Source organism: Puma concolor, chromosome B4, assembly GCF_028749965.1.
Source record: "Puma concolor isolate L17-30 chromosome B4, mPumCon1.1.hap2, whole genome shotgun sequence".
Lineage (NCBI taxonomy): Eukaryota > Metazoa > Chordata > Mammalia > Carnivora > Felidae > Puma > Puma concolor.
The window spans coordinates 63,826,962-63,886,372 of record NC_141673.1 but is presented as its reverse complement, the minus strand read 5'-3'; the positions used below and the strand labels follow the sequence as shown (position 1 = coordinate 63,886,372).

General features: G+C 43.4%; 2 protein-coding genes and 1 pseudogene across 3 annotated transcripts; all 3 read right to left on the bottom strand.

Moving 5' to 3' along the window:
• Window positions 1-13,718: 13,718 nt before the first annotated feature.
• On the bottom strand, window positions 13,719-19,564 carry LOC147579155 (keratin, type II cytoskeletal 6A-like; annotated as a pseudogene). Its single transcript, XR_015253618.1, has 9 exons — window positions 18,969-19,564; window positions 17,495-17,709; window positions 17,102-17,162; window positions 16,849-16,944; window positions 16,562-16,726; window positions 15,947-16,072; window positions 14,878-15,098; window positions 14,623-14,657; window positions 13,719-14,511 (listed from the first exon to the last, which is right to left on the bottom strand). The product of XR_015253618.1 is annotated as a keratin, type II cytoskeletal 6A-like (transcript).
• A 14,790-nt stretch (window positions 19,565-34,354) lies between these two features.
• On the bottom strand, window positions 34,355-40,052 carry LOC147579154 (keratin, type II cytoskeletal 6A-like). Its single transcript, XM_086713316.1, has 9 exons — window positions 39,433-40,052; window positions 38,028-38,242; window positions 37,620-37,680; window positions 37,367-37,462; window positions 37,081-37,245; window positions 36,459-36,584; window positions 35,379-35,599; window positions 35,124-35,158; window positions 34,355-35,012 (listed from the first exon to the last, which is right to left on the bottom strand). The coding sequence occupies exons 1-9, from the start codon at window positions 39,970-39,972 to the stop codon at window positions 34,759-34,761; spliced, it is 1,713 nt and encodes a 570-aa protein (XP_086569442.1). The 5' UTR covers window positions 39,973-40,052; the 3' UTR covers window positions 34,355-34,758.
• A 10,868-nt stretch (window positions 40,053-50,920) lies between these two features.
• KRT6A (keratin 6A) lies at window positions 50,921-56,617 on the bottom strand. The gene is made up of 9 exons (XM_086713308.1): window positions 55,999-56,617; window positions 54,594-54,808; window positions 54,186-54,246; window positions 53,933-54,028; window positions 53,647-53,811; window positions 53,025-53,150; window positions 51,945-52,165; window positions 51,690-51,724; window positions 50,921-51,578 (listed from the first exon to the last, which is right to left on the bottom strand). Exons 1-9 carry the CDS (start codon window positions 56,536-56,538, stop codon window positions 51,325-51,327), a joined length of 1,713 nt encoding a protein of 570 aa, XP_086569434.1. The 5' UTR covers window positions 56,539-56,617; the 3' UTR covers window positions 50,921-51,324.
• Window positions 56,618-59,411: the final 2,794 nt, after the last annotated feature.

Sequence of the window (59,411 nt, the reverse complement as noted above, 5' to 3'; positions counted from 1 at the left end):
GCTCCTGCATTCAGTGGCAATAATTGCTCTCCAAAGGGCACTGCATGTGGCAGTCAATCTTAAGAAATCACCAAGATTCACGACTTGGGACATCCACTTGGGACAAAACCTCGTTTGACCTGCTCCCTTCTGCCAACATAACCAGGCTGTGGTTTGATGGGCAGATGCATAGCCTTGTGCAGGTGGGCAGGCAGCCCTCAAGTCCCCTTCTGTCAATTTTAGCAAGAAAATGGGGTGTTCTTTTCATTCAAGCTTGTGGCTGAGAGAAGATGGATCAGCCCCCTTCCCTCCACAATCAAGTTCTTCAGGCACATCCAACAGACATGCAAAGCATGGACACATGGACACACATGTCTTAAGAACGTTCACAAAACAATGGTCTAGATGCAACATGGCGGCAGTTGGGTGCATCTGGGTAGAGAAGTGACATGAAAGGGCAGAGTCAGGCATTTGGGGCCTGAAGGAACCTTAGAGATGAGGAAGGAAACCCAGGGCAAGAACTGTCAAAAGCCATGCAGCCATTTGGTACCCAGGCTGAAATTCTGATTCCTTTGGACGCTCACATTTGCCTGGAGCTTCCCTCACATCATAGCCAGTGCAAAAAGCACCTGTTGCCTGGGAAGCATACTTGGGGCCCCTCCTGGAGGGAGGGGGTGGTGTGATGCCAGCGTCTCAAGGGCCCCCCCACCCCCACCGTGGGCCCCCATAGAAAGCAGGTGAAGGGATTTAGACAAGAACGGCTTCAGGTGTGTCTTGGCCAGCTGCCTCCGACCACTTTAATGGCTTCATTTGTTCCCAGGATCAGGGTGCTTCACCAAGTCTCTCTGGCTCATGCTGAAGAGGAGCCTCCAAACAGGGACACTATTGCGAGAGGAAAGTGGGGGACAAAAGGAATACCCCCGTAGCTCTTCCTGGGCCTCTGTGAACAGAGAACTCGATACCTAGAGACCCCGGCCGGATGGACATGGCTTGCAGCCTTGGCCTGTGGACATAGGCTGGGTGGTCTGGGTGATACTGGTGCATGGTGTGAGGCTGTTGACACCATCTTCTGGCTCCTTCCAGGGCTCGGGGGTGCCCATTGAGGTCTGGGGTGTGTGTAATCTGCTGGGCAGTAGCAGCCAGAAGCCATACCGGGCTTGGCATCACCTTTGTATCTCATAAACTTGGACATTACAGAAGCTCTTCCCTCCTTCTTGCTTTCCAGTGTCATTCTCTTACCCCGAGTGATCCCTGGGAGGCACTGCTGACTGGAGACTTCATACAACATGCATCTGTTCAATTGCTCATTTATTCTTTCAACAAATCTTCATGGGGACCCACGATGTATGAGGTCCTGGAAAAGGACCGTGAAGGAGGCGCCATCATCAGCACTGTTTCAGGGAAATAAACCATTATGACAGAGGGTTACCATATGCATACGAGTAGGTGCAGCATGTGCATGGGGAGCTCAGAGACACCTGGTAGGGACACGTCTTCCTCAGAGGCCAGGTGTGATCTGGGGTTGAGACCCCAGATCCTTGCTCTTCACCTTCAGCTCCAGAAAAGCTCACGAAGTGCACCTTAAAGAGGTTCTCTATTTCTGGATGAGGAGAGTGAGGCCCAGAGTCCCATAAAGAATTGAGAGTAAAGCTGGAGCTGGGACTGTTGCCTCCTGTCCCCCTGCACAGAGCTTGGGCCACAATGCTCCCTATGTGCCAAACATACAGTCCTTGTTCTGTATGCTTCTCACCCCCAGGGGCCTGCTGGGCTTCAAGGAAGATCATTCTTTTTATATTTTTTTTTATAAAGTTTTAGCCTCTTGGAATAACTTGCAAAACCAGGAGACAATATCTTCAATCTGTTTATATTTTTTAAATAAAATTTTAGCCTCTTGGGATAACTTGCAAAACCAGGAGACAATATCTTCATTCTGTTTATATTTTTTTAATAAAATTTTGACCTCTTGGGATAACTTGCAAAACCAGGAGACAATATTTTAATTCGGGCTGTGAGAAAGGTAAGATGGACACATATGGCACAGTGAAAGTCGTCTTAGATGCCATATAACAGAATTTAAAATATGCAGTCCATGGGGGAAGGGGATGGGAAAAATAGTTACAGACAGAGAGGGAGGGAAGCAAACCATAGGAGACTCTTAAAAACTGAGAATAAACTGAGGGTTGATGGGGGGTAGGGGAGAGGGGAAAATGGCTGATGGGCATTGAGGAGGGCACTTGTTGGGATGAGCACTGGGTGTTGTATGTAAGTGATGAATCACGGGACTCTACCTCCAAAACCAAGAGTATACTGTACACTTTGTATGTTAGCCAAGTTGACATTAAATTATATTTAAAAAAATGCAGTCCAGACAGTGAGTGTCCTGAATGATCGCAGGATGGACCTTGAGGGTTTCACATGTGCCTTACTCTCCCTGTTGGCTCCAAAGGTCACGTTTCTGGCACACACACATGAGGATACAGCCTGAGCACGAAGGGAGAGGCTGGGGGAACTGGCTTGGTTTAACATTTCTCATGGATAAATCACAGAGTGAATCCATCCATGGATACTTAAGGTGGGATTGCATTTATCTGTTGAACACACACCCACCTTGTCTGTAAAGCTGTGTTCCTGTCTGAGACATCTCTGATGCATCATTTACCTGGGACTTTCCATGGGCAGGAGCTTCTGGATGTGGGACTGTGTTTTCCACCATCCTCTGGAGGGCCGGGCCCATGGTGCATCCATCTGTGGCCTAGGAGTCCCTGCCTCATGACATGTGTCATGCTGGGCTGCCTGACACCCAGCTGACCTGTGGGCCCCACGTGAGCACACACGGATGATGAGGACAGTGACAATGATGATGATGTCGGGAAACCGAGAACCATTAAGCTGGGAGTGATTGACTCAAGGTAAACTGGAGAGTGGGTATCTCTCTGTGCTCTGTTTTAAGAGGGGTAAACATTCAAAAGCCCAGAGACAGGGGGTGAAAATTTAGGCCCAATTAATGACTCATTATTACAAAAGAATTAATCTCTTTGAGGAGCCACTCAGCGGAGGACTCTGAATTAGCTGACTCTCTTTGTGTGCACTCAAAGAGCAATGGATTGATATGTAGCTTTGCAGAGGGGCTTCTCGGGTGCAAAATCAGGCAGATTTCTGGAATCCAATGGGATGAAGCAGGTTCCACTGAATGGGCCAGCACCGTGTGTGATGCAGCCAGGACACTGCTGTCACCTCCCTTCCTGGAAAAGGACTGAAAAGGGGTGTGACCTCACAGGCAGGTGTCTCAGCGGCCTCCAAGTGATTTCCTCCAGTAGGTATTCTGGATATGCTCCCATGGGGCCAATGAGAGACACTAACTCCTTTAAAGGAATGTGTCAAAGTGCTTTTCATTCCCTCCTCCCCTTCCCCCGTGAGGACTGGTTTATTAAGCAAGAGTTGACCAACTTGGAGTGAGCCCAGAGTCTAATGAATATGAGTAGGGAATTGGGAAATGGGAGGTGTGGGGAGCAGGGAAGGACATTAGGGTAGGAGACCAGTCAGTTTCTTGGTTGTTGTTGGAGCCACCAGTGAATACACTTAAACCTCAGTGAGAAGAATTCAACTCAGAATCAAAGGGCCTCTGTGCTTTGATGGTAAACAGGGAAATCCTCTCTCCAGAGAAGGGGTGAGGTTTCTGTAGATTCTTTCTGGAATGATTTAGAAGGTGCGATTCTGCAACAAATGGAATTTTGTTTGTTTTGTTTAGTTTTCAAAGCATTTTATGTTTCTATAAGATGAGTACCTATACTCTGTACCCTGATAAGGTTCTTTAGACATCATGGTATTTAAGGATTTAGTTTTAAAATATGATTTTCCTACATCTTTAAAAATTCCCCCTTGAAGGAACTGACCTCCACTTGGCCTCTCCAAAGTGGATCTGCCATGGCTCACACACCTTCATACTTTGCACACATTATCCTTGCCTTCTGGTTTGTGTGTGTGTGTGTGCATGTGTGCACGTGTGTGTGTGTGTGGGGAGGTGTTCTCTCATGAGTAAGAGGGGCTTTTTTGAAAGGTAAGCACACAATTCCATTGAATCCAACATGAACTTAATAGTGTATCCGCCTTTTTAAAAATTATTTGCAGTGTCTACAACCCAGCTATGCCACAGATCATCTTAAACTGTATTGCTGGGTAACTTTGCTGGGTTGCTGAGTCACATGGGACATATATACGGTTTGGAAGACACTTTCTGAGGCAAGGGTAGCACTGGCTAAAGACAGTCACATTCCACTCATCACTCCCTCATCTCTAAAGAATGAATGAAAAGTCTGAGTAGAGGACATAATGCTTTAGAGACTCGTAAGGGCTCTCAGGAAAACGCAAGGCAAAATAAAGCTTGGATGGAGTCCAGAGCTGGGGGAGGAGAGACCAGTAAGCTTGCCAGCTTGGGCAAAAGCAGTCATTCCTCTTCCTTCCAGTGTGGGCTGGGATTCTCAAGCTCAAGGGCAGCACTGCTTGGTGTTTGCCCTCAGCGTGTGAGTATGTCACTAGCTGATGTCATCATATGGTAGATGGGGACAGATGCCCCAACTAGGTGAGGCAGCACCCCAGGGTAGTGGCACCCCCACCAGAGGGTGAGCAAAGCAAGGAAGGGCTGGAGTGGTGGGGGAATGCCAGGTCGGTTCCTCCTTTCCTGCACCTGTCCCTGTGGCCAGAGGGGGAACTGATGGAGCTGGAGTCCTGGGCAAGACTGCACGTACCTCCTTAACACCAGCGAAGAGACAGGTTCTGAAAGGGGGCAGGTTGGTCCTTGGATGCTGGTTCTACTTCTTACTCATTTAACCTCATCACTATAACCAGGATAAAGTTTAGTGATGTAAGTGGGTACAGAAATCAGTAATTCTCATGCACTGCCTTTCAGTAATTAGAAAATATGACAGAAAAGAAAGGGTTCTCATTCATCACAAAAACTCGGAGGTACCTAGGGCTACCTGACAGTAACAGTTACAATAAAACAAAATGTTCAAGAATAACCAGAAAACATTAAAAGCAAACAATACACAAAGAGTAGAAATTGCTGGGTTAGAAAGCATCATGGAATAGGAAGCGTTAGTAATTACAGTGGTGTGGTCATACAAAGAGACCAATGACCAGAAGAGAAAATGTATGAATTCAGCATCTAATAAAAATGGTATTTTTCACTTTTAAATAAAGTAAAATTTAATTTTTACTTTATTTAAAAAATATGCGTGAGTGGGAATGAGGATGTTTATCTTCATGTAGCAGAAACGTACAAAAAGGAAAAGAGCAATTACCAAATTCCCACTTTTTAGAATCGATCACTATTATTATTTTAACTTACTTGCTTTCATCCTTTTTTCCACATTAAAATCTTTTTTTAATGTGTTTTATTTATTTTGAGAGACAGACAGAGAGTGGGGGGAGAGGCAGAGAGAGGAGGAAAGAGAATCTGAAGCAGGCTCTGTGCTGTCAGCACAGAGCCCGATGCGGAGCTCGATCTCATGAACCATGAGATCGTGACCTAAGCTAAAATCAAGAGTCGGATGCTTAACCAACTGGGGCCACCCAGGTGCCTTCCGTGTTAACATCTTTTAATAAATCATATACATAATAAATAAACGCAGTGTCCTTTAAAAACAATTCATGACTCAAGTTCCTACTAAGATGGCCAACCAGCTGGTCCTGGTTTATCTCTCTCCCTCAGGATCAATGCTAAGAAATTATAGAAACACATGGAAGGCATGGATACTAAGAACTACCAATGACAATTGCAAAAACTGTGAGAAAGCCCAGGGAGGGTCTGAAGTTACTTGAGCTGATTATAGGGGCAGGTGGGTAGTTGCAGCCTGGAGCCCAAGCCTGAGGTGGCAAGGAGAGGGTAGGGTGGAGGGAAAGGCCTAAAGTTTGGTTCTCGCCTACTGTCTGCCCTTTTACAGTAGAAATTCAGAACAGCAACCCATCCACTAGTGAGTGCCCTTGTCTATAGTTCAATATAATGGCAGATCTACTTCTCAGGTAAGGTTGCCAGATTTAGCAAATAAAAACACATGATGTGCAGTTCAATTTGAATTTTAAATAAATGACAAACAATTTTTTAGCATAAGTATGTTCCATGTAATATTTGAGACATAATTATAACTTTTTTTAACATTTATTTTATTTATTTTGAGATAGAGCGTGAGCGAACACATGAGCAGGAGAGGGGCAGAGAGAGAGAGGGGGGAGAGAGAATTCCAAGCAGGCTCCATGCTGTCAGCACAGGGCCCGATGCAGGGCTCAGTCTCACAAACCATGAGATCATGACCTGAGCTGAAATCAAGAGTCAGAAGTTCAATCGACTCAGCCACCCTATACTAAATTTTTTATGTGGTTTACGTGAAATTAAAATTTAACTGTATATTGCGTATTTTGTCTGCATGGCCCACTCATAGGCAACTGGAATAACAATGCCTGCTAGCATATAGTTGGCCTCTATAGAACCGGGGACTCATCTGGTCTTTACTCAAGGGTGTGAAGGAGGCCTGTAGGTAACTGCTGTCCCGGAACTTCTCACGTGGGGAGGGAGAACCAGAGTCTGAGCCTGGCTCATTGGGAAGTTTCCCTGTCAGCTTTTGGGATTTTGCAGGAACTGTAGCATGGCAGTTCCTAAGCTTTTCTTCCACCATGTCCTTGTCCTCAAACTCTAGAGCTGCATAATAGAGTGGTAGGGAGGTAACTGATATTCAGAAGCCTCCCCCAGTTACAAAACTTCTGCCTAACAACATGTTCAGCAGCCAGACCATTGCCCACCTGTGGACAACCATGGAATAAGGCTAGACTGCCATTTGATTCATGACCCAGGGGGATGGGTCTCTGCCATGGCTTCAAATTAGCAAAATATTATTAGAACAGCATTGGTTATTGTTTTTCTTGTGGAAGTTTTTCTTGCATTTTATTTAGCATATAGCCAAGCCATAGGAGTAGCCACTGTCTCCACCCAGGCCTAAGCTATTGCCCACACTGCCGGCACTGCCATGGCCACCAGAGATGGTTGACTCCACCACTGTGGTGAAGGGAAGGGGGACAAGGACACACAAGACACAGTGAGTTCATTCTGCCAGCCTGAGTCCTGTCAGAAGAGTGCAAGGGCAAGAAGGGGAGGCAAACAAAGTTACTTACAGATGTTGACTTGTCCAACACCTTCCCCATTCAGCCTAGGGAGGGAGAAAACACACAGATCATGAGACCTCAGACAGCCACCACTGGGCCAAAGTGGGAAGCCTTGATGTGAGGATAACCCATGGAGAAATTACCTTTTAAATGATTCTCTGAGAGTAGTACAGTGGCCATAACTAGAGTGCTTTCAACTTGTGCTCATGGCCAGATATCCCGGACATGCATCCAGATGTTTGAGAAGCTTGTGTGAGTTACTCACCTGGATTCCGCGCCCTCCAGCAGCTTCCTGTAAGTGTCAATCTCCACATCCAGGGCCAGTTTGACATTCATCTCCTGGTACACCTTCAGCAGCCGGGCCGTGTCTGCTTGGCCTTCTGCAGAACATCCTCCAGATCAGTCAGCTTGTTCTTAGCATCCTTGAGGGCCATCTTTCCATGTTTCTCACTATCAGAAATGGTGGGCTTCAGGCTGGTACACTGGAAGGGGAATAGACAGAATGAACTTCCAATCTGGACTTCTAGGGGAGACTAGTGAGGAAGAGTCCTAGGGTGTAGAATTGATGGAGAGGGAACTCTGAATCTTCCTGTCTAGATGTTTGACTATCTGCTTACTTTTTCAAGTCTCTGAGCCTGTTATCAAAGTCCTACACATTTTGTATTCACCACCTGCATGAGAATGTGTGGGTGGTGACTGATGCAGAACCCTACAGTCCACACATTAGAAGAAATGGATAACTGAGTTTGTTGTTGTTTTTGAGTGTTATCTCCAAAGTCAAATCTGGACCACAGACAGCTGTGTTTGGCATGACCAAATTTGCACATTACAAATATGGTACATTGAAAAAGTGAACTTTCCATGAGACTATTGAAACCTTGCCCTCCTCCTACCTCAGAATTACATATACTTTGGGGAGAACTGTTCTCTTGTTTCCTTCCTCCCTCTTTTCTTGAATCATGAGCAGATTTTCAGCATCTTTTCTTAACTCTTATGGCCAGCCTTTCCTTCCCTTTGTTCCTTTGCAATTCTCAGTACAATTATTTCTCTTAGACCAATCCTATTTCCAAACAGGCCAGGGTGGTCTCCATGGTATTGGGCTACTAAGACAATGCTCAGTTTGCTCTCTACTAAGAGAGGCTCAGTTTGGGAAGTATGTTCCCCTCCAATCTTTTTCCTTCTCAACCCACAGATCTCACTGATAAAATTCCCCCAACAGACTTTTGAGATGTTCCTTCCCTAAAAGTTACCATGCCCATCACTTCTTCTCCTTCTCTTGACAAGCAGAATCCCAAATATAATTTAAAATAGTTTTTATCTGATACACTGTTCAAAGCTTCTATTTTACAAAGATGTCAGTAGAGGGATGTTGAATGTTACCTAATGATTCAATCCTAATCTAAACTTCCATTTAGTGCAAGTATCTCTTTTAAAACATTCTTTTTTATTTAAATGTTTATTTATTTTTGAGAGAGAGAGAGAGAGAGAGAGAGAGAGCAGGGGAGGTGCAGAGAGAGAGGGGGTCAGACGATCTGAAGCAGGTTCTGAGCTGTTAACAGAGAGCTTGATGCGGGACTCAAACTCATGAACTGTTAGATTACGACCTGAGCTGAAGTTGGATGCTTAACCAACTGAGCCACCCAGATGCCCCTCTTTTAAAACATTCTTGATAGATGGCCAATTCCAGCTTCTAGAATAAGTTTATTTTTAATAGATAATAAATATTTGTGCACCTCATATATTTTTTCTCATTTGGCTAGACATGGATCCTGAAGAGAAGGCTGAAGAAAGTGTGAGAGGCTGGAGGGTGGAGTTGAGAGGAGGATGAACATGAAGTGGCTTCCAGCAGCCACTGTAAAAATACCATATGATTTCACTCATATGTGGAATTTAAGAAACAAAACTGATGAACGTGAGGGAAGGAGGAATAAAAGAGGAGAGAAGAAAACAAACCACAAGAGACTTTTAATGATAGAGAACAAACTGAAGGTTGAAGGAGAGATGTGGGTGAGGGATGGGCTAGATGAGTGATGGATATTAAAAAGAGCACGTGTTATAATGAGCACTGGGTGTTGTATGTAAGTGATGAATCACTGAAGTCTACTTCTGAAAGCAATATTTCACTGTATGTTAACTATGCAAAATTTTAAAAAGTCCAACTTGAAAACCACTTAGAAATTGAAAAAGAAAAAAAAGAAAAAAGAAAAAAAGAAATGCTCAAGACAAGTCCCCTGCCATGTAACTGAAGATATTTCTGTGCTTTGGAGGGACTGTGTGCGTGCGTGCGTGCGTGTGTGTGTGTGTGTGTGTGTACACACTTCCTTTGGGTGTTCCAATTATGTTTGTGTTGGACCTGCTTGGCTTCTTTATTTGTATATCCTTTATTGTACACCCTTGACTCTCCTTTAACTGTCTTTGACCCCTCAGTTCATGCTATTCTGTTGAGAATGCTATGCTGAGAATATTCAATATTCTCCCATTTGTTCTTTATGGTGCATTTAGCACACCTATTGCCTTTTGTACTGATATTAATTTGGACTTCATTTGCATTGTGGTTTTATTTTTCTCTCTGTCTCATATCTGACTTCTTTTTTTTTTTATTTGAGAGAGAGAGAGGGAGGGAGAGAGAAAGAGAGAGAGGAAGAGAGAACATGAGTGGGGAAGAGAACCAGAGGGAAAGAGAGAGAGAGAGAGAGAGAGAGAGAGAGAGAGAGAGAGAGAATCTCAAGCAGGCTCCATGCTCAGCATGGAGCTGTCACAGGGCTCAATCTCATGACTGAGATCATGACCTGAGCTGAAATCAAAAGTAGGATGCTCAACTAACTGAGCCACCCAGGTATCCCATATCTGACTTCTATAAATAATGTTTTAGTTCTTATCCTCTCATTATATGGTTTTTATTCTCAAATTTTAAAAAGGGTTTATTTTATTAATTTTGGCAACATTTTATAGTGACTTTGTTCTGATAAGTGATCATTATCTGCCTTTTGTTTTCCATATTCATTTCATTTTTGAACATGTATTATCTTTTTGGGGTCCTAGAATGGTCCCTTTTTGACTACAGCTCATCCATGAATAAGATGAACTCTTTCTTGACCAGTCTTTTATAGAAAGTATTCTGGGGGAATGGGGTGGGCAATATGTAGGCTAACAGATTGGATGAATAATTCTTACTCCTTAAAACACCCTACCCAACAACCTCAGAGTGGCTTGTTCCCAGTCTCTCTACTTTTTTTTTCCCTGCCAACAAAATGCTGTCAATAGGCCTTGTCTTTGATTTTTTTTAAAAAAATATTTATTTGTGGCGCCTGGGTGGCTCAGTCGGTTGGGCGTCTGACTTAGGCTCAGGTCATGATCTTGTGGTTTGTGGGCTCAAGCCCTGTGTCAGGCTCTGTGCTGACAACTCAGAGCCTGGAGCCTGCTTTGGATTCCGTGTCTCCCTCTCTCTCTGTCCCTCCCCTTCTCATATTCTGTCTCTCTCTGTCTCAAAAATAAATAAAACATTTAAAAAATTTATTTATTTTCGGTGGAGTGCAAGTGGGGGAGGGGCAGAGAGAAAAGGACAGAGGATCCAAAGCAGGCCCTGTGCTGACAGGCTGACGGCATTAAGCCCAATGTGGGCTCAAACTTATGAACTATGAAATCATGACCTGAGCCGAAGTTGGACGCTCAACCGACTGAGCCACCCAGATGCCCCTTGTCTTTGATTTTTTATTCAGTTCTACTTTCAAGGCTTCTTGAAGCTTCCTGCCTCAGGTCACACTCCTAGTTCTGACTGTTGCAAACAAGGGATTCTTGGATTTGCACCTGATGACTTATCCTTCACATTGACTTACTTATGATAAGTGAGTCAACAGTGCCTGGCACATAATAGAACTTCAACATCAGTCTGCTTCTTTAGCTTGTGTTCAGCTATTGTTTTGACAGATAATATTTTGTGTTCCAGGAGCTGAAACAAATAACAACAATAAAAAAACCAAAATAACAAAACTGAGAAAACCTCATCTCTTGATGTTTGCCTATTGTCGCTGAGATGGGACACTCCTTTACCACTTAGCTAAGCTTACTCTGAACCTAGAAATCAGCACGAGGTGAATACCTAAAATCTTCTCAAGACTTTTCTGAGCATGTGTCTTCCTGGATACATGTATGACTTGCTAAATTCTCTCACACACAGAGCTACTTTGGGAAATTTGTCCTAATTTTCCAAAGAATTTCATTCCAGCCTAGCCGCTAGACATCAGATTGTTAGATGGTCTATTGTGTGTTTCCTCCTATAATCTCTTACTCCAGGTCTCTGTGGGTTATAGTCTTGCAGTTTTTCCTTGCTATGTCTCTTGCTTCTCTTATCTACATTTGGATTTTTGTGAAACAAAGAAAAGAACCTTGCCTTAGTTCTTCAGAAATCCTCCAGTCATGTTTGAAGAGACTTGTGCAGGGTCTTGCATAGGGTCTACAGCTGCTCTGTCAGGTTCAAGGCATATGTGCTGAGGGGGCTAGAGGCAGAGGGTGGGAAGTAAGCAGAGGGTTGAAGGGTAGGAGTGGGGTTGAGAAAGAATTCAGGAACAGGCTACTGCTTACTCAAGACCAAAATTGAAACAGGTAGAGTGTAGGGCAAGTGCTAAGAAAAATGTTAAAAAACTTTGCTATAATTTTGAAGGTGCATATTCTTGATTGGGCATTTGTTTGGTTGTTGTAAATTTTTGACTGTTTCCTAGAGCTCCTACGGAGTTTACTCAGATATTTTCTGGTTGTTTTTTGATGTTTCTGGGCAGAAGGAGAGATTGGGGTTTCCAGTCTGCCACTTTGTTATCATCACCTGTACAGTAAGATTTTAAATAAATCCATGTATATATACTGTTTTTGCAAGATGTTCTGTTAGATGCTTATCCTATATAATTTTCCAGGTTAGTTGTTTCCTTTCCATTATTCCTCATGGGTGCATGATAATATGAAAGTTAAATGGACTTAGATTTTGAAACCCAGTCATCACTTTATCTGTTGTTGGGAAGTTCAGTCAGAGGATGAATAGGTGTCAATGTTAGGGTTGCCCATGTTGCTGGGGGAACACTCAGAGGAGAACACAGGAGATACTGATACAAAAGGATCCAGAAGCACCCTATATATATTATTGAAGTGAAGAAATTTTCTCTTGTGATGTGAGAGCCTGGTAGCCAGGAAGATAATGATCACTCACAAAGAAACAGGGACTGATGTGGCCAAGGGCAGAACAAGTTGAAGGATGAACCTTGCACCATATCCTGAGTTTTCATTTCCCATTCATAGAAGTCAAACTTGGCCATGGCATACCAGAGGGCAGATGTGGAAGCATCTCTTCCAAGCACCAAGGACTCAGCTTCATCCATTTCCATGAGAGTCTTAGGATGTGACAACCTGGGAATTTCTATTCTTGTTTTACCTTTACACCTCAAGAAATAAGCATATGAGTTTTATGCCTGAGTCTTTGGATTCTTAATTTGAGAACCTGTAGTATTTTCAGTTTTTCCATGTTGTGAAGATTGTTTGGATTCACATCCATGTGCATACAACTTCTGACATTTGTGCTATTTCCTTGGAATACATTTCTAGAAGTATCATTGCACTTTGGAAGTATGTACACTTTAATTTGTCTTGATACACCTTGTAAGGCAAGTTTCTTGGTTATGAAGCTAATTTCAAGCTAAAAATCAAATATCTTATCCCTTGTTGAATGTTCTTTGGCTCTGATCAGCCAGAAATATATTTCCCCAACTGAGAATTTAGAGTTCATATGCAGGCCATGTAGTAAAGTGGTCTTAGAGATGAAGGAAGTGAGACTAAGCCACTACTCTCTGGTACAGGCAATAAAAAGCAGAGTATAAAATGATGGTGGACCAAATTCTTCCCATTCTACTTACCAAACATTTATTTATTTATTTTTAAAAAAATTTTTTTTTCAACGTTTATTTATTTTTGGGACAGAGAGAGACAGAGCATGAACGGGGGAGGGGCAGAGAGAGAGGGAGGCACAGAATCGGAAACAGGCTCCAGGCTCTGAGCCATCAGCCCAGAGCCTGACGCGGGGCTCGAACTCCCGGACCGCGAGATCGTGACCTGGCTGAAGTCGGACGCTTAACCGACTGCGCCACCCAGGCGCCCCTACTTACCAAACATTTAAATGTAATCTTATCTAGGAAGAAAATCTGAGTGTCAGGATGCCAAACTATAGGCTTTTGCACCTCTCTCAAGGAAGAGAGTGAAGTACTTGGAGATTGGGAGTGTCTTTATTATTATTATTTTTATTTTTATTTTTTAAAGTTTATTTACTTATTTTGAGAGTATGTATGCACAAATGGGGAAGGAACAGAGAGAGAGGAGAGAGAGAGAATCCCAAACAGGCTCCACGCTGTCACTTTAGAGGCTGACACAGGGCTCAATCTCATGAACTGTGAGATCATGACCTGAGCTGAAATCAAGAGTGGGATGCTCAACTGAAGGAGCTACCCAGGCACCACCAGTTTTGGGAAAATCTTTAATACATGAATATACATTTGTCCACTGAAAGAGCTCAAGAACAACTGATGACAAATCAAGACAACAAAATGATAAATTATACAATAAATTTGTTTTATTTAGCAATTAGAAGAGAGCAAGGAGCAGAGGGAATGTCAGAGGGATACAGATATCTGCACTGCAGAACTAGTCACTTGTGCTTTTACAACCACTACAAGAGAGGAGGTGCCCAAAACAGAGAATATGGAAGAATTCATGGGTGCATGGAAACAAGGAGAAAGTGCACTGTTCAGGAGTAGGACCCAGGCAGGTTTCTGTAATGAAAATGGGCACAGGTAATATCCTACTAATGCTCAGCCTACTAACGGAACAAAGAGGCAAGAGTAATGTTTTGGTAACAAAGTGAGGCCCCAGTTGTGGTTGTATTAAGGTATAAATCAGAGGTTGAATTTCTATGCTGAGCAATGGAAACTTAGGTGGACCAGGTATAGGCAATGATGAGAAATGAAGGCACTCAGCAGGTTCTGCTCAGAGAGTAAGAGAAATCAGAGACGGGAGAGGAGAAGCAGCCTGAGAGAGGGCAATCCAGTTGCAGATGGGACAACGTGGGGCCAAGAGCTGATGGCAGGACTTAGTGCTTGTAGCTCTTCCTACTGGAGGATGAGGTGGTGGTGTATTTGATGGTGGAACTGCTGCCCCCAGAGGAGCTGAAGCCACCCCCAATGCCTCTGCCGCTGCTGGAACTGAAGCCAGCTCCCAGGCTGTGGCCGCTGCCATAGGAGTAGCCGCTGCCTCCGCCCAGGCCTGAGCCACTGCCCACACCGCTGGCACTGCCATAGCCGCCAGCGCTGCCATAGCCTCCGGAGACAGTGGACTGCACCACAGCTGTGAAGGGGAGGGAGACAAGGACACACAGGACACAATGAGCTCATTCTGCCAGTCTGAGTCTCGTCAGAAGAGCTAAGGGCAAGGGAGAGGGGCAAGCAAAGTACTTACAGATGTTGACTTGTCCAACACCTTCCCCACTCAGCCTAAGAAGGGAGAAGACACAGGGACCGTGAGACCTCAGACAGCCACCACTGGACCAGAGTGGGAAGCCTCGATGTGAGGATAACCCATGAGCAAACTGCCTTTTAAGATTCTCTGAGAGTCATGATTGTGGCCATAACTAGAATGCCTTCAACTTGTGCTCATGGCCAGACATCATGGACATGTATTCAGAGGTTTGAGGAGCTTGTGTGAGTTACCCACCTGGACTCCTCACCCTCCAGTAGCTTCCTGTAGGTGGCAATCTCCACGTCCAGGGCCAGTTTGCCATTCATCAGCTCCTGGTACTCCTTCAGCAGCTGGGCGATGTCCTGCTTGGCCTTCTGCAGAGCATCCTCCAGATCAGCCAGCTTGTTCTTGGCATCCTTGAGGGCCATCTCCCCACGCTGTTCAGCATCAGCAATAGCAGACTGCAGGTTGGCACACTAGAGCAAGAAGATAGGCAGAGGGAACTCGTAATGTAGTTCTCCAGGAGAGTAGCCATACTTCTTTCTAGTGAGGAACAGTTCCAGAGCCCAGATACGATGGTAAGGCACTTCTACCACATTTTTTCCCAGTCTTTTCCTGTTTTGCACAATTTGTCTAGTCTGGGAGCCACATGAGAACATATATGCCTTTTTTAAACCACCTTCTCTGAGGGTTGGGTGGGAGACCCTATACTGGACCAAATACCAGCATAGTGGAAAGAAATTGACCCACTCAGTTTGTTTTGAGTGCTGTCTCCAAAGCCAGACCAGAACCTTTTCTGATTATCTCATGGGGATGCCCCATTAACTTACACAAAATCGCCAACATCTGCACCTAAGGTATGAGTTTCATTGCTAGCTGCTGAGATCTTGTCTTCCTTACTCCTAAGGGCTTCTAAAATGCTTGGGAAATGGATCTTCATCCTGGGTCATTGCTCAACACTCTATTTCAATCGAATGTTGAACAGATTTGGAACAGTCTTGCCCCACTCTGGAACTCCCCTTTTCTTTCCCCACTTGTTTCTTGTACTCCTAAACCAATCATTCTCCTTAAGTAATCTCTTTCCAAAGTCCCTGGACAATCTTTTTACAGTCTAATTGAAATTGTTCCTGTCATGTGATTGTATCATCTGTAGGGTTGGCACCCATCTGTCCTAACATGTGGGAATTCATTGAGGGTGGGAGCCGCATGCACCCCTCTCTTTGCTCTTCCCCCAATTCCCAGCATTTCCCAAATGGTGGCTGATGGCTGCCTGGTGGTTGAGTGAGGAAGCGATGCTTATCTTCTCCAGAAGCCCCTACCATACCTGCTTCTTGACACGGTCGATCTCAGATCTCAGCCTCTGGATCATGCGGTTGATCTCAGTAATCTCTTGCTTGGAGTTGCGCAGATCATTCATCAGTCTGCCTGCGGTGGCCTGCAGCTCCTCATACTGGAGTCCAGAGGGAGAGAAGGTGGTGCATATGGGCTTTCATGACTTGAGTTCTCAACCAGGCATTTAACACACCTGGAGCTAGTGACTTCTCACCAAGGCATTTTAGAGAAAGTTGATGTGGCAAAGTCACTGAATACTGTACACTGATCACAGACCCTCTTTTTAATGGAATGCTGGCTGCCTAGTTCAGTTGAAGACCAGCAATGTTCTATATTATGTTTCTGAGTGAGCCAGCATCAGAGTGAAGACAAAAGCAAGAATCACTAGATCCTTATCTATGTAGCTACCTTCCTGCACTTGGGTTCTTTGACTTAATTGAACTTGGACATAAATTCTGTGAATGCCTACTCTATGAGAGCAGGTTACATACCCTGCGAGAAATCATCAGCATCCTTGCAGTAGACTTTCCTAGAAAAAGGTGTAGCCTTGCTGGTGTTTAGGAAGAGGACACAGGCAATCCTGGCCACCTGTCAACTCAAGGCTCACCTTGCTCTGGTACCGGGACTCAGCCTCTGCCCGGCTCTTCTGAGCGATCTCCTCATATTGGGCTTTGACTTCAGCGATGATGCTGTCCAGGTCCAGGTTACGGTTGTTGTCCATGGACAGGACCACGGAAGTGTCTGAGATGTGGGTTTGCATCTGAGCCAGTTCCTGCAGAGCATAAGATCATCAGATCATCTTTCCCTTGGCCTTACAGACGTACCCCACTCCAGGATCCTCCACCCTTGGCAGAGCCCCATCACAACAAATAAAAGAGGAGCGGAGATGCTTACTGCTTCATACAAGGCTCTGGTGAAGTTGATCTCCTCTTTCAGAGCCTCCACGTTGGCTTGGAGATCATAATTATTAATGTAGGCAGCATCCACATCCTGGGGAACAAGCCAACACCTTGGAGTCAGCTGAGCCTTCCTTCCCAGTCTGAACACCTTCTAGTCTCCCCATCTACTCCCCTCTTGGATGTGTGCAGGGGCCAAGAGTCCTTTCTTTCTAGAAAGGAACATGAACCCCTGATCTTCAGCAGCTCACCTTCTTCAGAGTCACAAATTCATTCTCTGCTGCTGTGCGCTTGTTGATTTCATCTTCGTATCTAGACACAGAAGAGGGTAAGACATAATTGAGCCAGTGGCAAGGATGATACAGAAAAAGTATCCTGGAATCCCAACTTTCCATAAAAGAGATATACCCAAAATGAGCTTCCTGTCAGTGAGCCACAAAAATGACTTTTTGTGGTTCCTAAATTGTTTTCTATCCCTATCCACCTCCATGGCCCTTTGTCTTTTGGGTTTGTTTTAGGTAATAATTGTGATTTTCATTTCCATGGATGTGTTTTGCTATGGAATCAGGCCCACATCTTGACCTGGTCACCCAATAATCTTGAAGACTTCAGGGAACTGAACTCCTTTCTCTCCTTGAACTCACTTGTTCTTGAAGTCATCCACCATATCCTGCATGTCCCTGAGCTCTGAGTTCAGTTGGACGCTCTCCCCCTCTAAGCTCTCCAGGTGTCTCCTGAGCTTGTTGATATACTGCTCAAACCAGGGCTCCAGATTCTGCCTCACAGTATTGGTGCCCTGCTCCTGGAGCAGAGTCCACTTGGTGTCCAGGACCTTGTTCTTCTTCTCCAGGAAACGCACCTGGAAGAGACAAGATGATTATTTGCCAGAGAGAGCAAAGGTGAAAGAGATGTTACTTGTCAGGTGCCCAGGCATGTCTGGGTAGTCACCCAGGTGGGTTATTATGGAGCATGTACAGAGGGTCAGGCTGACAGTGTTGCACCCCCAAACCTATTTCCTTCCCACCCTAGCAGTCCTAGTGTGAAATTCTTCCAGAGACCTATGGTGTCTTCTCACTGACTAAGCTATATAGCGCATCAGTGACTTTCAACATTTCTTCTCTTTCTATTGAAGAGCACAACCATACATCTAGTTAAAAATAGTATTTCTCCAGGTGGCTGTATGGCTCAGTCAGTTACGTGTCTGACTCTTGATTTTGGCTCAGGTCATGACCCCCCTGTTTTTAGATTGAGCCTTCTGTTGGGCTCTAGGCTCTTTGCCTCTTGATCTGCCCCTCTCCTGCTCTCTCTCTCTATCTCAAAATGAATAAATGAATGAATGAATGAATGAATGAATGAATAAATAAATAAACAAACATTAAAAATATTATTTTCCTATTCCACTGCACAAAGTTATTTTTTTTAATTGTACCTCAGTTAAGGGATTGTTAAATGTGCAGAAACTAATGATTTAATCCAATTCAGTTAATGATTGGATTCCATTAACTTCTGCTTTAATACATAATTTTCCTGTACAACAAATGCCCTAATGGTCATGCTCTAGTTCTATACATTTAGTATTTCTATGATATATAAACATTTCTGAGTCTTTTTTTTCTAATCCAGCCAGAAATCCTTTCTTTTCTTTTCTTTCTTTTCTTTTTTCTTTTCTTTTCTTTTCTTTTCTTTTCTTTCCCTTTCCTTTCTTTTCTTTCTTTTCTTTTCTTTCTTTTTTCTTTTCTTTTCTATTCTTTCACCCTTTTCCTCATGTCCAGAGCCCTAGAACAGTTTTCCACTGGAATTATTATTTAATCTCTTAGAATATTCAGCAGGTAAAGCTGACCAATTCTATTCTCTCATTGCCTTATTTTGCTTCATGGATAACACAAGTTGAGTATTGTTCCCTGGCTGGGTTGAAGGACATTTAAGAGACCCAGTGGTTTCAAGTGATTTCCATCACCTTCTGCCTGTTGTCAACATGGAGGCCATCTGACATCCCAGGGGAGAGCTCCTCTGAGTCCCCTTCTCCCTCCCTCCTGAACCTCACCCCAGTAGGACATTCATTGATTGTCTAGTCTGGGGAGCCTGACAGCCCAGTGGAGGCAGGTCTTCCTGGCTCACCTTGTCGATGAAGGAGGCGAACTTGTTGTTGAGGGTCTTGATCTGCTCCCGCTCCTCAGTCCTCACCCGCTGGATGGTGGGGTCGATTTGCAGGTTCAGAGGAGTGAGGAGGTTCTGGTTGATGCTGACCTCTTGGATGCCTCCAGGGGGGCACACAGGGAAGCCAGAGCCCCCATAGCCACCAGCAAAACCAGCTCCACCACCGAGCCCAAAGCCACCCCACCAGCTGCGGCACCAAAACCAAATCCACTGGCAGCTCCACCTCCATAGCCAAAGCCACCTCCAACTCGGCCACCATATCTGCCACTGATGGCACAGCTGCCCCCTCCGATGGAGATCCTCTTGGAGCCGCCCAGGCTATAGAAGCTCCTGCTCCCAAAGCCAGCTCCTCCACACACTCCACCGAGGCCACCCGTGCCCCTGGAGCGGGACACAGAGACACTGCTGAAGCCAGAGCGGCAGACCCCTGGGACTCTGGCTGAGCTGGTGCTGAAGCCACGGTAGCTGACGTTTTGGCTTCTCATAGTGGATTTGCTAGACATGATTCCTGAAGAGGGGAAGGCTGAAGAAAGCGTGAGAGGCTGGAGGGTAGAGCTGAGAGGAGCAGATCTGTGAGATGAGCCTCCCGGCAGCAGTTTATATATGGTGAAAATGGGCTGGGCTCCGTCCTGGAAGGTGAGCTTGTAGATTGGGAAGGGTTGGGCATTTACAAACAGTAATGTCACATCTGGATTATTAGAAAAGTTATGAAATAATGAAAATTTCATTTTTGGCTTCCTTTAGTCAGGGAAAATATCTCCAGTCTTCCAGCTTTGACTTGATCTCAGTATAATGTGACTATTCTCAATTCACTGAGGTAGGAGTAGTTACTGTCTCAAAGTTCTGCATGTTATGCTCGTGTATGAGAAATTAAGTGCACTCCTCTCCACCTGTGTTGTACCCAGCAGAGATAGGATACTGAAATAATCTATTTCATATGCCTTCATAGTAACATTCTCATTATTTTTCATTATTACAGAAGTTAAATATGAGTTTTCTTTTGCTCTTATGTAAAATTTCACCCACATAAAGGAGTAACATAACAACATAATCGGTCCCTATATTCTTATTACTCAGCTTTATAAAAGTCATTATCTCAAAACCAGTATGACAGCTTCCATATTCCTACCCTATTCCTTGATGACTGTAAATTATTGGAAAACAAATGTCAGAGATCATGTTGTCTCTTTTGTATATAATTCTGTATTTATGTCCGAATGAGAGACGCTTAAAAATATAACCAAAGTACCATTTTCATATATTAAAAATGTATATATTCATTAACATCAACAGGTATGTATTCAGTCTTCAATATACCTCTTGGTGTTATTTATTTTTTTATTTTAGTTGTCAGAATCAGGATCCAAATATGCTCTATATCTGTTATTTGTGTGTGAAATGTCTTTTAGATAATATCTTCTAAATCATTTAAGTCAGTATATCCTTCTTAATTTTTTTCCATACAATTTATTTGTTAAAGAGACTGGTTCTTTGGCAGGTGCAGTGTTTCATTCCTTGAATTTTTCTAGTTGCATGTTCATGGTGCCTCACTGAACATCTTACTGTGTCCTTTGTATATCCTGTAAAGTGATAGGTAAAGCTAGAAACTTAATGTGCTATCTGTTTAAACATTCCAGATGTAGATGTATAGACTGCCTACTCATATATTGAGTATTGTTACTTACACACTTTCTTCAATGTTTAGACGTTGAAGGAGAATGTTGAAGACGTTCAAGGAATAAAATATACATTCAAGGTCATTCCCCAAGCAGCCAATTCCTATATATGGATTCAAGCGGTGTTCTCAGTTCCTGTGTATCTTTGTAGTATTCTCATTTGGGTGTTTCTGTGTTTTTCCTGGGGTATGTGGTGTGTGTGTGTGTGTGTGTGTGTGTGTGAGAGAGAGAGAGAGAGAGAGAGAGAGAGAGAGAAGAAAGAGATGGAGAGAGATATTGGGGCGAGTGTATATGTACAGAGGGTGCGCATATCGTTAAAAAGTATATATTTTATGCATATCCATGTTTGTATAATATACACCTTTATATCCTCTTTTCAGTTACGCCTGTGTTGTATTTCTTATGTGTTTACTCCTCGTCCTCCTTTAACGCTCAGTGATGGCTGTTTCATACCTGCAAGCTCTTCTTTCCCTCTGTCTACCTCCCTTTCCGTGTCCATTACAGCCCACTCAGCAATGCCTTCACCTCCCTGTCTGCTTTCAGCATGGCCTTCATTTCTAGTGTGGTTTTGTCTTGTTTCTTGGCTCTTTTTCTGAGCTCCTCAAGTTCATTTTCTCCTTTATTATCTCATTCAATTGCCCCATTTGTTCTCTGATTTTATCATGGTGTTTATTTCATCGAATTTTGGGAAATATACTATTGGAATTTTTTTCTGTTGAGTGTTTTTCACATGCCTCTTGTTTGTCCCTGTGTTATTTAATGGAAGGTGCCTGTTGTGATTCTGGAATGCTTCCTTTATCTCTGCCTTTGTTTTTTAATGAGTGTTTATTTTTGAGAGAGAAGAGAGAGAGAGAAGAAGAAGCAGGGGAGGAGCAGAGAGAGAGGGGGAGACACAGAATCTGAAGCAGAGAATCCAAAGAAGGCTCCAGGCTCTGAGCTGTCAGCACAGAGCCCAACACGGGGCTGGAACCCATGAACCGTGAGATCATGACCTGAGCTGACGTTGGACGCTTAACCAACTGAGCCACCCAGGCACCCTGGAATGGTTCCTTTCTGACCAGTGCTCATCTGTAAATGAAGCAAGCCCTTTCTGGCCCTGCCATTTGCAGGAGCTATTCTGGGAGGGGGGCCAGGGCCATATCCAGGCTAATGGGATTTCTCATTATGACACAGGGCTGTGTGAATAATTCCTCTAAGCTTTAATTCTGACAAGCCAACAAAGGTCACCACAGAGTGGCTCACAATTTCGTCTCTGCTTTCTTTGCTTCACCAACAAAATGCTGCCAATAAGCCCGGACTGATTCCTTATTCAGCCCAGCCGTCACAGTTTTGTGAAACTTCATGACAAATGGGGTCCTGCCTCCAGCCCACACACCCAGTTCTGATTGTTGCAAACAAGGGATTCTTGGATGTGCACCTGATGAAGTGCCTTTACAGGGACTTAGCAGCAGTACAGTGAGTCAACAGCATCTGGCACGTAGGAAAACCTGTGTTGGCTTTGTTTGGTGTTCCTTCTTGGTTATTGAGTTGTTTGGTTTGGATTTGTTGGTGTTGAGTGTTCTTCCCTGAGATCTGCAGCTGTGGGCATCTTCTCTCTGAGTTTCTTAACAACTGTCTTGCATTTTTCTATGTCTGTGAGAATATTCTTCTATTTCTTTTAAGGTTTATATATTTTGAGAGGGTGCAAGAGGGGGAGAGGCAGAGGGAGAAGGGGACAAGGGATCCAAAGTGGGCTCTGGGCTGCAGCAAGACCCACGCGGGGCTCAAACTCACAAACCATATCATGACCTGAGCAGAAATCAGATGCTCAACAGACTAAGCCACCCAGGTGCTCCTTTTTTTTTTTTTTTTTAATGGATTTTAGATAGATTCATGTTGGTGGTTGAAGGTGGAGTTTAGTTTTATGTTTCTTGTTCTTCTTGTTTTGGGATAATTTTTGAGAAGGTGCACAAATTAAAACAAATACAACTTGAAATAACCAATATTGTTTTAGCATATGTCCTTCATTTATTTCTCTCTCTGTCTCTCTCTTTCTCTACCTTAGTTGTATAATTTTGTTTACAAATTTGGTATTAGTTAAAAATATAGCTGTCACTTTGAGCCCCACACCTTAAGCAGTTTTTGTCATAAACTTTTCATTTCAGAACAGTTTTAGATTTACAAATAGTTCCTAAAAGTAGTACAGAGAAGTCCTGTAGACCTCACACAATTTCTTTCTTATTAATACCTCATGTTAGTATGGTACATCTGGCACAATGAAGGAACCAATACGAATATACTAGTAATAGTTGTGTTTATTTGGATTTCTTTAGCTTTTACCAATGTTCTTTTTTTTTTTTTTTTTTTTTTTCCTGTTCGAGGCTCTCATCCAGGATACTACATTACGTTTAGTCATTATGTCTCCTTAACTCTTGTTTTCTGAGACTGGTTGTCAGGTTTTCCTTGTTTTGATGACCTTGAAAATTTCAAGAGCAGTGGACTGATATTTTCCAGAATTTCAGATTTCGGCCTTGTCTGATGATTTCTCAAGACTGAGTTACAGGATTTTGAGAGGAAGACCACAGAGGTAACATTCCATTCTCATCACATCGTATCAAGGGTACATGCTTTGATGTGTCTTATTACTATTGTTGTTAACCTTGATCACCTGGCTGAGGGAGTGTTTGTCAGATTTTTGGAAAGTTATTATAAAGTTATTCTTTTACCCTTTTTCTTCCATACTCTTTGTTTTTTTTTAATATGAAATTTATTGTCACATTGGTTTCCATACAGCACCCAGTGCTCATCCCAACAGGTGCCCTCCTCAATACCCATCACCCACCCACCCCTCCCTCCCACCCCCCATAAACCCTCAGTTTGTTCTCAGTTTTTAGGAGTCTCTTATGTTTTGGCTCCCTCCCTCTCTAACCATTTTTTCCCTTCCCCTCCCCCATGGTATTCTATTAAGTTTCTCAGGATCCACATAGGAGTGAAAACGTATGGAATCTGTCCTTCTCTGTATGACTTATTTCACTTAGCATAACACTCTCCAGTTTCATCCATGTTGCTACAAAAGGCCATATTTCTTTCTCATTTCATGTAGTATTCCATTGTGTATATAAACCACAATTTATTTATCAATTCGTCAGTTCATGGACATTTAGGTTCTTTCCATGATTTAGCTATTGTTGAGAGTGCTGCTAGAAACATTGGGGTACAAGTGCCCTTATGCATCAGTACTCCTGTATCCCTTGGGTAAATTCCTAGCAGTGCTACTGCTGGGTCATAAGGTAGGTCTATTTTTAATTCTTTGAGGAACCTCCACACTGTTTTCCAGAGCGGCTGACCCAGTTTGCATTCCCACCAGCAGTGCAAGAAGGTTCCCGTTTCTCCACATCCTCTCTAGCATCTATAGTCTCCTGATTTGTTCATTTTAGCCACTCTGACTGGCGTGAGTTGATATCTGAGTGTGGTTTTGATTTGTATTTCCTTGATGAGGAGCGACGTTGAGCATCTTTTCATGTGCCTTTTGGCCATCTGGATGTCTTCTTTAGAGAAGTGTCTATTCATGTTTTCTGCCCATTTCTTCACTGGATTATTTGTTTTTCGGGTGTGGAGTTTGGTGAGCTCTTTATAGATTTTGGATACTAGCCCTTTGTCTGATATGTCATTTGCAAATATCTTTTCCCATTCTGTTGGTTGCCTTTTAGTTTTGTTGATTGTTTCCTTTGCTGTGCAGAAGCTTTTTATCTTCATGAGGTCCCAATAGTTCATTTTTGCTTTTAATTCCCTTGCTTTTGGGGATGTGTCAAGTAAGGAATTGCTGCGGCTGAGGTCAGAGAGGTTTTTCCCCTAAAGAGATGTCCTTTATCCATTTTGGGTTTGTTTTTGTGAATGGTGTAAGAAAGTGGTCTAGTTTCATCCTTCTGCATGTTGCTGTCCAGTTCTCCCAGCATCATGTGTTAAAGAGACTGTCTGTTTTCCATTGGATATTCTTTCCTGCTTTGTGAAAGATTAGTTGGCCATACTTTTGTGGGTCTAGTTGTGGTGTTTCTATTCTATTCCATTGGTCTATGTGTCTGTTTTTGTGCCAATACCATGCTATCTTGATGATGACAGCTTTGTAGTAGAGGCTAAAGTCTGGGATTGTGATACCTCCTGCTCTGGTGTTCTTCAAAATTACTTTGGCTATTCGGGGCCTTTTGTGGTTCCATACAAATTTTAGGATTGCTTGTTCTAGATTCGAGAAGAATGCTGGTACAATTTTGATTGGGATTGCATTGAATGTGTAGATAGCTTTGGGTAGTATTGACATTTTAACAATATTTATTCTTCCAATCCATGAGCATGGAATGTTTTTCCACTTCTTTATATCTTCTTCAATTTCCTTCATAAGATTTCTACAGTTTTCAGCATACAGATCTTTTACATCTTTGGTTAGGTTTATTCCTAGGTATTTTATGATTCTTGGTGCAAATGTGAATGGGATCAGTTTCTTTATTTGTCTTTCTGTTGCTTCATTATTAGTGTATAAGAATGCAATTGATTTCTGTACATCGATTTTGTATCCTACGACTTTGCTGAATTCATGTATCAGTTCTAGCAGACTTTTGGTGGAGTGTATCGGGTTTTCTATGTATAATATCATGTCATCTGCAAAAAGTGAAAGCTTAACTTCATCTTTGCCAATTTTGATGCCTTTGATTTCCTTTTGTTGTCTGATTGCTGATGCTAGAACTTCCAACACTATGTTAAACAACAGCAGTGGACATCCCTGTCCTGTTCCTGATCTCAGGGAGAAAGCTCTCAGTTTTTCCCCATTGAGGATGATATTAGCTGTGGGCTTTTCATAAATGGCTTTTATGATGTTTAAGTATGTTCCTTCTATCCCGACTTTCTCAAGGGTTTTTATTAAGAAAGGATGCTGAATTTTGTCGAATGCTTTTTCTGCATTGATTGAAAGGATCATATGGTTCTCATCTTTTCTTTTATTAATGTGATGGATGTATCATATTGATTGATTTGCGAATGTTGAACCAGCCCTGCAGCCCAGGAATGAATCCCACTTGATCACGGTGAATAATTCTTTTATATGTTGTTGAATTTGATTTGCTAGTATCTTATTGAGAATTTTTGCGTCCATATTCATCAGGGATATTGGCCTGTAGTCTCTTTTTTTACTGGGTCTCTGTCTGGTTTGGGAATCAAAGTAATGCTGGCTTCATAGAATGAGTCTGGAAGTTTTCCTTCCCTTTCTATTTTTTGGAATAGCTTGAGAAGGATAGGTATTATCTCTGCTTTAAATGTCTGGTAGAATTCCCCTGGGAAGCCATCTGGTCCTGGACTCTTATTTGTTGGGAGATTTTTGATAACTGATTCAATTTCTTTGCTGGTTATGGGTCTGTTCAAGCTTTCTATTTCTTCCTGTTTGAGTTTTGGAAGTGTGTGGGTGTTTAGGAATTTGTCCATTTCTTCCAGGTTGTCCAGTTTGTTGGCATATAATTTTTCATAGTATTCCCTGGTAATTGCTTGTATTTCTGAGGGATTGGTTGTAATAATTCACTTTCATTCATGATTTTATCTATTTGGGTCATCTTCCTTTTATTTTTGAGAAGCCTGGATAGAGGTTTATCAATTTTGTTTATTTTTTCAAAAAACCAACTCTTGGTTTAATTGATCTGCTCTACAGTTTTTTTAGATTCTATATTGTTTATTTCTGCTCTGATCTTTATTATTTCTCTTCTTCTGCTGGGTTTGGGGTGTCTTTGTTGTTCTGCTTCTATTTCCTTTAGGTGTGCTCTTAGAGTTTGTATTTGGGATTTTTCTGGTTTCTTGAGATAGGCCTGGATTGCAATGTATTTTCCTCTCATGACTGCCTTTGCTGCATCCCAAAGCGTTTGAATTGTTGTATTTTCATTTTCATTTGTTTCCATATATTTTTTAATTTCTTCTCTAATTGCCTGGTTAACCCATTCATTCTTTAGTAGGGTGTTCTTTAACCTCCATGCTTTTGGAGGTTTTCCAGATGTTTTCCTGTGGTTGATTTCAAGCTTCATCGCATTGTGGTCTGAAAGTATGCATGGTATGATCTCAGTTCTTGTATACTTATGAAGGGCTGTTTTGTGACCCAGTATGTGGCCTATCTTGGAGATGTTCCATGTGCACTTGAGAAGAAAGTATATTCTGTTGTTTTGGGATGCAGAGTTCTAAATATATCTGTCAAGTCCATCTGATCTAGTGTATCATTCAGGGCCCTTGTTTCTTTATTGACCAAGTGTCTAGATGATCTAGCCAATATTGTAAGTGTAGTATTAAAGCCCCCTCCAATGACCACATTCTTATCCATAAGGTTGCTTATGTTTGTGTGTAATTGTTTTATATATTTGTGGGCTCCTATATTTGGCGCATAGACATTTATAATTGGTAGCTCTTCCTGATGGATAGACCCTGTAATTATTATATAATGCCCTTCTTCATCTCTTGTTACAGCCTTTAATTTAAAGTCTAGTTTGTCTGATATAAGTATGGCTACTCCAGCTTTCTTTTGACTTCCAGTAGCATGATAGATGGTTCTCCATCCCCTCACTTTCAATCTGAAGGTGTCCTCAGGTCTAAAATGAGTCTCTTGTAGACAGCAAATAGATGGGTCTTGTTTTTTTTATGCATTCTGATACCCTGTGTCTTTTGATTGGAGCATTTAGTCCATTTACATTCAGTGTTATAGAAAGATATGGGTTTAGAGTCATTGTGATATCAGTAGGTTTCATGCTTGTAGTGATGTCTCTGGTACTTTGTCTCACAGGATCCCCCTTAGATCTCTTGTAGGGCTGGTTTAGTGGTGATGAATTCCTTCAGTTTTTGTTTGTTTGGGAAGACCTTTATCTCTCCTTCTATTCTAGATGACAGACTTGCTGGATAAAGGATTCTAGGCTGCATTTTTTTTTTCTGTTCATCACAACGAAGATTTACTGCCATTCCTTCCTGGCCTGCCAAGTTTCAGTAGAGAGATCTGTCACTAGTCTTATCATTCTCCCTTTATATGTTAGAGCACGTTTATCCCTAGCTGCTTTCAGAATTCTCTCTTTATCCTTGTATTTTGCTAGTTTCACTATGATATGTCGTGCAGAAGATCGATTCAAGTTATGTCTGAAGGGAGTTCTCTGTGCCCCTTGGATTTCAATGCCTTTTTCCTTCCCCAGTTCAGGGAAGTTCTCAGCTATGATTTCTTCAAGTACCCCTTCAGCACCTTTCCCTCTCTCTTCCTCCTCTGGAATCCCAATTATGCATATATTATTTTGTTTAATTATGTCACTTAGTTCTCTAAGTGTCCCCTCATACTCCTGGATTTTTTTTTTATCTCCTTTTTTCTCAGCTTCTTCTTTTTCCATAATTTTATCTTCTAATTCACCTATTCTCTCCTCTGCCTCTTCAATCCAAGCTGTGGTCGCCTCCATTTTATTTTGCAGCTCATTTATAGCATTTTTTAGCTCCTCCTTAGTCCCTTGATCTCTGTAGTAATAGATTCTCTGCTGTCCTCTATACTTTTTTCAAGCCCAGCGATTAATTTTATGACTAATATTTTAAATTCACTTTCTGCTATATTGCTTAAACCATTTTTGAGCAGTTCATTAGCTGTCGCTACTTCCTGGAGTTTCTTTTGAGGAGAATTCTTCCATTTTGTCATTTTGGATAGTCCCTGGAGTGGTGGGGGAACTGCAGGGCTCTTCGCCTATGCTGTCTGGAGTAACTTGCGTTGGTGGGCGGGGCCGCAGGCAGACCTGATGTCTGCTCCCAGCCCACCGCTGGGGCCACAGCCAGACTGGTGTGTACCTTATCTTCCCCTCTCCCAGGGGCAGGACTCACTGTGGAGTGGTGTGGCCTCTGTCTGGGCTACTTGCACACTGCCAGGCTTGTGGCGCTGCTTTGATGGGATCTGGAGTATCAGCCGGGTGGAACCACGAGATGCACAGGGGCAGGAGGGGCAGGCTCAGCTCGCTTTGCCTTTGGTGGTGCGCTTTGGGAGGGGCCCTGTGGCACTGGGAGGGAGGCAGACCCGTCGGAGGGATGTATCCACAGAAGCACAGCATTGGGTGTTTGCGGGGTGCAAGCAAGTTCGTGACGGGAACTGGTTCCCTTTGGGATTTTGGCTGGGGGATGGGCAAGGGAGATGGCACTTCCCAGCGCCTTTGTTCCCCGCCAAGCTGAGCTCTGGGGGCTCAACAACTCTCCTCCCGTTGTCCTTTAGCCCTCCTGCTCTCCGAGCAGAGCTGTTGACTTACAACATTCCAGATGTTAGGTCCCACTTGCTGTCAGAACACACTCCGTCCAGCCCCTCCACTTTTGCAAGCCAGACTTGGGGGCTCTGCCTTGCCAGGTTGGCTGGCTGCCCCTCCACCACCCTGGCTCCCTCCCGCCTGTCCGTGTAGCGCACACTGCCTCTCCACCCTTCCTACCCTCTTCCGTAGGCCTCTCATCTAGGCTTGCTCTGGAGAGTGCATTCTGCTAGTCTTCTGGTGGTTTTCTGGGTAAATTAGGCAGATGTGGGTGGAATCTAAGCAATCAGCAGGATGCGGTGAGCCCAGCATCCTCCTACGCCGCCATCTTCCTCCACCCATTTCCTCCTCCATACTCTTTGGAACAAAGTTATTATGCCCAGTCTCCACTTGGGAGGGGAGGAGTTATTCACTACCTGCTGGAGGGTGGACCATGTAGGAAAATAACTGGGAATTCTTCTGCATGAGAGTAGTCTATCTTCCTTCACTAATAAATCTAATCATTGATTCATATCAGTATGGGCTCATGAATATTTATTTTATATTTTGCATTACAACCCAGTCTCCCTCCATTCCTTCCTCCCTCCTTTCCTTCTTCTGTCCCTCCCTCTTTCCTTCCTTCCTTCCTTCCTTCCTTCCTTCCTACCTACTGGCACAAATTGTTCCAGTTTGGCCACTGGAACTCTTTCAGTGAGCTTCTTGTTTATTTCCTAAATTTGGCCCTGAATGATGCAGTAGGGTTATCTCGTATATTTCCCACCCCAGTCCTACAATCAGTTATTTCTCCAGAAAGACTTCTTCATTCCTAATTGTATTACTTGGGGTTTTCCAAAGAAAAAGAACAAGGGAGACAAGAAAATATATTTATATGCACATATACATGCATATATATATATATATATATATATATATATATAAACATCCATGGATTTATAATATATACAATATATAATAGCATATAAATACATAATTATATATCATAAATCTATAATAAATAAATAGTTTTATATATATGATATATAATCACGTGAGCCGATTACTTATGATAAATCTTCTAATACATAAACATTCCTTATAATAAATATAAATATTTATAATAAATAACTATATATATATATTTCCTTTGTATGCATGTATATATATACAAAAAACAATTTATTTTAAGGCATTGGCTTGTGTGATTATGGAGGCTGGCAAGTCCAAAATCTGCATAGCTGTGTTCCAGTTCAAGTCTGAGGGCAGCCAGGCTGTTGCAGAGCCAGGAAGTGCCAATGTCCCACTTCGAAGGCCAACAAAACAAGAGAATTGCTTATTTAGGGAAGGGTCAGCCTTTTGTTCTCTGGAGGTCTTCAACGGATTGGGTGAGGACCACCCACAATATGGAGGGCAATCTACTTTACACAAAGGACCAATGTAAATGATAATCTCATCTGAAGTCCTGACAGAAACACACAGAATAATTTTTGCCCAAGTACTGGCTACCTTGTGGCCTAGGCAAGTTGACACATAAAATTAACCATCACACTAATATTGGGTCACGGTATTAGAAACCAAGATCTGGGTGCTATATGTGCTCACTGCTCCTGGAATGTCATTGTTTCTAGGTGCCCTTAGGTGATAGAGCAAGAAACTGATGTATATATTCTAGCCCCTCCCTGTGTATACACACATCTTTAAATGTGACCATATGTAAAACCATCTGTATCTATCCTACACTAGCCATAAGCTCATGTTGATGTCTACAGTTCCAATTCAATATCACAAGGACCTTTTTAACTTTTGCTTATATGTAAACTTGTACCAACAGTGAGAAACCAGGCTCCAACCATCTGCCATCCATTTACTTGATTTTCCAATCACTGTGTATGTGTATAGTGGTATCCCAAGTATTACACCATACCTCTGTGGGAATCAACCTTATCAACTACAATGTTTGTGTACAGTTCCTGTTGCCTTTAGTCTTACAGATTCCACTCATTTCCAAAGTTACTTCGGTCAGCCTTTTTTATCCCCATTCCTTTCTGTGAGGTTGTTTCATACATTTGTAATACAGTAGTTTTTTTTTTTTTAATTCTACCTTCTAACCTGGGATTCCTCAATCTTAAGAATTATTCCTTTTTAATTTCACATATTAAGGTTCAGTCTTGTGCTACAAAATTCTGTGAGATTTGACGAATTCAGAGTTTCATGAATACACCATTGCAGTATCAAACAGGACTAAAGTCCTTCTGTGTACAGTTACTTAACCTTGCAAAAGTCTTTTGCCTTTCCTTATAAACTTTGGAATCAACTTGTTGATAATCTACAAAACAGGTTGCTAAAATTTCAGTTGAGACTGTGTTGAATCAATAAGGCAAAATTGGAAAAATTGACGTCTTAATAATATCAAATCTTCTAATTCATGAATATGCAGTATCTTTCATAAATATCAATATTTTATAATTTTCAACAAATAGTTTCTCTTCACATTTTATTAGATTGATGCTTAAGTATATTTAATATTTTGGTACTACTTATAAATGATAATTTTTTAAAATTTCAACATTCAGGGAAAAGATATTTACAAATAACATATCAGATAAAGGGCTAGCATCCAAAAATCTATAAAGAACTTACCAAACTCGACACCCAAAAAACAAATAATCCAGTGAAGAAATGGGCAGAAAACAAGAATAGACACTTTTCCAAAGAAGACATCCAGATGGCCAACAGACACACGAAAAGATGTTCAATGTCACTCATCATCAGGGAAATACAACTCAAAGCCACACTGAGATGCCACCTCACACCAGTCAGAGTGGCTAAAATGAACAAATCAGGAAACTACAGATGCTGGCGAGGATGTGGAGAAATGGAAACACTTGCACTCTTGGTGGGAATGCAAACTGGTGCAGCTGCTCTTGAAAACAGTATGGAGGTTCCTCAAAAAATTAAAAATAGATCTACCCTATGACCCAGTAATAGCACTGCTAAGAATTTACCCAAGGGATACAGGAGTGCTGATGCATAGGGGCACGTGTACCCCAATGTTTATAGCAGCACTTCCAACAATAGCCAAATTATGGAAAGAGTCTAAATGTCCATCAACTGAAGAATGGATAAAGAAGATGTGGTTTATATATACAATGGAATACTACTTGGCAATGAGAAAGAATGAAATCATGCCATTTGCAGCAACATGGGTAGAACTGGAAGGTATTATGCTGAGTGAAATAAGTCAGTCAGAAAAGGACAGATATCATATGTTTTCACTCATATGTGGATCTTGGGAAACTTAACAGAAGACCATGGGGGAAAGGAAGGGGAAAAAATTAGTTACAAACAGAGAGGTAAGGAGCCAAACCACAAGAGACTCTTAAATACAGAAACCAAGGGTGTGTGGGGTTTGGGGGAGATGGGAAGATGACTGATGGGCATGGAGGAGGGCACTTATTGGGATGAGCACTGGGTGTTGTATGTAAACCAATTTGACAATAAATTATATTAAAACAAAACAAAACAAAAATAAAAAAGCAAATGACTTTTTAATTAGTAATCTTGTGTACTACAACTTTGCTATACTGGCTTGTTTATTTGAGGAGGTTTTCAGATTTTCTACATAGACCATCATGTCATCTGAGAATAAAGAGAGCTTATTTCTTCACTTCTAATTTGTATAACTTATATTGCTTTTTCTCATCTTATTGTGTAGTTAGAACTTCTAGTACACTGTTCAATAAAAGTGGAAAGAAGAACACATGCTAATCTTATTCTTGACCTCAAAACTAAAGGGTCCAGGGGCGCCTGAGTGGCTCAGTTGGTGAAGTGTCTAACTTCAGCTCAGGTCATGATCTCAGGGTTCATGGATTGGAGCCCCATTTCGGGTTCTGTGATGACAGCTCAGAGCCTGGAACCTACTTTGGATTATGTGTCTTCCGCTCTCTATGCCCCTCCCCTGCTCATGCTCACTCTCTGTCTCATACACATACAAAAATAAATAAACATAAACAAAAAGAAGTGAAGTGTCCAGTCTCTCATCAGTAAGTGTGATGTTAGCTACATGTTTTTTAAAAAATATTATTTTCGAATATGAGGAATTTGCCTCTATTCATTGTTTGGTGAGTTTTTCACTTAATCATGAATGGATATTGGATCATGTTATTTAATTTTTTTCTGCATAAACTATTACAATCATAGGATTTTTTCTTCTTTAGCCATTTGAAATTGTGGATTAAATTGATTGATATTGAATGTTGAATTAGCCTCGCTTATATGCTTTAAATCTCATTGATTGTGGTGTAGAACTCTTTTTATACACTGTAGGATTCAATTTGATGATACTTTGGTGCCCTTCATATCCATGATCTGGGATCACATGTCTGGTATTAAATAAATTCTGTGTAGTAAGTTAGTGCCAAAATGGAAGGCTGACACTGTTCTTTGTGGGAATGGTTACAAGTGAACACAGCAGGGTACTGATATAGTAGGATCCAGAAACATCTTTATAAATTAGCCAATCCATGAGAATTTCCCTTGTGCTGAGTTGGGGTTAGGGGCATGGGGAAAACAGGGACTGAAAACGGTGACTGGTGGTTGGGAAGCAGAAGTTAACAGACCATCCTTGCACTGTATCCTGAGTTTTCCCTTAACCATTCTTAGAAACCAGAGCAGGCCAGGGCACAGCTAGAGGGGATGCAAGATCATCTCATCGGAGCACAGAACTTGACTTCTTTGAGCCTCTGTTAAGAGGTCTAGGAGGTAAGGAATAGGGAGATTCCATTCTTGTTTTGTCTTCAGACTTTAAGAGGTCAGCATCTAAGATTTGTGCCTGAGTTTGTAGACCTTTAATTTGCTCAGATCTAGTGTTTTCAAGTTTTTCGTGTTGTGAAGATTATGGGAATTCACATCCATGTACATATAACGTCCTGCATTTGTACTAGTTTCTTAAGATACATTTCTAGAAGTATACTTCTGGTTCAGCAGTATACACATATTAATTGCTATTGTCAGGCACGTTTCTGGGTCATGAAGGCAATTGCAAGTAAAATCTAATCTCTTATTCTCTTGTCGCTATTGTCTGGCTCTAACTGGACAGTACTATATTTCTCTGGGCATTATGGGTGGCTGCTGGGGCAGGTGGCAGAGAATCTTACAGACCAAGTCAAAGAGGCTAAGATGCTACTCCCAAATACAGGCAGTGCAAACATTTTACATTGATGGAGACCAGATGCCTGCCACTCCACTTGACAAGCATTTACATGGAGTCTAATCTGGCAAGGAATCCTGCGCATCAGGATGCGAGACTGAGGTTTGATGAAGCAGTCTAGAGGATGGGAGTAAGTACTGGGGATTGGGAGTATTCTTCACACGATAAGGCATTTGTCTGATGAAAACACTCAGGACCCAAAGGTAATGAAGCAAGTCACTACTCCACCATGAATTATATTATAAATCTGCTTTATTGCATTGGAAGAGAGCAAGGAGAAGAACACATGACAGGGACACATAGAGTTTATCTCTGTTTATCATAGAGCTGATCACTTATGCTTTCACAAGCACTGTGAGGGAAGGCCTCACTACTTGAGAGATGGGGAATTCATGGGCCCGTGGAAGCAAGAAGAAGTTGCTGTGTCCTGGAGTAGGACCCAGGCAGTGACCTTTGGATGGTGAGCAGTGGCAGCTCAGGTGGAGCAGGTATAGGCAGTGATGAGAAATGAAGGCACTCAGCAGGTTCCGCTCAGAGTCAGAGAGTAAGAAACCAGAGACGGGAGAGGAGAAGCAGCCTGAGAGAGGGCAATCCAGTTGTAGATGGGACAACGTGGGGCCAAGAGCTGATGGCAGGACTTAGTGCTTGTAGCTCTTCCTAGTGGAGGATGAGGTGGTGGTGTATTTGATGGTGGAACTGCTGCCCCCAGAGGAGCTGAAGCCACCCCCAATGCCTCTGCCGCTGCTGGAACTGAAGCCAGCTCCCAGGCTGTGGCCGCTGCCATAGGAGTAGCCACTGCCTCCGCCCAGGCCTGAGCCACTGCCCACACCGCTGGCACTGCCATAGCCGCCAGCGCTGCCATAGCCTCCGGAGATGGTGGACTGCACCACAGCTGTGAAGGGGAGGGAGACAAGGACACATAGGACACAGTGAGCTCATTCTGCCAGTCTGAGTCTCGTCGGAAGGGCTAAGAGCAAGGGAGAGGGGCAAGCAAAGTACTTACAGATGTTGACTTGTCCAACACCTTCCCCACTCAGCCTAGGAAGGGAGAAAACACAGGGACCGTGAGACCTCAGACAGCCACCACTGGACCAGAGTGGGAAGCCTCGATGTGAGGATAACCCATGAGCAAACTGCCTTTTAAGATTCTCTGAGAGTCATGATTGTGGCCATAACTAGAACGCCTTCAACTTGTGCTCATGGCCAGACATCATGGACATGTATTCAGAGGTTTGAGGAGCTTGTGTGAGTTACTCACCTGCACTCCTCGCCCTCCAGCAGCTTCCTGTAGGTGGCAATCTCCACGTCCAGGGCTAGCTTGACATTCATCAGCTCCTGGTACTCCTTCAGCAGCCGGGCCATGTCCTGCTTGGCCTTCTGCAGAGCATCCTCCAGATCAGCCAGCTTGTTCTTGGCATCCTTGAGGGCCATCTCCCCACGCTGTTCAGCATCAGCAATAGCAGACTGCAGGTTGGCACACTAGAGCAAGAAGATAGGCAGAGGGAACTCGTAATGTAGTTCTCCAGGAGAGTAGCCATACTTCTTTCTAGTGAGGAACAGTTCCAGAGCCCAGATACGATGGTAAGGCACTTCTACCACATTTTTTCCCAGTCTTTTCCTGTTTTGCACAATTTATCTAGTCTGGGAGCCACATGAGAACATATATGCCTTTTTTAAACCACCTTCTCTGAGGGTTGGGTGGGAGACCCTATACTGGACCAAATACCAGCATAGTGGAAAGAAATTGACCCACTCAGTTTGTTTTGAGTGCTGTCTCCAAAGCCAGACCAGAACCTTTTCTCATGATTCATGTGGATGCCCCCTAATTTATACAAAATTACCAACATCTTCACTTAAGGCTACGAGTTTCACTTCTGGCCATTGAGATCTTGTCCTCCTCACTCCTAAGGTCTTCTAACATGCTTGGGCAACACCGATCTTCATCCTGGGTCACTGCTCAACTTCTGTTTCAATTCGATGTTGAGCAGATTTAGAACAATCTTGCCCCCCCCCCACTTTGGGCCTCCCCTTTTCTTTCCCCACTTGTTTCTTGTATTCCTAAACCAAGCATTCTCCTTAAGTAATCTCTTTCAAAAGTCCCTGGATGATCTTTCTACACTCTGACTAATTGGGATTGCTCTTGTCATGCGGTTGTGTCATTCTGTAGGGTTAGCACTCATCTGTCCTCATATGTGGGAACTCACTGAGGGTGGGAGCCACATGCACCCCTCTCTTTGCTCTTCCCCCAATTCCCAGCATTTCTCAAATGGTGGCTGATGGCTGCCTGGTGGTTGAGTGAGGAAGCGATGCTTGTCTTCTCCAGAAGCCCCCACCGTACCTGCTTCTTGACATGGTCGATCTCGGATCTCAGCCTCTGGATCATGCGGTTGATCTCAGCAATCTCCTGCTTGGTGTTGCGCAGATCATCCCCGTGTCTACCTGCGGTGACCTGCAGCTCTTCATACTGCAGTCCAGAGGGAGAGAAAGAGGTGCATGTGGGTTTTCACATGCTAATGGTGACCTGACTTCTCACTCTGGCATTGAACACACCCAGAGCTAGTGACGTCTCACCAAGGCATTTTAGAGGAAGTTGACGGGGCAAGGTCACTGAATACTGTACACTGATCACAGACCCTCTTTTTAATGGAATGCTGGCTGCCTAGTTCAGTTGGAGGCCAGCAATGTTCTGTATTATGTTTCCAAGGGAGCCGACTCAGGGTGAAGACAAAAGCAAGGATCACTAGATCCCTATCTTTGTAGCTAGCCTCCTGCAGCGGGATTCTTTGACTTACTCAAAAAGCACATAAATTCTGTGAATGCCTGCTCTGTGAGTGCAGGGTTCACACCTGTGAGAAATCATCAGCTTCCTTGAGGTGATTTTCCCAGCGAAGGGGGTAGGCTTGCTGGTGTCTAGGAAGAGGACACAGGCAATCCTGGGCACCTGTCAACTCAAGGCTCACCTTGCTCTGGTACCAGGACTCAGCCTCAGCCCGGCTCTTCTGAGCGATCTCCTCATATTGGGCTTTGACTTCAGCGATGATGCTGTCCAGGTCCAGGTTACGGTTGTTGTCCATGGACAGGACCACGGAAGTGTCTGAGATGTGGGTTTGCATCTGAGCCAGTTCCTGCAGAGCATAAGATCATCAGATCATCTTTCCCTTGGCCTTACAGACGTACCCCACCCCAAGATCCTCCACCCTTGGCAGAGCCCCTTCACAACAAAAAAAGAGGAGTGGGGATGCTTACTGCTTCATACAAGGCTCTGGTGAAGTTGATCTCATCCATGAGAGCATCTACCTTGGCTTGCAATTCAACCTTATTCATGTAGGCAGCATCCACATCCTGGGGAACAAGCCAACACCTTGGAGTCAGCTGAGCCTTCCTTCCCAGTCTGAACACCTTTTAGTCTCCCCATCGACTCCCCTCTTGGATGTGTGCAGGGCCCAAGAGTCCTTTCTTTCTAGAAAGGAACACGAACCCCTGATCTTCAGCAGCTCACCTTCTTCAGAGTCACAAATTCATTCTCTGCTGCTGTGCGCTTGTTGATTTCATCTTCGTATCTAGACACAGAAGAGGGTAAGACATAATTGAGCCAGTGGCAAGGATGATACAGAAAAAGTATCCTGGAATCCCAACTTTCCATAAGAGAGATATACCCAAAAAGAGCTTCCTGCCAGTGAGCCACAAAAATGATTTTTGGGGGTCCCTAAATTGTTTTTATCTTGTTCTCTCCCCATGCACCTCTATGGCCTTTTTGCTATTTTGGGGTTGTTTTCGGCAACAATTGTGAGTTTCATTTCCATGAACATGTTTTGCTATGGAATCAGGCCCACATCTTGACCTAGTCACCCAATAGTCTTGATGTGTGCACTTCAGGGAATGGAGCCCTTTCTGTCCTTGTGCTCACTTGTTCTTGAAGTCCTCCACCATGTCCTGCATGCCCCTGAGCTCTGTGTCCAGGCGGCCCCTCTCCCCCAGGATGCTGTCTAGCTGTCTCCTGAGGTTGTTGATGTACTGCTCAAACAAGGGCTCCAGGTTCTGCCTCACGGTCTTGGTGCCCTGCTCCTGGAGCAGAGTCCACTTGGTGTCCAGGACCTTGTTCTGTTGTTCCAGGAATCGCACCTGGAAGAAGACAAGATTGTTATTTGCCACAGAAAGCCAGGGAGAAAGAGATGTAACCTGACAGGTGCCCAGGCACTTTGGGTAGTCGCCCAGGTTGGGCTATTACAGACCATGTACAGAGGGTCAGGCTGACAGTGTTGCACCCCCAACCCTATTTCGTTCCAACCTCACTGGTCTTAGTGTGAAGTTCTTCCATGGACCTGTGACATCTTCTCACCAACTAAGCTATTTGGCCTAGCAGTGTCTTTCAACATTTCTTCTCTTTTTATCGAAAAGCACAACCACACATCTAGTTAAAAATATTTCTGGGGTGCCTGGGTGGCTCATTCAGTTAAGCTTCTGATTTTTGATCAGAGGTCATCATCTCAGTGTTGTGAGATCTAGCCCCTGTCAGGCTCTGTGCTATCTCTCTACCTGTAACCCTCTCCTGTTCTCTCTTTCAGTTTCTCTCTCTCTCTCTCTCTCTCTCTCAAAATACTTAAATAGACATTTAAAAACATAGTATTTCTCTGTTACAAAGTGGAAAGTTATATTTACATTGTACTTCAGGTAAAAGACTGTTAAATGTGCAGAAACTAGTGATTTAATGCAATTCAGTTAATTACTGGATTCCATTAACTTCTGCTTTAGTGCATGATTGCCCTGTATAACAAATGCCCTAATGGTCATGGTCTAGTTCTACACACTTTGCATTTCTATATTTATGTAAATGTTTGTGAGACTTTTTTTCTAATTCAGCCAGAAATCTTTTTCTTATTTCTATCTTTATGTAAATATTTCTGACCCTTTTTTTAATTCATTCAGAAATCTTTTTCTTTTCTTTCACCTCTTTCCTCATGTCCAGAACCCTAGAACAGTTTTCCACTGGAATTATTATCTAATCTCTTAGAGTATTCAGCAGGTAAAGCTGACCGATTCTATTCTCTCATTGCCTTATTTTGCTTCATGGATAACACAAGTTGAGTATTGTTCCCTGGCTGGGTTGAAGGACATTTAAGAGACCCAGTGGTTTCAAGTGATTTCCATCACCTTCTGCCTGTTGTCAACATGGAGGCCATCTGACATCCCAGGGGAGAGCTCCTCTGAGTCCCCTTCTCCCTCCTTCCTGAACCTCACCCCAGTAGGACATTCATTGATTGTCTAGTCTGGGGAGCCTGACATCCCAGTGGAGGCAGGTCTTCCTGGCTCACCTTGTCGATGAAGGAGGCGAACTTGTTGTTGAGGGTCTTGATCTGCTCCCGCTCCTCAGTCCTCACCCGCTGGATGGTGGGGTCGATTTGCAGGTTCAGAGGAGTGAGGAGGTTCTGGTTGACGGTGACCTCTTGGATGCCTCCAGGGGGGCACACAGGGAAGCCAGAGCCCCCATAGCCACCAGCAAAACCAGCTCCACCACCGAGCCCAAAGCCACCACCAGCTGCGGCACCAAAACCAAATCCACTGGCAGCTCCACCTCCATAGCCAAAGCCACCTCCAACTCGGCCACCATATCCGCCACTGATGGCACAGCTGCCCCCTCCGATGGAGATCCTCTTGGAGCCTCCCAGGCTATAGAGGCTCCTGCTCCCAAAGCCAGCTCCTCCATACACTCCACCGAGGCCACCCGTGCCCCTGGAGCGGGACACAGAGACACTGCTGAAGCCAGAGCGGCAGACCCCTGGGACTCTGGCTGAGCTGGTGCTGAAGCCACGGTGGCTGACGCTTTGGCTCCTCACGGTGGATTTGCTAGACATGATTCCTGAAGAGGGGAAGGCTGAAGAAAGCGTGAGAGGCTGGAGGGTAGAGCTGAGAGGAGCAGATCTGTGAGATGAGCCTCCCGGCAGCAGTTTATATATGGTGAAAATGGGCTGGGCTCCGTCCTGGAAGGTGAGCTTGCAGATTGGGAAGGGTTGGGCTTTACAAACAGTGATGTCACATCTGGATTATTAGAAAAGTTATGAAATAATGAAGATTGCATTTTTGGCTTCCTTTAGTCAGGGAAAATATCTCCTGTCTTCCAGCTTTGACTTGATCTCAATACAATGAGACTATTCTCAATTCACGGAGCTAGGAGTTAGTCACTGTCTCAAACAAAGGATCTGCATGTTATGCATGTGTATCAGAAGTTAAGTGCTCTCCTCTCCACTTGTGTTGTACCCAGCAGAGATAGGAGACTGAAATAATCTATTTCATATGCCTTCATAGTAACATTCTCATTCTTTTTCTTCATTACAATAGTTAAATATGACTTTTTTTGCTTTTACTTAAAATTTCACCCACATAAAGGAGTAACATAACAACATAATCAGTCCCTATATTCTTATCACTCAGCTATATAAACGGCATTATCTCACGACCAATATGATAGCTTCCATATTCCTACTCTATTCCATAACGGCTGTAAATTATCAGAAAATAAATGTCAGAGATCATGTTGTCTCGTTTGTATATAATTCTGTATTTATGTCTGAACGAAAGACTCAAAAATATAACCAAAATATCATTTTCTTATCTTGAAAATTTACATATATTCATTAATGTCACCAAGTGTCTATTCCATTTTCAAATATACCTGTTGGTGTTATTTTTTATATTTTGGTTGTCCAAATCAGGATCCAAATAAGCTCAATCCATATTATATGCGTGTGCAATGTCTTTTAAATCTTGTAAGTCAGTATATCCTCCTTCATTTTTTCCATACAATTTATTTGTTAAAGAGACTGAGTTCTTTGGCAGGTGCAGTGTTTCATTCTTTGGATTTTTCTAGTTGCATGTTCATGGTGCCTCATTGAACATCTTACTGTGTCCTTTGTATATCCTGTAAAGTGATAGGTAAAGCTAGAAACTTAATGTGCTATCTGTTTAAACATTCCAGATGTAGATGTATAGACTGCCTACTCATATATTGAGTATTGTTACTTACACACTTTCTTCAATGTTTAGACGTTGAAGGAGAACGTTGAATACATTCAAGGAACAAAATGCATGTTCAAGGGCATTCCCCAGGCAGCCAATTCCTATACATGGAGGCAAGCAGTGTTCTCAGTTCCTGTGTATCTTTGTAGTATCCTTATTTGGGTGTTTCTGTGTTTTTCCTGGGGTATGTGGTGTGTGTGTGTGTGTGTCTGTGTGTGTGTGTGTGTGTGTGTGTGTGTGAGAGAGAGAGAGAGAGAGAAGAAAGAGGTGGAGAGAGATATTGGGGCGAGTGTATATGTACAGAGGGTGCCCATATTGTTAAAAAGTATATATTTTATGCATATCCATGTTTGTATAATACCCACGTTTATATCCTCTTTTCAGTTATGCCTGTGTTGTATTTCTTATGTGTTTTCTTCTCGTCCTCCTTTAATGTTCAGTGATGGCTGTTTCATGCCTGCAAGCTCTTCTCCCCCTCTGTCTACCTCCCTTTCCATGTCCATTACTGCCCATTCAGCAATGCCTTCACCTCCCTGTCTGCTTTCAGCATGGCCTTCATTCTTGGCTCCTTTTCTGAGCTCCTCCAGTTCATTTTCTCCTTTATTATCTCATTCAATTGCCCCATTTGTTCTCTTATTTTATCATGGTGTCTATTTCATCGAATTCTGGGAAATATACTATTGGAATTTTTTTCTGTTGAGTGTTTTTCACATGCCTCTTGTTTGTCCCTGTGTTATTTAATGGAAGGTGCCTGTTGTGATTCTGGAATGCTTCCTTTATCTCTGCCTTTGTTTTTTAATGAGTGTTAATTTATTTTTGAGAGAGGAGAGAGAGAGAAGAAGAAGCAGGGGAGGAGCAGAGAGAGAGGGGGAGACACAGATCTGAAGCAGAGAATCCAAAGAAGGCTCCAGGCTCTGAGCTGTCAGCACAGAGCCCAACACGGGGCTGGAACCCATGAACCGTGAGATCATGACCTGAGCTGACGTTGGACGCTTAACCAACTGAGCCACCCAGGCACCCTGGAATGGTTCTTTTCTGACCAGTGCTCATCTGTAAATGAAGCAAGCCCTTTCTGGCCCTGCCATTTGCAGGAGGTATTCTGGGAGGGGGGCCAGGGCCATATCCAGGCTAATGGGATTTCTCATTATGACACAGGGCTGTGTGAATAATTCCTGTAAGCTTTAATTCTGACAAGCCAACAAAGGTCACCACAGAGTGGCTCACAATTTCGTCTCTGCTTTCTTTGCTTCACCAACAAAATGCTGCCAATAAGCCCGGACTGATTCCTTATTCAGCCCAGCCTTCACAGTTTTGTGAAACTTCATGACAAATGGGGTCCTGCCTCCAGCCCACACACCCAGTTCTGATTGTTGCAAACAAGGGATTCTTGGATGTGCACCTGGTGAAGTGTCCTTTACAGGGACTTAGCAGCAGTACAGTGAGTCAACAGTGTCTGGCACGAAGGAAAACCTGTGTTGGCTTTGTTTGGTGTTCCTTCGTGGTTATTGAGTTGTTTGGTTTGGATTTGTTGGTGTTGAGTGTTCTTCCCTGAGATCTGCAGCTGTGGGCATCTTCTCTCTGAGTTTCTTAACAACTGTCTTGCATTTTTCTATGTCTGTGAGAATATTCTTCTATTTCTTTTAAGGTTTATATATTTTGAGAGGGTGCAAGAGGCGGGGCAGAGGGAGAAGGGGACAAGGGATCCAAAGTGGGCTCTGGGCTGCAGCAAGACCCACGTGGGGCTCAAACTCACAAACCATATCATGACCTGAGCAGAAATCAGATGCTCAACTGAGTGAGCCACCCACATGCTCCCTTTTTTTTTTTTTTTTTTTTTTTTTATGGATTTTAGATTGTTTCATGTTGGTGGTTGAAGGTGGAGTTTACTTTTTTGTTTCTTCTTCTTCTCATTTTTGGGTATTTGAGAAGGAGGAAATCTTCTCATTTGTCTCTACAATTAAGTTCAGAAGGCTCCCATTCACACATTTATATTTAAAATATCATACAAACTAAAATATCAAGCTAATCAATTAAAAATATTATTTTTTCCTCTCTCACACTTAATGAAAACAATTTTATTCTAAGCGGATGTCCTCGTCCTAAGGGCCTCTCTACCCTAGAGCCATGCTGGGAGTCACCTGAAAGCTTTCTGTAAGACATCATATTTACTGTCAGTAGAAATGTAATCCTCAATTAAATGCTCTCCTCGGTGTGATGATTTACTTAATACTTTAAAAAAATTTTTTTTTCAACGTTTTTTATTTATTTTTGGGACAGAGAGAAACAGAGCATGAACGGGGGAGGGGCAGAGAGAGAGGGAGACACAGAATCGGAAACAGGCTCCAGGCTCTGAGCCATCAGCCCAGAGCCCGACGCAGGGCTCGAACTCACGGACCGCGAGATCGTGACCTGGCCGAAGTCGGACGCTTAACCGACTGCGCCACCCAGGCGCCCCAATACTTTAAACAAAATTTGTATCCTTGAACGTTTCAGGTGGATACAATTGCAGAGAATAGCATATAAACCACCATGTACCAATCACCCAGATTAAACATTTATTAACATTTTCTCATGATTGTTTCATCTAATCCCTTACTTTTTATATCTAAATCCTCTACTACTCTTGTTGAAGTGACTTAAAGGAAACCCAGACAGCAAGTCATTTCACTTGTAAATATTTGCAGGTGTGTCTAAGCAATAATGACTTTTTAATCCAACTGCATAACACTACTATAGCTTTCCTAAGAAACAGGTTTTTTTTAAATGATATCTAATACCCACTTGTATTTGAATTTCTCAGGTCATCTCAAAGATGTTTTTTTAATCCTGGTTTGCTTGATGCAACATCCTAACTAGGTTCACATATTGCATTTAACAGGTATGTCTCTTAAGATTCTTCTATTTGATAACAAACTCCTTCCTTTTCTATGTGTCACTTATTTGTGGAGAACTTATTTTTTCTACAGAATGTCTACCTCCAGGCTGTGTCTCGTTGTGTCCCATCAGTGTCACATAACTTCTTCCATCCTTGGTTTTCTGTGTACTAGAGTTTGTATTGAGTTGATTAGATTTACTTCCATTATTTCAGGCAAGAGGCATTCTGGCTGTGCTCTGTACTCCTGAGTGCATTGTATCACGAGGTACATAATGCTAGTTGTCTAATTTTTAGTGATGTTAAGACGGATCAGGGGACATTTGTGGTTCAGCCCCACCCCTCCACTGAAAGGTACACGATAAAATTTCATCTAAGATTGTAATATTCATTGAGCACTTCCTAGACTCACTATTTCATTAGGGGTTGCAAAATGGCACCTTTCCAATTTTATCATCCTGTGTCTGCATTTGTTAGTCAGTACTCATCTATAAAGAAGGAATCTTAATGTTTACTTTTTAGGTAACCTGATACTAACTTCATTCAGGAGAGTGAAACAAAGTTCTTGATCCTTCCCTGTTTTTTTTTTAATGTGTATTTATTTTTGAGAGAGAGAAAGACAGAGCACAAATAGGGGGGAGAGGCAGAAAGAGAGGGAGACACCGAATCTGAATCAGGCTTCAGGCTCTGAGCTGTCACCACCGAGCCCAACTCGGGACTGAAACCCACGAACCCCAAGATCATGACCTGAGTTGAAGTTGGACACAACCAACTGAGCCACCCAGCGGCCCCCATCCTTTCCCCTTTTAAATCACTTTTTAGAGTAACGGATTCAGAGTTTAGCAATTAGAAAGGTAATCAAGATTTTTAGTTTGAATTTTTGGTATAATTATAAACTCACAGTTTAAAATATCTATATATTTGATATGTTTTCATCCATTGCAGCCATTAGTTCTTTGGGTGCTTAAATTGTCCCATCTTAAGCCAATGGGAGTTCTTCAGATTGGCTTCTGTGTTCTTTTGACAGGACCCATTCAGCTTCTACAGCTTCCTTGTTTTCTGAGACGATCTGTCTCCAGCTTACCTTGTACTTACCTTGTCACTGACATGGGACCAACCATTCTGCCAAATAGCTCCAGTTCCTTATATTGGGAAATAATATTCATAAAGTACAATTTGGATGAAAAGAGTACTCACTTTTACTGGGTTGTCTTTGCTTTGATGTCGTTTCAATGGTCAGAACTAGGAAAGATGTAAGAATATATTTAAAAACAAATCAGAAGCTGGGGCGTCTGGGTGGCTCAGTCGATTGAGCTTCCAACTTCGGCTCAGGTCATGATCTCATGGTTTGCGGGTTCTAGCCCCATGTCCGGCTCCATGCTGTCCATCTCTGTGTTGTCCGGCTCCATGCTGACAGCTCAGAGCCTGGAGACTCCCTCAGACTCAGTCTCTCTCTCTCTCTCTCTCTGCCCCCCCCAACTCGCACTCTGTCTCTTTGTGTCAAAAATAAACATTAAAAAATATTTAAAAAAACAAATCAGAAGTTATGCTAATATTTTCAATTTAAAAAGAATGTTACAGAATGGTTTTATACCTTATTTATTGTTTCTCACACTGAAAGCTTGGCCCTGAATGACATAAATATATTATGTATTTGCTTTATCCTGCAATATACCTATGGTAGTATCAAAAGAACAATATCAATGTTAGTATTAAAACTAGGTCTACTGAATACAGGTTAAGATTTCTTTGTGGCTACTTTCTCCAAGTGCTGTGAAGGAAAACAAGTTAGGCAAAGGGCATGGAAAGAAAGTGGTGAAAGAAAACTTTCATGAGCATTCAGATAAATTCTAGGCTGGCAGTTTCAGACAGAAGCAGGAACACAAGGGCCTCCATTATCACAATGGATGGAGCTGAGTCTCTTAAGTGAAAGGAATACAGATACAGATGACAGCGGCCTTACAGAAGGGGCTGCTAAAGGGGCATGAGGAGAGTGGGGACTGCAACAGTGTTGGGGGAAGTGGAGCCTCTGAGTGGAGCCTCCAAGACCAAAAGAGGATGGTTTTCCTGCCCCGTGACTACTTTTTAGTGTCAAAGGGAGTCCAGTAAGTGAAAGCATTGAGAAGGAACTGCCCAACAGGAGTCATGGTCAAAGAGGGATACAGCTACTTCCAGAGATGGACACCTCACACTCTTTGTCCTCTCATCCTTGGATCTACTGCCAGTTTTTAAGGCCAAATACAATGACTAGTTAGCAAGCAAGGAAGTCTGTAGGGATTGTTTTCTGGGGCATGGAGCAGAGCAGAGAAGAGCAGCATGCTCTTAACCCCTCTCTGAAGCATTCCCTCCCCTGACTGTGCTGCACCCCTGCCCCACCATGAGATGTGATTCCATGCATTGGGACATGCTCAGGATTCCATGTTTCCTCTCTTCCTTCCTTCCCTCTTTCCTTCCTTCCTTCCTTCCTTCCTTCCTTCCTTCCTTCCTTCCCTCTGTCTTTCCTTCGTGGTACAAATTATTCCAATTTTGCCACTGGGAGCTCTTTCAGTGGGCTTTTTGATTATTTCCTAAATTTTTGTCACTGAAAGATGCTATAGCATTATCTTGTGTATTTCCCACCCCAGTCCTAGTATCAGTCACTTTTCCAGGGAGCCTTCTTAATTCCTAATGGTATTAGTCAGGGTTTTCCAAAGAAATAGAACCAAGGAGACAGAAAAAATATATACACACACACACACACACGTATATACGTATGTGTACAAAAAAATCATTGTAGACTTACGATACATACAATACATATAATTAAATACATACATATAATTATATAGATCATAAATCTATAATAAATAAATAAAGAAATGTTTTATTATGTAATATATATAATCACATGAGCCTTAAAATAAATCTTTTTTTGTATATACATGTGTGACTTTTGTATGCATATATATATATATATATATAAAGAAACTAATTTTTATTTTTTTAATGTTTGTTTATTTTTTGAGAGAGAGAGACAATGTGCATGTGGGGGAGGGGCACAGAGAGAGGGAGACACAGAATCCGAAGCAGGTTCCAGGCTCTGAGCTGTCAGCACAGAGCCTGACGTGGGGCTTGAACCCAGGAGCCGTGAGATCATGACCTGAGCTGAAGCTGGATGTCCAACTGCATGAGCCACCCAGATGCCCCAAAGCTTGCTAAAATTTCAATTGAGATAATGTTGAATCTATATAGCAAAATGGGAAGAAATGACATCTTAATAATATCAAATCTTCTAATCCATGAATATGCAATATCTATCCATATATTTACACTTTTGACTTCTTTCATCAATATCAATATTTTATGATTTTGCACACATAGATCCTCTTCACATTTTATTAGATGGATGCCCAAGTATATTTAATATTTTGATACTATTATAAATGATACTTTAAAATTTTTCAACATTCAGTTCTTTACTACTGGTCTATAAAAAAGCAAATGATTTTTTAGGTAGTGATCTTGTGTACCACAACTTTGCTATACTGACTTGTTTATTTGAGGAGGTTTTTAGATTTTCTACATAGACTATCATCTCATCTGAGAATAAAGAGCTTCATTTCTTCACTTCTAATCTGTATCACTTATATTGATTTCTCTCATCTTATTGCACTAGTTAGAGCTTCCAGTACACTGTTGCATAAAAATGGAGAGAGAATACATGCTTATCTTATTCTTGGCCTCAGAAGAAAAGGGTCCAGTATCTCACCAGCAAGTGTGATGACAGCTATAGGATTTCTTTTTTATTAAAAAAATTTTTTTAATGTTTATTTATTTTTTTAGAGAGAAACAGAGAGACAGAGAGACAGAGAGAGACAGAGTGCAAGCTGGGGAGGGGCAGAGAGAGAGGAAGACACAGAATCCAAAGCAGGCTCCAGGCTCTGAGCTGTCAGCACAGAGCCCGATGCGGAGCTCGAACTCACCAACTGTGAGATCATTTCTTGAGCAGAAGTCAGACACTTAGCTGACTGAGCCACCCAGGCACCTCTATAGGATTTTTTTAAATGTTCTTTTTTTAAAAGTTTTTTAAAATGTTTATTTATTTTTGAGACAGAGTTTGAGTGGGGGAGGGATAGGGAGAGAAAGGGAGACACAGAATCTGAAGCAGGCTCCAGGCTCTGAACTGTCAGCACAGAGCCCGACATGGGGCTCAAACTCGTGAACTGCAAGATCATGACCTGAGATCATGACCTGAAGTCTGCCACTTAACTGACTGAGCCACCCAGGCTCTTCAACTTAATGTTCTTTTCTAAGATGAGGAACTTGTCCTTTATTCTTTGTTTGGTGAGATTTTTTTCCTTTTTTTTTTAAATCATGAATGGATGTTGGATTGCATTATATAATTTTTTCTGCTTTAACTAATACAATCATATGATTTTTCTCCTTCAAAATTTTGATATGGCGAATTACATTGAATGACTTTGAATGTTGAATCAGCTTTGCGTATCTGCAATAAATCCCATTCATTGTGGTGTATAACTCTTTTTACATCATAGGATTCAATTTGATGATATTTTGTTGAGCACCTTTGTATCCATGGTCATAAGAGATCATAGAGTTTCTCTATCTGGTTTTAGTATTAGAGTAATGCTGTCCTCATAGAATGAGTTAGAAAGTGTTCCTCCTGCTTCTATTTTTTATAATAGATTGTCAAGAATTGGTACCATTTCTTTTTTAATTGTTTGGTAGGATTAACCAATGCAAATATCCAAGACTTGCGCTTTTTAAAAAAATTTTTTTAAAAGTTTACTTATTTTTGAGAGAGACAGAGACAGAGAGAGAGAAAGAGAGAATGAGTGGAGGAGGGGCAGAGAGAGAGGGAGAAACAGAATCTGACACAGGCTCCAGGCTCTGAGCTGTCAGCACAGAGCCCAATGAAGGGCTGGAACCCATGAACTGTGAGATCATGACCTGAGCTGAAGACTGGAGCTTAACCAACTGAGCCACCCAGGCACCCCTAACTTGTGCTTTCTTTTTTGGAGGGTTATATATTATTCATTCAATTTCTTTAATAGATTCAAGGCTATTCTGATTATAAATTTCTCCTTGTGTAAGCTTCAGCACTTTTCTGTATTTCTATTTTGGCCCATTTCATCTAAATTATCAAATTTATGGGGCACCTGGGTGACTCATTTGGTTAAGTGTCTTACTTAAGCTCAGGTCATGATCTCACAGTTCGTGAGTTCAAGCCCTGCATCAGGCTCTGTGCTAACAGCTCAGAGCCTGGAATCTGCTTCCGATTCTGTGTCTCCCTCTCCCTCTGTGTCTCCCTCTCTCTCTCTCAGCCCCTCCCCTGCTTTTGCTCTGTCTCTACTATCTCAAAAATGAATAAACATATAAAAATTTTTTAATTATCAAATTTGTAAGTATACAGTTTGTTAGAGTTTTTCTTGATTATAATTTTGACGCACAGGCATCAGAAAATTTTAATTTAAATCCATATACAGTTTTTTAGTGTCCTTTAAAAAATTTTTTTTAAGTTTATTTATTTATTTTGTGAGAGACAGAGACAATGCTAGTGCAAAGGGGCAAAGAGAGAGGGAGACAGAGAATCCCAAGCAAGCTCTGTGCTGAAGGTGCAGAACCTGACACTGGGCTTGAACGCATGAATCCTTGAGATCATGATCTGAGCCAAAACCAAGTGTCAGACATTTAACCAACTGAGCCACCCAGGAACCCCTTTATCTTCTTTTTGTGTATTGCTATATCCTAGATAAATTTCTTTGTCAATTATTTTACGTTCCATTATTCCACATGGGAATATTAGCATGTGTGGTGAGTGGGATTAGATTTTGGAAAGCAATCATCACATATCCGGTATTAAATAAATTCTGGGCAGGGAGTTATGTCAAAATGAAAGGCTGACACTGTTCCTTGTGGGAATGGTTACAAGTGAACACAGCAGGGTGCTGATATAGCAGGACCCAGAAACATCTTTATAAATTAGCCAATTCATGAGAATTTCCCTTGTGCTGAGTTGGGGTTAGGGGCATGGGGAAAACAGGGACTGAAAACGGTGACTGGTGGTTGGGAAGCAGAAGTTAACAGACCATCTTTGCACTGTATCCTGAGTTTTCCCTTAACCATTCTTAGAAACCAGAGCAGGCCAGGGCACAGCTAGAGGGGATGCAAGATCATCTCATTGGAGCACAGAACTTGACTTCTTTGAGCCTCTGTTAAGGAGGTCTAGGAGGTAAGGAATAGGGAGATTCCATTCTTGTTTTGTCTTCAGACTTCAAGAGGTCAGCATCTAAGATTTGTGCCTGAGTTTGTAGACCCTTAATTTGCTCAGATGTAGTGTTTTCAAGTTTTTCATGTTGTGAAGATTATGGGACTTCACATCCACGTACATATAACGTCCCGCATTTGTACTAGTTTCTTAAGATACATTTCTAGAAGTATACTTCCGGTTCAGCAGTATACACATATTAATTGCTATTGTCAGGCACGTTTCTGGGTCATGAAGGCAATTGCAAGTAAAATCTAATCTCTTATTCTCTTGTCACTATTGTCTGGCTCTAACTGGACAGTACTATATTTCTCTGGGCATTATGGGTGGCTGCTGGGGCAGGTGGCAGAGAATCTTACAGACCAAGTCAAAGAGGCTAAGATGCTACTCCCAAATACAGGCAGTGCAAACATTTTACATTGATGGAGACCAGATGCCTGCCACTCCACTTGACAAGCATTTACATGGAGTCTAATCTGGCAAGGAATCCTGCGCATCAGGATGCGAGACTGAGGTTTGATGAAGCAGTCTAGAGGATGGGAGTAAGTACTGGGGATTGGGAGTATTCTTCACACGATAAGGCATTTGTCTGATGAAAACACTCAGGACCCAAAGGTAATGAAGCAAGTCACTACTCCACCATGAATTATATTATAAATCTGCTTTATTGCATTGGAAGAGAGCAAGGAGAAGAACACATGACAGGGACACATAGAGTTTATCTCTGTTTATCATAGAGCTGATCACTTATGCTTTCACAAGCACTGTGAGGGAAGGCCTCACTACTTGAGAGATGGGGAATTCATGGGCCCGTGGAAGCAAGAAGAAGTTGCTGTGTCCTGGAGTAGGACCCAGGCAGTGACCTTTGGATGGTGAGCAGTGGCAGCTCAGGTGGAGCAGGTATAGGCAGTGATGAGAAATGAAGGCACTCAGCAGGTTCCGCTCAGAGTCAGAGAGTAAGAAACCAGAGACGGGAGAGGAGAAGCAGCCTGAGAGAGGGCAATCCAGTTGTAGATGGGACAACGTGGGGCCAAGAGCTGATGGCAGGACTTAGTGCTTGTAGCTCTTCCTAGTGGAGGATGAGGTGGTGGTGTATTTGATGGTGGAACTGCTGCCCCCAGAGGAGCTGAAGCCACCCCCAATGCCTCTGCCGCTGCTGGAACTGAAGCCAGCTCCCAGGCTGTGGCCGCTGCCATAGGAGTAGCCGCTGCCTCCGCCCAGGCCTGAGCCACTGCCCACACCGCTGGCACTGCCATAGCCGCCAGCGCTGCCATAGCCTCCGGAGATGGTGGACTGCACCACAGCTGTGAAGGGGAGGGAGACAAGGACACATAGGACACAGTGAGCTCATTCTGCCAGTCTGAGTCTCGTCGGAAGGGCTAAGAGCAAGGGAGAGGGGCAAGCAAAGTACTTACAGATGTTGACTTGTCCAACACCTTCCCCACTCAGCCTAGGAAGGGAGAAAACACAGGGACCGTGAGACCTCAGACAGCCACCACTGGACCAGAGTGGGAAGCCTCGATGTGAGGATAACCCATGAGCAAACTGCCTTTTAAGATTCTCTGAGAGTCATGATTGTGGCCATAACTAGAATGCCTTCAACTTGTGCTCATGGCCAGACATCATGGACATGTATTCAGAGGTTTGAGGAGCTTGTGTGAGTTACTCACCTGCACTCCTCGCCCTCCAGCAGCTTCCTGTAGGTGGCAATCTCCACGTCCAGGGCTAGCTTGACATTCATCAGCTCCTGGTACTCCTTCAGCAGCCGGGCCATGTCCTGCTTGGCCTTCTGCAGAGCATCCTCCAGATCAGCCAGCTTGTTCTTGGCATCCTTGAGGGCCATCTCCCCACGCTGTTCAGCATCAGCAATAGCGGACTGCAGGTTGGCACACTAGAGCAAGAAGATAGGCAGAGGGAACTCGTAATGTAGTTCTCCAGGAGAGTAGCCATACTTCTTTCTAGTGAGGAACAGTTCCAGAGCCCAGATACGATGGTAAGGCACTTCTACCACATTTTTTCCCAGTCTTTTCCTGTTTTGCACAATTTGTCTAGTCTGGGAGCCACATGAGAACATATATGCCTTTTTTAAACCACCTTCTCTGAGGGTTGGGTGGGAGACCCTATACTGGACCAAATACCAGCATAGTGGAAAGAAATTGACCCACTCAGTTTGTTTTGAGTGCTGTCTCCAAAGCCAGACCAGAACCTTTTCTCATGATTCATGTGGATGCCCCCTAATTTATACAAAATTACCAACATCTTCACTTAAGGCTACGAGTTTCACTTCTGGCCATTGAGATCTTGTCCTCCTCACTCCTAAGTTCTTCTAACATGCTTGGGCAACACCGATCTTCATCCTGGGTCACTGCTCAACTTCTGTTTCAATTCGATGTTGAGCAGATTTAGGACAATCTTGCCCCCCCCCCACTTTGGGCCTCCCCTTTTCTTTCCCCACTTGTTTCTTGTATTCCTAAACCAAGCATTCTCCTTAAGCAATCTCTTTCAAAAGTCCCTGGATGATCTTTCTACACTCTGACTAATTGGGATTGCTCTTGTCATGCGGTTGTGTCATTCTGTAGGGTTAGCACTCATCTGTCCTCATATGTGGGAACTCACTGAGGGTGGGAGCCACATGCACCCCTCTCTTTGCTCTTCCCCCAATTCCCAGCATTTCCCAAATGGTGGCTGATGGCTGCCTGGTGGTTGAGTGAGGAAGCGATGCTTGTCTTCTCCAGAAGCCCCCACCGTACCTGCTTCTTGACATGGTCGATCTCGGATCTCAGCCTCTGGATCATGCGGTTGATCTCAGCAATCTCCTGCTTGGTGTTGCGCAGATCATCCCCGTGTCTACCTGCGGTGACCTGCAGCTCTTCATACTGCAGTCCAGAGGGAGAGAAAGAGGTGCATGTGGGTTTTCACATGCTAATGGTGACCTGACTTCTCACTCTGGCATTGAACACACCCAGAGCTAGTGACGTCTCACCAAGGCATTTTAGAGAAAGTTGACGGGGCAAGGTCACTGAATACTGTACACTGATCACAGACCCTCTTTTTAATGGAATGCTGGCTGCCTAGTTCAGTTGGAGGCCAGCAATGTTCTGTATTATGTTTCCAAGGGAGCCGACTCAGGGTGAAGACAAAAGCAAGGATCACTAGATCCCTATCTTTGTAGCTAGCCTCCTGCAGCGGGATTCTTTGACTTACTCAAAAAGCACATAAATTCTGTGAATGCCTGCTCTGTGAGTGCAGGGTTCACACCTGTGAGAAATCATCAGCTTCCTTGAGGTGATTTTCCCAGCGAAGGGGGTAGGCTTGCTGGTGTCTAGGAAGAGGACACAGGCAATCCTGGGCACCTGTCAACTCAAGGCTCACCTTGCTCTGGTACCAGGACTCAGCCTCAGCCCGGCTCTTCTGAGCGATCTCCTCATATTGGGCTTTGACTTCAGCGATGATGCTGTCCAGGTCCAGGTTACGGTTGTTGTCCATGGACAGGACCACGGAAGTGTCTGAGATGTGGGTTTGCATCTGAGCCAGTTCCTGCAGAGCATAAGATCATCAGATCATCTTTCCCTTGGCCTTACAGACGTACCCCACCCCAAGATCCTCCACCCTTGGCAGAGCCCCTTCACAACAAAAAAAGAGGAGTGGGGATGCTTACTGCTTCATACAAGGCTCTGGTGAAGTTGATCTCATCCATGAGAGCATCTACCTTGGCTTGCAATTCAACCTTATTCATGTAGGCAGCATCCACATCCTGGGGAACAAGCCAACACCTTGGAGTCAGCTGAGCCTTCCTTCCCAGTCTGAACACCTTTTAGTCTCCCCATCGACTCCCCTCTTGGATGTGTGCAGGGCCCAAGAGTCCTTTCTTTCTAGAAAGGAACACGAACCCCTGATCTTCAGCAGCTCACCTTCTTCAGAGTCACAAATTCATTCTCTGCTGCTGTGCGTTTGTTGATTTCATCTTCGTATCTGGACACAGAAGAGGGTAAGACATAATTGAGCCAGTGGCAAGGATGATACAGAAAAAGTGTCCTGGAATCCCAACTTTCCATAAGAGAGATATACCCAAAAAGAGCTTCCTGCCAGTGAGCCACAAAAATGATTTTTGGGGGTCCCTAAATTGTTTTTATCTTGTTCTCTCCCCATGCACCTCTATGGCCTTTTTGCTATTTTGGGGTTGTTTTCGGCAACAATTGTGAGTTTCATTTCCATGAACATGTTTTGCTACGGAATCAGGCCCACATCTTGACCTAGTCACCCAATAGTCTTGATGTGTGCACTTCAGGGAATGGAGCCCTTTCTGTCCTTGTGCTCACTTGTTCTTGAAGTCCTCCACCATGTCCTGCATGCCCCTGAGCTCTGTGTCCAGGCGGCCCCTCTCCCCCAGGATGCTGTCTAGCTGTCTCCTGAGGTTGTTGATGTACTGCTCAAACAAGGGCTCCAGGTTCTGCCTCACGGTCTTGGTGCCCTGCTCCTGGAGCAGAGTCCACTTGGTGTCCAGGACCTTGTTCTGTTGTTCCAGGAATCGCACCTGGAAGAAGACAAGATTGTTATTTGCCACAGAAAGCCAGGGAGAAAGAGATGTAACCTGACAGGTGCCCAGGCACTTTGGGTAGTCGCCCAGGTTGGGCTATTACAGACCATGTACAGAGGGTCAGGCTGACAGTGTTGCACCCCCAACCCTATTTCGTTCCAACCTCACTGGTCTTAGTGTGAAGTTCTTCCATGGACCTGTGACATCTTCTCACCAACTAAGCTATTTGGCCTAGCAGTGTCTTTCAACATTTCTTCTCTTTTTATCGAAAAGCACAACCACACATCTAGTTAAAAATATTTCTGGGGTGCCTGGGTGGCTCATTCAGTTAAGCTTCTGATTTTTGATCAGAGGTCATCATCTCAGTGTTGTGAGATCTAGCCCCTGTCAGGCTCTGTGCTATCTCTCTACCTGTAACCCTCTCCTGTTCTCTCTTTCAGTTTCTCTCTCTCTCTCTCTCTCTCTCTCAAAATACTTAAATAGACATTTAAAAACATAGTATTTCTCTGTTACAAAGTGGAAAGTTATATTTACATTGTACTTCAGGTAAAAGACTGTTAAATGTGCAGAAACTAGTGATTTAATGCAATTCAGTTAATTACTGGATTCCATTAACTTCTGCTTTAGTGCATGATTGCCCTGTATAACAAATGCCCTAATGGTCATGGTCTAGTTCTACACACTTTGCATTTCTATATTTATGTAAATGTTTGTGAGACTTTTTTTCTAATTCAGCCAGAAATCTTTTTCTTATTTCTATCTTTATGTAAATATTTCTGACCCTTTTTTTAATTCATTCAGAAATCTTTTTCTTTTCTTTCACCTCTTTCCTCATGTCCAGAACCCTAGAACAGTTTTCCACTGGAATTATTATCTAATCTCTTAGAGTATTCAGCAGGTAAAGCTGACCGATTCTATTCTCTCATTGCCTTATTTTGCTTCATGGATAACACAAGTTGAGTATTGTTCCCTGGCTGGGTTGAAGGACATTTAAGAGACCCAGTGGTTTCAAGTGATTTCCATCACCTTCTGCCTGTTGTCAACATGGAGGCCATCTGACATCCCAGGGGAGAGCTCCTCTGAGTCCCCTTCTCCCTCCCTCCTGAACCTCACCCCAGTAGGACATTCATTGATTGTCTAGTCTGGGGAGCCTGACAGCCCAGTGGAGGCAGGTCTTCCTGGCTCACCTTGTCGATGAAGGAGGCGAACTTGTTGTTGAGGGTCTTGATCTGCTCCCGCTCCTCAGTCCTCACCCGCTGGATGGTGGGGTCGATTTGCAGGTTCAGAGGAGTGAGGAGGTTCTGGTTGACGGTGACCTCTTGGATGCCTCCAGGGGGGCACACAGGGAAGCCAGAGCCCCCATAGCCACCAGCAAAACCAGCTCCACCACCGAGCCCAAAGCCACCACCAGCTGCGGCACCAAAACCAAATCCACTGGCAGCTCCACCTCCATAGCCAAAGCCACCTCCAACTCGGCCACCATATCCGCCACTGATGGCACAGCTGCCCCCTCCGATGGAGATCCTCTTGGAGCCTCCCAGGCTATAGAGGCTCCTGCTCCCAAAGCCAGCTCCTCCATACACTCCACCGAGGCCACCCGTGCCCCTGGAGCGGGACACAGAGACACTGCTGAAGCCAGAGCGGCAGACCCCTGGGACTCTGGCTGAGCTGGTGCTGAAGCCACGGTGGCTGACGCTTTGGCTCCTCACGGTGGATTTGCTAGACATGATTCCTGAAGAGGGGAAGGCTGAAGAAAGCGTGAGAGGCTGGAGGGTAGAGCTGAGAGGAGCAGATCTGTGAGATGAGCCTCCCGGCAGCAGTTTATATATGGTGAAAATGGGCTGGGCTCCGTCCTGGAAGGTGAGCTTGCAGATTGGGAAGGGCTGATCTTTACAAATAGTGAGATCACTCCCAGCCTCTTAAAGGTATGAAATATGAAGATTGCTTCTTTGGCTTCCTTTAGTCATGGAGAAATTCTCCTGCCTTCCAGCCTTGATGATCCCAACACAATAAGGCTGCGTATGAATTCACTGAAGTCAGGAATTAGTCATGTTCTCAAACAAAGGAGACAAGGAGCTGATCTGCGATAATTGTCCCTTCCTTCTGCTTACTCAGACACTCCTCTGTGTGCCCCCTTCCCACACAGGTTTTCTCCTCTACTAGCAACACCCTTCCCATCAGGTTGCGACTGTCTGAGTTCTTATAGGCATTTGCCCAGAGGCCTGAGCAAGAAGTGGCCTGCAGTGTTTTTTCACCATGTTTGTACCTGTCCCTCTGAAGCTTCTGGCTGTTCCTCCTGATGGCCTGGGCATGGAAATGGTGGCTATACTGGGGACATAACTCCCTTTGAAAGACAAAGGAACTGGAGAGTTGAGTTTTACACTGCCAGATGAGCATTTTGTCTCTGTCCTGTGTGATAAGCTGCCCAACTGGCAGTTTCCTGAAAGGACAGGAGACATCACCAGGGGCCACTCTGCCCAGAGGCCTGACCTCTGCACCTGTCTCCCCAGTGCTTGGTCTTCCACCGATCTGATTATTATGCAAAATTTTCTCTCCAACTGGAATCCATAGACACCTTTTCTGTCTTGTTTCGAAATGTTCACTTAGAGCTTAACTTAAGGAATTGAAAGTGAGTAAGGACAAAAATCATTGAGGAATCACTGAATTTTGATTCCAACAGACTTTGACATTTCTTAGGAATCAAGAAGCAGACTCCTTAATGGGGTGTGTACAGAAAGTTGAGGGGCGTATAGAAACCGTGAATCATACAAATGTGTCCTTACATGTGTGATGATGTCATAAGTAAATTCAAAATTTATATTTCTAATCTCAGCACTTGCAATCTGAACTGGCTACACACCTCAGAGGGAAAGAAGGCTGTGAAATGAGTGTGGTATTTGGTCTGGAGAGGAATGAGGTCCACAGAGTAAGCACTGAGCACAAGGAGTGTTGAGAGCAATTGCGGGCATTCTGTGAGAAACACAGGGTGAAATGGCAACCAGCAGAGAAAAGAGAAACTCGCACATTGAGATGACCTGAGTAAATCTCCTGGTGCTATCTTATAAATGTCCCATCTCCCCAGTGTTTTGGGGTGCACAATATCAAAGGAGGTGCTATCTGAGCATCTTTCAGGAAAGAGATACCTTCTCAGGATGATGGAAATGGCTCCCTTCTCTCCACCCTGGTTGCACAATGGCTGACCAAGAAATGTGCTTCCACCCAGTTCTGGGAAAGATGTGTTCCTTCCCATGGCGCAGTGTTCTGATCTGCTCTACTCTCTTGGGATAGAGGCTTTAGGCTTGGCATAGATGATGCCAGGAAGGATGATGCCAGGAAGGGTTGGCAAGTCAGGTGGCAGTAGCATGCATTTTGCCCAATATTTATGTCTAGAGCTGCTTTCATACTGTAATGGTGTAGTTGGGTTGTTGCCACTGAGAATGTATGGCTTGCAAATACTAAAAGATCTACTTTTTAGTAGTACTAATAGTAGATCTATTTGGCCCTTTAAAGAAACAGTTGTTCAACCCCTGGTTAAGAGCATGCGCTCTAGGGGTGCCTGGGTGGCTCCGTCATTTAAGCGTCTGACTTTGGCTCAGGTCATGATCTCATGGTTTGTGAGTTCAAGCCCCACACCAGGCTCTATGCTGATAGCTCAGAGCCTGGAGTATGCTTCAGATTCTGTGTCTCCCTTTCTCTCTGCCCCTCTGCACTTTGTCTATCTCTCAAAAATGAATAAACATTAAAAATTTTTTTTAAAAAAGAGCATGAGCTCTGGAGACAGAGTGCTCAGGTTCATAACTAGGTTCCTATGTGTTTTTGAAAACTTTCGTTTTTCAGCTGTAACCTGGGGGTGAACATAGTACCTACTTCACAGCGTTGTGAGGATTATAGGAAGTAACATAAAGGCATTAGCACAGTGCCTGCACAGAAGTTCTCAATGAAGATGAGCTAATACCATTATTATAATGGAAGTATGAAGAAGCTTGATGAGTTCAGGAACTCATGAGAATCTTCAAGAACTGAAACACAGATGCAGCTGTGCGTGTGGCGGAGGGGGCGGGGATGAAAAAAAATGATAACAGCATTGCAGATTTGTGTCATATTGGTAAGGATCTGGAAGTCACAGGTGGAGTCTGCACTTCTTCCTAGAAGCCACTCAGAGCCATGGAAACCAGAAGAGCAACAGTAGCAGAAGTATGATTTACAAGCTTGTTGGTACTCAGAGCAGCAGGACAGGGGAAAGCTCTGCTCCAGGGTGGAAGCAGCTCCTTACCCAAGTGGCTGGAAGGAAAGTGTGGCCAGAGAAAAGGAGGATCTGGGTCTTTGGTGGGAGCCCAGCAAACTGCCTTCTCTGTCCTATGGAGTCAGTCTCCTCTGAGCCACCTGCTGTTGGGTCGGTCCTCTTCTGTCCTCAGGGTTGTGCACGCAGGGACAGACTGCTATCAAGCAGCACATGTGACCAGATCAGTGCCTCCTTTGGTACTGATTATATAGCTTTTCCAGCATAGGAGCAGACTCATCCCTGAATACGGGGTATAATTCAATTGCAGCAGGAACTTTACATTCAGCTATTTAGCCTGTCAGAGGATGGTTTAACTTG

Coding starts and splice junctions, on each gene's coding strand:
- LOC147579154 (XM_086713316.1), bottom strand. CDS start 39,972: ATGTCTAGCAAATCCACCGTGAGGAGCCAAAGCGTCAGCCACCGTGGC. Junction 37,681..38,027: donor GTGGAGGACTTCAAGAACAA/GTGAGCACAAGG, acceptor TTCTGTGTCTAG/ATACGAAGATGAAATCAACA. Junction 35,013..35,123: donor TGTTGGACAAGTCAACATCT/GTAAGTACTTTG, acceptor TCCCCTTCACAG/CTGTGGTGCAGTCCACCATC.
- KRT6A (XM_086713308.1), bottom strand. CDS start 56,538: ATGTCTAGCAAATCCACCGTGAGGAGCCAAAGCGTCAGCCACCGTGGC. Junction 54,809..55,998: donor TCGCCTCCTTCATCGACAAG/GTGAGCCAGGAA, acceptor GTCTTCTTCCAG/GTGCGATTCCTGGAACAACA. Junction 54,247..54,593: donor GTGGAGGACTTCAAGAACAA/GTGAGCACAAGG, acceptor TTCTGTGTCCAG/ATACGAAGATGAAATCAACA.